This window comes from Sciurus carolinensis, chromosome 11 (assembly GCF_902686445.1).
Source record: "Sciurus carolinensis chromosome 11, mSciCar1.2, whole genome shotgun sequence".
In the NCBI taxonomy this organism is placed as follows: domain Eukaryota; kingdom Metazoa; phylum Chordata; class Mammalia; order Rodentia; family Sciuridae; genus Sciurus; species Sciurus carolinensis.
Window position 1 is genome coordinate 61,380,518 of NC_062223.1, and position 72,089 is coordinate 61,452,606.

Here is a 72,089-nt window from a genome sequence, read left to right on the forward strand (position 1 = left end):
AGATAAAGAAGTGAATTTCAGATAGAAGAAACTTCACAAGGAACATCATGGAAACTTGAATGAACATAGTGGGCTGGGAACAGATGAGTGGTTAGTACAACCAGAAGATGAGGCTAGAGAGGGTAGGTCAAGTCATATTGAGCAAAGGATAATGAACACAGGATCCATCAGCATTTGCTGAGTAATAAACAACCATAGGACCTAAACACATAGAAAATAAACATTGCTTTCTATCATAAGCCTCTGCTTGTGACTGGGACAGCTCTGTAATGAGTGAAGAGCAGACATGACCCACCTGCAGTGGAATCAAGTTCAGGTCTAAACAACACAGACCGTAGTGGTATAGGGGACCATGCTGTAGTGTAGCAGTTATCTGGGATGTGTTTTCTCAAGGAGAAAGAAGCTCTCGGGGGAGCAAGTAGAAACATACAATGCTCCCCAAACCCTGGGATCAGAACTGAAACACTGTCACTTCTACTAAAACAGGTCATGTGGCTCTGCTTAAAACCAATGGGAAAATTTGTTTTGCCCATAGGTCGTGGTAAAAGGAATGAGCTAATAGCTGTTTAACAACTCTCTAACCTGAAATAAATACTATGCAATTTCGTTTTGATTCTGAAAAAAGTGGGAGTTGTTGCTGGTTCATCTTTCTGGGTGGGGCAGTTTTATTTTAACTGGCATGTCGAGGAACACCTGCCACATACAAAAGGATACTTTATTCATATGTGGATGAGGCTAAAATGCCTATTTGCTTATATATGGGAGTTTCTAGAGGGCAGGGATTGTGATTTATTTCTCTCTGTAGCCTTAGCCCCATGCACAGAGGAAGTGCTTGAAACATTCGTTGAATGGGGAATTGGCCTCGTGATGTCCTCTGTGTATGATTAAAATTGAATGAGAAATGGACATATCTCTGCTTCCATGGACAGTTTCAGGTAAGTGTGGTGTCATGAATGATGAGCAGGCATGGCAGACTTGGGGTGGGAATAAAAGTGCTAAGCAGGCAAAACAATAGTAGTAGGATGCAGATGACAGCCCAAACCACAGCTGCCATAGTCAAACGACTACTTGATAATGAGAGTCAAGGAGGAGTTGGAATAATGGAACTTCTTCTCTTCTTCCAGGTAACTGTCAACTTGGATATATAAATATATGTGTATATATATTCTGAAATATGTATGTGTATATATACATACACATTTACACATATGTATGTCTGATAATAATAGCAAACAAATAATGAGTGCCTGTTATGTGTCTGATGCATCTTAACATGTTTAATGTATTGTTTCTTGTAATTGAATCCTCTCTTGGAACATGGTTATTAATGGGGCACAGCACTGAGGAGAATAATAGTCTAGTTCTATTCTACTAAAGTCGCTTCTTCACGTGCTAGTTCAGTGGCAAACAAGGACAGAAAAGGCTGAAGCTATGTAAATACAATTGAGTAGTACTCACAGCTGATGAAGTCAGTAAAATTGAGCAATTGTGGATGAAAGATAGCATACACTGTGAATAATTTCAGGTCTCAAACAAAATCATGATCAGGACAGTGGACAACAAAGAATAAGAATAAAGATTAAAGGGACAAGAATCCTCTTAGCCACTTTTGGTTCTGAATTCCACATACATTCTGGTGGCGGGGACTTAGGTCCCAGGAGTCCTATTCAGTTTATTTGGATTTCCAAATCCTCTAGGGCAGGGGTGTCCTTGTTCATTTCTGATGCCCCAGAGCACAGCACAGTGTGCATGGTGTATGGTGAAACCCAATGTACTTCAGAGATCTGAACTTGGGCCTGTCACAGGGTGGAAAGAGACTCGAGAAAATTTGCAACCTCTCAACCAAGTGTCTGCCTCTTCCTGTTGCTCTTTGACAGACTTCTCAGGGGAAACACCATCATCCCAGGGAAGCTTAGAGTAAGTACCTGCCCTTTGGTTCTGTCTTCCAATATCAGAATGTGACCTCTTCTCCAGCCTTGTACCTGTCTCTTACATCTGGCCCAATATCCTGGGTCTGCAGGTGACAACCAGATGGCAAGAGGCCATTGGGTATGGCTAGAGTGGGTGGTCTCCACATGAAAACACAATAGGGGATGAGACTTGAAAGATGGGCAGAGTCTGCTCCACATCTTGAGTGAATCATGTGCCATTCCTGACTCTCAGTCACCTCATTTCTGTAATGGACCAGAGTCCCTGCCCTCCCTAATTCATAGGGTTAGTTGTAAAATTAGAGAGAGGAGGTATCAGCAAGATGGAGGAATGCACCAAATAAATGCTGCATGTAGATCAGTTCCCTCTGAGAGAAATCTAGAATTGTAAAGGGGAATGGGAAGGACTCTGAAAGGTCAGCTAGTCCAGAGGTTCTCAAGCTGCTTCCAGGGATTACGCTGGGACCTGGGAGTTAGCTACCCTTGGGATGGGGTGGAACATACTGGATCCCTGACTCCAACTCCAGTTAGGGCAAAGGCTGTGCTTTGCTTGGTGAGTGTTGGAATTCTGGGTATTAATTGACACCTCCACCCCCTCAAAATGAGGTGCATACACTAAAAGGTAAAGTTTGAAAATCTCTGAACTAGTCCAACCCTCCCATTTTGTAGATGAGGAAAATTGAGAGAGTAAAAAGGGCCAGGAAATGATTCATGGGGTGCTAATGATCCAATCAGTGGGCTTTGACAAGAGACTGGGTTTCATATTATTGAAGACACATTCTCATGCTCATTTTCTTCTTCAGATCAATCAAGGTGTCCCCCTCCTTCCTCTCAGAGGAGTCAGGCTCCTGCCAACAAGAAAGACAAAGGATCAAAGTGGAAAAACAAATGCTAATGCTCCCAACTCTGCTGCCCACCTACTGGGCCCAAGAGGTTCAAAGCTTCCAGACCAGGAAAGAAAAGCCCAGCCCCCTCCCATCACCTGGGCTCCTGCTGCTTCTCCAACCCCATCCCCCCCATCCTCCAGGTCCTCCTGCCACCTAACTTTCCAGACCCATTCTGGTCTCCTGACATGCTTGGTCACAGAGGCTCCCAGAAGGCTCTGACCCCTAAATAGCCCCCTTACCGTGGGGACTATGTGCGAGCTTGGGGTTGTGGGGTTAACGGCGGTGGACTGACTCTTCCATCTGTTCAAAATATGTTTACGAGGTGAAAGCAGAGAAAGGGATTGGAAAGTACACACACTTAAAATTGCTGAAGAATTTTGCGAAGTGTTCTGTGTGCTTTTAGGCAAACCACTCCAGTTTTCTGGGTCTCAGCTTTCCACTTTTAGAAATGAGCAGCTGGAGGAGTTATTTCTAAGGTCCTTATCGGCTGACAAATGTAGCTCCGCCTTGTTCTTTTCTATTCTCTGAAGGCATTCTTTGAAGAGAGTTTTCCCGTGAGGAGAGCACTTCAGAGGGGAAAATATGTCAGGTATGTGTTCCCCGTGGTTATCTTAGGACAATTTGGAGTGCAAGAAATTGTAAAAGATGGACAGACAGGGCAGAGTCACGCAGAGTCTGCAGTGGGGATTGGGAACTGCATTTGAAGAGTGAAAAGGACCACTATGCAGGGAGCCCCTCAGGGAAGCCACGGAGGCACAATGATGGCTTGATCTGCTATCCCGTGCCCAGCCACTGCTCTCCAGTGATATTTGAGTAGGGCTGCATGCTACGATTAAGTAGCAAGGAGTGCAAAGTGGAAATTAGTGAGAGGCCACCATCTGTGACTTTTGCTTTTGTAATTTCTGCCTGTTTCCAACATTCTTTTTTCATGCTAATAAAAATGCAAGTGAGTAAGTCACTTTTATGAAGTCATTTACAAAAGTCTCCTTCTTGCAGGGTTGATGTACAGTGGGTTCATACACTGATGGGACCTGAGTGGTCAGTCCTGTGCAACTCTAAGCTTGTTCTGTATTTTGAATATCACCTGAACCCCAGGACCTTTTGCTTGGGGTGTTGGAGCAGAGCAGTGGAAACACAAAAATTCTCAGGAAATCTTTTCACCAAAATTCAAGGAAGACATACTATGTGTCATACCCTTAGACATGGCTGCAGTCCCAAAACCTCAGGTCTGCTAGGGTGGTGCTGTCAGAAAGGAGCCAAGGTTCCCCAGTATTAACCAATTCTGTAAAGCACTCAGTGAGGACAACAGGCTGGAGAACTAACCTAGACCAAATCTAGAAATCCTTAGGCTGGACCACTGCCCCTGCCTGTTACCTTCTGCAAGCGCTCACAAGGGTTCTATTCTATCAAATTGCTTGCAATTCACTGAAAGGGAAGAATTGCCCCAGGAGGGAGGAGTTACTTCCTCTTTGAAGTTTTTGTTTTCAGGTCCTTAGACTTGACTTTGCTCTTTTTTTTTTTTTTTTTTTTAACTTCTTTTGCTATTTGTACAACAGTCATCCCAGTCTCCATAACACTTTACAGTATTTATCTATTTAAAATGTTGTCTTCCCCATCCAGACCTGGAATTCCTCTAAGAATGGACCTGGTCCAATTCATCTTTGCTCTCCCAGTGCCTAAGAGTGTCTGGTACATAACAGGACTTTACATATCCTTGTTAAATGAAAAGTTGAATGACTCAATAAATAAAAATGAATAAATAAACAAATCCATTCCTAGTCTTCTGCTCCCTGAAGGCATCCCTTGGTTATGTTGCCCACCTGGCTCCTCATGGCATTTGTGTTCCAGACCCCTGCTGTCAGTGATAATTCATTAGAAGTAGGATCAGCTGGAGTGTCAGAAAGCCCTGAAATAGCAGTGGCTTAATAAGGATAGAAGTTTTTTCTTGTGACTGTTTGGAAGGAAGAGCCAGGTTTGGGGTGGTGTCCCATGGTGTGTTTCTCTCTTGCTATGCGTGACCTCTGCTGCTAAGGTCACTTTATAGCCCCAGATGATTGCTCCAGCTCCAGTCATCACCTCTGTGTTTTATCCTACAAGAAGGAAGAAAAGATGACAAAGAGAACATTACTTCCCTTTAAGAGTGCTACTTAAAATCTCATACTCCATTTGAAGGTAACTGCTATCCATCAGAACTGTGTCACAGACACACCTTGCTGCAAGGAGAGATTGGGAAATGCAGTGTTTGTTCTCAGTGATCCCAAAAATGTGGGAGTTGTATGATATAGTGAGTGAGGAAAAACACACGATGTCTTCTGTAGGAGCCACTGAAGGTTTTTTGTTTGTTTTCGGTAAGGGAATGTTGACTGGATTGAATCTGTAATTGAGATAGATCAGTGTGGTATCTGGAAAGAAGGAATTCTAAAAAGAATAGAGTGGAGGCAAGGAGACCAGTAGGAGGCTGTTTTACAACTCCAGATGATGAGAAGCACATGGAATAGGACAGTAGCAGAGGGGACAGGAAGGAGGACATGGGTTAGTAAAGCATCAGGATGAGGGAGGAGTAAGTCTAGAATGAGTCCCCTTCTCTGACTGAGGCCCTTGGAAATAAGACTGTACTTGACTGATTTGAGGAAATCCAGGAAGACTTCAGTGTCTGAGGTAGAGGTGAATACCAAGAACACTGATTTAGATATGGGACCCTTGATGAGCTGGGCTTCCCCAAAAGGAAACTGTAAGGTTTCCCAGAACTGTGAGAGGGAATGAGCAGTTGGTCCAGTTGGAAGGAGCCTGGTGAAGTAAGAAGTGCATTTGGGGGTGTGGAGTCAGATCCCTATTCCCTGCCTGGTACCTTGGTCACTACCCTATCCACGGAGTCCTGGTTGTCTTAGGGGGCTACCAACCAATTCTCCAAAGAGTTGCAGGACAGAAGTCATTTCAAATTCCTAATTAAAAGGGGTAAATCAGTGTGTGCCTGGAGTCCTGCTGCTACTGGAGAAGGGGAGGGCCAGGGGTTTACAAATCCCTTAAGGCAGCATCCTGATTCTAAGAGGAGGTGCTGGGGAGGGGCAGCCACGTGCCAGCTGGCTGTGCCAAATGAAGGAGCCACATGCCTGGGGTTCTGCCATGTGTTTGTTTATTTGGTTTGGCTGATGTAAAACATATACACACAGACGTACAGCCTCGGGGCCTGTGTGCAGAGCCCACATTCAATCCTCAACTAAAATCAGAAACAGTCCAGAAAAAAGAAGAACGTCAAAGTAGCAGGATGCGATCAGGTAGCAGATTTGTGTGTGTGTTTTTCCTTCTTCATTCATTTATTTATTCATTCACATTTAGCAAATGAATGTCAGGCATTCTACAAGGCACTAGGCCAAAGACAGGGCAGGGGACAAAGGCCAGGAGAGAGGTCATTTCATTACAAAGTGAACATGCAGGATACAAATCACAGCACATATCTGGTCTGGTCATTTCTGGTCTTAAAAGGGAATTCTTTCATCTCTAACCAGACTTTCCAAGATCTGAAAATTGCACTCTCCAAACCCCACCCATGCTCCATGTTCAGGGGGGTTCACACTCGCATTTTTCCACCTCTGCACATCCCGTCTCCCCTCTATTTTTGCCACTTCCTGCTCAGCTTTGAAGGTTCAGTGGAACCCTCTCCTGGTGACCATCCCCTGTGTCCTCCCTGCATTTCTGCAGCCTTTATTACTGGCACTGCTCATCTGCTACTTTCGTAGTTCACCTGCACATTTCCCCTGTGACCTGTGAGCAACTTGAGCAGAGAAGGATCTTGTCCACATCTCTATCCTGGCAGCTAATCAATACCTGGCACAGAACACTCTTAATAAATGCCTGACTAAATGAACAGACATAATTTAGTAGCACTACAGATAGCCTCAATGTGCTGCAATTAAAATGCACTGGGATTCCACAACCCAGCTGCACAGAGATTCAATCCTGAGCTCTGTCGCCTCCAACCATCCCTTCTCTCCACGCCTGTCTGCTTGTTCTTTGGTGTAAGCTGTTAATGTTCGTAAGTATGACTAATGTGACAATGCTTCCTTGTTTGTGTGTTCATCTTTCTTTAATGTACATGGAACACTTATTACTGTTATTATTTATCATCACAAGAAGAAGACAAGACACTGCTCTAATGAGTGGGGCACAATCTAGTAAGCAGGAGGATAGCTGAGTTCAGATTCTTGAGAGGCCTCTCACAGGTGTCCTGGGTTGCCTTTCACTCTATCTATTCATCCAAGCTTTCCTGACGGACCCTACTCTGGCCCTCTCCCCTGAACACTGCTCTTGGTGAGCAGCATTGCAAAGTGCTAGAAGAATGGACTGTGGATCCCAGCTGCACAGTTCAACTCCGGCTTTGTCGGACTCCTATGTCCTTCTCAAATCTCTTAGCTGGCTCCTCCTTTCTCTCTCTCTTGGTTGGAACCATTCTAGACTTTGATGAGATGCCATACCACAGACATGGGATCTGTTTTCCTGAGAGGACTTCTCTTCAGATGGAGGCAACAAAGAATGTTGGTGTGGGGCCCACACTTTCGAGGGCTGCACTCTGGCCCACCATGCCACCCCACTTAAAGTAAGGAATTTAAGGGGTAAAAGGGATGTAACAATCTAGCGTCCCCAACTTCTCCTTGCAGATCATGTGATGGGCATGTGGGCACCACAATTCCCATCCTCTGTAACCTTGAATGTGCTTCAAGAGCCTGCAGTAACCTGCACTCCCTGAAGGCAGCCCACTGATCAGTGTGTGGTCCCTCGGCCCATCATGTGACCAAGGGGTGATTGTGAGGATTGTGAACAGACCTTGGTTCCCACAGGTAGACACATGAGACTACTCAGGGTTTAGGGCTAATTTGTGGGAGAGGCCAGAGGCTGGGGTTCTATTCTGGCCACCCTACCTGACCTGGCGTAGCATGAAGTCCTGAGAGTTCTAAATTCTAATGTGGCCTTTCAGGTCATAACAAAGTGTGTTTGACAAGATAGAAGAGTAGAAACATTCTATTTCTCAGTTTGTTTTCCTTATGTGTAACTTCTAAATATTTAGCTTTATGGTATGTGGGTCTCTGTATTAGTTTGCTTAGCCTTTGGGCTGCTGTAGCAAAATACCTTAGACTGAGTACTATATAAACAACAGAAGTGTGTTGCTCACAGTTGTAAAAACTGGGGAGTTGATTTGTTTTCTAGTGAGTGCTCTTGCCAACCTGCAGATGGCCACTTTCTTTCTGTGTTTTCACAAGAGTTAAACATCTTTTCTTATATGAACACTAATCTCATCATGACCAAATGGTCTTCCAAGGGCCCCACCTCCAAATGCCATCACACTGGGTGTTAGGGCTTCCACAATCTGTCCTTAGCAGCTTCACTTTGTACCCTACATTGCTCTAGGGTATACTCATGTTGAGGGTAGGTCTGAGGTGATGAACTCTGGAAGTTCAGAAGGGTAGTTAGCTTGCTATGGAGTGCTCCATGGTCAATGAGAAAAGGAAATCAGAGGGAAACAAACAAAAAAATAACCCTTTCCCCTTCTCCTTCGCAGACTGAACCTAGAAGTGGTTTCTCCTTCCACATGATCCAGCAGAATTCCAAATGCTGAAGCTCAGCTCCTGAGAAAGCTGCCACATCTCCAGGAGGTTCAGATGTGGTGGCAGCCAAGTGGTGTGCAGGATGTGGCATCTCTCCTCACCTTGCTCCCATTTTAACTCATCCGCATGTTTGCTGGGCTTCCCCTTAAGGCCCTGGTTTTGCTTCTCTTAAATGTCAGCACTTAAATGTTGGCCTTGTGCTCTGCTCTCTAGGGTCTCGGAATGACACTCCTATTAATTATTATAATTTTAAGGCAGGTTACTTTTCTTCCTTGTGCCTCAGTTTTCTCCTCTGTAAAATGAGAATAAATTATAATAGCTTCCACATAGAGTTCTTGTGAAGACTAAATGTGTTAGTATATGTCAGTTTACTGCCCCAAACTGTTAGCTTTTATTACTGCTCTTTCTTCAAGGGCACTGCATTATTCTGTTTGGGCTGCCATGAGAAAATACCACAGACTGAGTGGCTCAAACAACGGAAATTTATTTTCTCATAATTATGGAGACCAGAAGTTCAAGTTCAAGGTGCTAGCAGGTTCAGTGTCTCCTGAGGCTTCTCCTTAGCCTGCAGATGGCTTTCTTCTCGGGATGCCCTTACATGGTCTTTTATCTTTCTGTGCTCATCCCTCAATTTTCTCTTATAAGGACACCTGTCAGAGTGGATTAGAACCCATCCTGATGACCTCATTTTAATTTAATCACCCCTCTAAGGATCCTGCCTCCAAGTACAGTCACATTCTGAGGTATTCTTTCAGGGCTTCAGCAGAAGAATTTTGGAGAAACACAATTTGACCCATAATAGACCCCCTCAAGTGCTGCCTCTATGTAGGGTGATCAATTTACCCAGGTTTGCCTGGGATTTTCCTGGTTTCAGAATAGCCTTGCATTCCAAGAAATCCCCTAGTCCTGAGCAAGTCAGGAAGATTGCTCATCCTAATCCTTCCAGAAACCTTGCCTGAGCCACATACGTAAGGACAAGAAGAACTGAATGAACCCAACAAAGGTCTTCAACTTAGAATAGTTCAACTTAATGAGTTTTTTACTTTATATTGGTACAAAAGAAATGCACATTCAATAGACATCGTACTTAACATTTTGCACTTTGCTCTTTTCCCTGGTTACAGTATGCATGACACTCTCTTGCAATGTTGGGTAGGGTAGTGAGCCACAGTTCCCAGTCAGCCCCATGACCACAAGGGAAATAAAATAAAAAGTAAATAAATAGTGACACTCTCCTGCATGGTGTTGCTAAGCTGTGATGCTTGGTATGAGGTGTATCAAATGCATGTTTGACTTATAATATTTTTAACTTCCAGTAAGGTTATTTGGACCTCACCCCAGGGTAAGGCAAGGAACATCTATATGTACAACTGCATACTTGCTTAAGAACTTTGACATCGATGAACTGTGTATGTTCTCACTTCAGCCTTGAGAGGTAGGTGGTATAGGAAATAATATTCCAGTTACAAAAAGTGGGAAACAAGTGTAGAAAGATTCATCTTTGCTTGGTGACCCACCCTGTTCATCTTTCTCCTGGTTCTTTCATTACTGGGTGTTTCCTAGACCAACCTGTAGGAACCATGGCGTATGCTTCAGTCCACGTTGTCCAAGGGCCCAGCCAAAAGGTAAGCAACCAGGATGTATCCGCCAAGGAGTCCTGTATTTCTCTATATTGATGTGAATTAAAAAAATTAAACAGACAATCATGCCTGCACTACCTGGGTGGGGTGATGGGAGAGCCACAGGCTGGGCCTGAGCACATACCTCTGACTGGAAACAGGCAGAGCAGGAGGGAATCGGGGAGAGATGCAGGCAGTGTTTGATGATCTGCTCTGAAAGGCAAGGAGGGAAGTCATTGATTAGTGAGCTTTGTTTGATCTGCTCAAGGATCAAAGGGACAAATACTATGTGCAAAGATGAAAGTTGACCTGGAAACCCTGTGTCCTGGCCTGCTGGGATGCCAGGCTACCCTGGGCCCATGGGTCAGGATGGAGGACTCTCAAAGGAACTCTGGGCAACACTCCAAGCCCATCACTTCCTTAACCTGACCTCTGACCCCTCTTCTGACAATTGCCTTTAAGAAGAGATTCTCTCACCCCTTGGGCCCTCTCTGGGTTTGGGAAGCTCACGGTTGTAAGGGGACGTGGGGATCAAGCATTATCTCTGAACTTTAAGGACATAGACAAGTCATCAGATAATATGAGCTAACTGCTATGATTAGGCTGAGCTTGAAGTTCTGAAGGTACCACTGTGAAACTCCTAATTTAACATGTGGGAGGGCACAGGGGAGGTACCCCAATTTATGCCTCCAAGATAAATTATAGAAGGATGAGGGTTTTGGTTTCCTTTTGGGAGGAAGGAGAGGAGAATCACATGCACAAGCCAAAGAGGTAATAGACACCATGATACACTATGGTTGGGTCATCATTAACTGAATTTTAATCTGGACCTGGGCCTGCATCATCTCATTGCCTCCTAATGACATCCAATGAACTATCCTGGGGAGTCTTCCATTTCGTAATGGAATGAGAAACATGAAGCTCACAATATTTGAGTAACTTGCACAAAGTCACACAGTTGGCACATGGCAGAGTCAGAATGTGAACTCAGGTATGCATACTTGAAAACCTGGATTCTTACCAGTAGAGGTGTGGTCAGATCCATGCTCTTGAAAGTTACCTCTGGTCCCTGGGGTTTACTGGAAAGACAGGAAGTAGATGTAGAGAGATCGGCTAGCACTCTATTACAATAGGTTTAGGTGGCTGGCATAATCTCCCAACCCACAGAATCAGCTGTGCAAAAATGAAATTTAGTTTTCATAATTTTGAAAAGTCTTCTGTTTACAGAAACATAATCTTGGTTCATGGATTTCTTCCTCTTGCCTTCTCCCCATGTTAGCATCTGAAATCTGCATGGGGAAGAGCTATATAGTAACAGATTATAGGGTGGGGATGAGATGAGAACCGGGGAAAGGTGGCAGTGACTGTCATCAAGTCATACTTTGACATCAGATTCCCAACCTCTGGTCATTGGTTCACACAAATGTCATATTGTGGCTTTTTTACTTTCCATACAGTTCTAGACTCTACTTTTGGTAGACTCTTCAGCCTCCTTTTACAGCAAATTCAATGGATCTGAGTTAAGTTCTGGACTGCCTGTCCCAAGTCACTACACCTAATCTTTCTGTTCTTTCCTTGGTAGATATCAGGAGGATTCTAGGACAAATCCATTCCCAGACAGAAGACAGGAAGCAGAGCACAGGCCTCCTTGTTCCCACATCCCAGAACTAGAGAGGAAAACTCTCATCCCTCCCCATCCCCAGGTTCACCCTAGGCAAGTAGGGCACAGACTCCTCTCAGAGACACCCTTTAGTAACTTCCTCTCTGACTCTCTGCCAATTCTCCCAGATCTGTTGAGTTTTATATTTTTAGTAAGTATTCTTTCTAATCTATTGTTTAATCTGGAATTTTGTTAAACTAATGATTAGTTTACTTGCTTCTTTTTGTGTTTCTGGTATTACTATCTTTCTACTAGGATCCTGGTACTAGAGATACAGTAACAAGTTAGTCAAAGCTTATGAACTCATGTTGGGTAGACATAGATCATAAATTAGTACACAATATGTTTGTTTTAGTCAGTTTTTGCATCATTGGTACCAAAATACCAGACAAGAACATTTAGAGGTGAGAAAAGTTTATTTGGGGTTCACAATTTCAGAGATCTCAATCTATGATAGACCAAGTCCATTGCTCTGGGCCCAAGATGAAGCGGGACATAATGGCCAAAGGACATGGTAGAAGTGTACTGCTCTGTTCATGGCTGACCAGGAAACAGCAAGAGGGAGGAAGAGGCCATAGGAAAGATGCAACCCTCCAGGGCACAACCTCAGTGACACACCTCCCCCAGGCAGGTCCCACCTGCCTACAGTGAACACCAGGCAGTCCATTCACAGTAGGATGGATTGATTAGGTTATAGCTCTCACAATCCAATGACTTAACCTCCCAACATTCCTGCGTTACCAATACAGGAACTTTGGGGGACACATCATATCCAAACCATAAGATGTTCCCTGGTGATAAGTGCTATGAAGAAATGTCAGCAAGTAAAGGGGGCAGAGGCAGGTGTGAGACAGTGGCATAGTAGACAATGGCTGTAGAAAGCCTCTCAGTTAAAGGAGCACTTGGGAGAGAACCAAATGGAGTGAAAGAATAAGTTCCAATCTTGCAGGAAAGGGGAGCATCAAGTACAAAGACCCTGAGGCAGGAATAGTCTTGGTGAGACCACAGAGGATGGAGGTCCAGCAGGTATAATAAGGACTTTGAATATTTTAATAAGATAGAAAGCCACTGCAAGATTTTAAGCAAAGAAATGTCATGACCAAGTTATTTTTAATAGGATTACCCTCATTACTGTGTGGAGAATAGACTATGGAGATCAAGATGAAGTATGGTGGCCATTTTGGAGACAGTTGCAGATGGGCCAGGATAGAGGTAACAGTGACTCTTAGAGCATTAGACATGAAGATGGTAAGAGATGAGGAAATCAGGGATAAGTTTTTAGTACATTTACTGTTGCTTGGGTATGCAGTGTGAGGAAAAGACAGGAAGATTTAGGAAAGTAGGCACATTGAGGAAAGATGCTGCTATAGGTCAAGTTGTTGGGGGATAGTTTCTGCCTCTGTAGGACTTGAGGGTGGGAGGTTAATTGAGGAGCACTCTTAAGAATACCTGTGCGGGAGTGAAGGTAACTGGGGAGAAGAAGTTCTGTGATGCAGTCATGACAGAGGTCTCAGCTGATCCCACAGAAGTCTTGGGAGCTGAGGCAACACTATATTATTGTTCAATAGGACAAAAGGGTCCCCTCATTAGCCTGTCATTAGAGGCATGCTGCCCACAAGGAGGCGGTATAGCCATGGGGCAGGTGGCTTCCTTCTGTGAGGGCAAGTCCTGGAAAGAGGTTCTTCTGTGACTTGTCAATTGCCAATACTTCCAGAAACCCTGGTCCTGATGGGGCACTGGGTGGCCCATAACACTGTCCACTACAAGTGTCCACTCTAGTCTCCTCAGGGAAGAGTCAGGAGTATTGCTCAGACCAGATGATACGTGGACTGGTTTTAGAGGCTCCTTTACTACTTTTCTGAGTCATCTGATTTTGGGTCATGAATGAGAAGGTGCTTGAACAGGACTCAAACTCTAAAACCAAAAACTGTTCTAATTATGTTCGTTGGTTAAATCTTAAACCAAATGGATTCTGAAATTAATTGCCTTTTAAACTGAATGGATTCTGAAATTAATTTGCCTTTTAAACTAAAGTGTTTTTGTTTTCCCAAATTATAATATATTTCTGATTTATATTTAGGCTTTATATTTTAAAAATCTATTGATTCAGATCAAATACCTATTTTCTGAGGTAAATTGATATTCCTGTTGGTTCAAATTTCTGGCAACTAAATATTCCTCAATGAACAGAAATCTAATGTGCTGATATTTTTCATAACTTATTTACAGGAAGTCTTTTCCATGAGCTAACATAAATCCTGTTTGGAACAATTTTAGACATTTCTTCTACATTTTTCTACAGAGGAGTTGAGGAATGACTGGCAATAGGATCTTCAGGTTATTCCTGCATTTAAACCCTATTTTTGAGGATGATACTTACCCTTCAGAGAGGGAAATATTGGACTTAGGTCCTAGAAACTGACTGAATGTATTATAAAGAATATATGCTCAGTGAATGAGTAGGTATGCATGTATGCGTGGTTATTATACATTTGCATCTTTATAGTATTTTGTTTGGTTTGGTTATTCTAGGAATTGAACCCAGGGAACTCTACCACTGAGCTACATCCTCAGCTCTTCCTCCCACCCTGACGCCCACACTTTTTAAAATTTTAAATTTTAGGGCAGAATCTTGCTAAGTTGCCCAGGAGGGCCTGGAACCTGATATCCTCCTGCCTCAGCCTCCTGAGTCACTGGGATTATAGGTTGGCAGCACTGTACCCAGCTTCTAGGCATGCTTTGACAGGACTTGCTCATTACTATGTGGAGAGTGGACTGGAGTCCGGGTGTGTAGGGATGTATAAATGCGCACATATATGTATGTAGATAACTGTGATGAGTTCGAGGGAGAATAAGCATATGGAACAGTTCTGTTTGTGTTTGTGAGAGAATCTGCATGGTTATAATGCACATACATCTGAGACAGTGGTTCAGGTTTATGAGTGTGTGCACACATGCACGTGAGAGCAAATGTGCAGACGTGTCAACAGTACTTCCCAGCTACATGAGGTAATCAGATCTCATGGTTCAATGGCAGAAATATCAATGCCAAGGTCAGGTTTCTCGCCTGCAGCAACTTCAGTGATCCTGCTCCAAATATTTTCCTTAGGGGCTCCTCTAGTTCTTCCCTCTCTTCCCATCAGGGGTCAAGGCCCAGAGGGGCTTCAGGCAGCTTCTTGGCCTTTAGAGCTGCTGCTCTGATGTCTGCCCCAGGAGCCTTGACTGTGGCAGTCTTGTCATGTTGGACTCTCTGCTGTCACTGCCAAAGTGACAATTGATGATCAGAACTGGGGCTGCCCAGAAAACCAACTTCTGCACAGGGCCCTTTGATCTACCCAGCCTTGGAGTGGAGCAGAGCCCAGCACAGACGCCTTTGATGGGGCCTGGCCAATGAAGGACCTGCAGGCTGCCCTTACCCAGTTCCTGTAGCCTTTGATGCCCACCCCGCCCTGCAAGGGTCAGCTACAGGAGCAGGCAAGTTGGGGAAGGAGCCAGGCAGGCTGCACCCTGTGCCTCAGCTTCAGTGGCAAAGCACCATCTGGGTGCTTGGCCTGGCAAAGGTTGGATCTCAAGAACACAAAAACTCATTCTCAGAAATATTGCTCTTGTAACTATATGCATACCAATGCATCTAGTATTTATGGAGCACTTTCAGAGTCAGCAAAGCAAAGCCATTACATGCACAGCTTGTCAAGTCAGAATGTTTGGATCAAATTTGGCCACTTATTAGTTTTTCCAACTTGGGTTAGTTAAGTAACTTGCATGAGCCCCTCTGTGTCTCTATGTTCTCATCTGTTATTAAGTTATTATGAGGACCAAATTAGATGTTGCACATAAGGCACCTGATACATATTAAGCCCTCACAAATTTTATCTATCATGACAGGGAGGTTGCATGGTTCAGCGCTGAAGTTCCATCAGGTTGAAGTCCTATGACCTGGGTTCAGATTCCAGCTCCAGGTCCTGGCCCCAGTGTGTTTTGTTTTTGTTTTTGTTTTATCTTGTAGGATTGTTATGAGAATTAAAGGAGCTAATGCACATATAGTGGTTAAAATAGAGCCTGGCATAGAATAAGTGCTCCACAGAAGTTAGTTTTTTATTATGATAATGACATGGTATAAAGGCAAGTCTGGACACAGTGCTATGAGTTTCTTAGCCTACCTCAGGAATAAGTCTTCAATATTTTTATTTCTTTATTAATTTTTCTGAGAGATCACATCTATTCCTATGATTTTAACTGCTACTCTAACTCCCAAATTCTAAATTCAATAGTCACTTCCCTGGCTTAAATTTCTTTAGTGAATAGCACTATGCAGAGAATATTTCATACCACTTAACATAGCATTCAAAATTCTCCACCTTTTGATCTCTGTTTATCTCATCAGTGTCATAATTCATAATCCCGCTCCTCTCCACCTCCCTGTCCCCTACACATACTGAATTATTTGCAGGCCACGGGGCCTCAGGTCCTTCTGCCCCCTTATGTGCTTATCACTGCTGTCCCTTCTGCATGGAATGTCCCTGCATTGTGTGCCTGTGAACACTTCCTATTTCTTCAAGACTCACATCTCAGATCCTTCCTTTTTAAAGTCTTTTTTGACTATTCCCCAACACAGTAGAGTCAACCACTACTTCTTTCATGCTCCCCACTAATCCTGGTATGTGTCTTGGCCCCTCTGACATGGGAAGACACTTGTTGGTGCACTCTCCTTGTAGAATATGAGTCCTTGAGCAGGACCCAGCACCACCCCAGTGTGGATTCCCAGTACTGAGCACTGGACCCAGTGTGTGACTGCCACATGGTTAACACTCAATAAACATCTGCCTAGAAAATCAATTTATATCAATCTCTCCCACCTCTCAGATCCATTAGCCTTCTGAACATCTTCCCCTTGGGGTCCTATGGCTCCTCAAGCTCGGCTAATACATCATACCACCCTCCTTCAACCTGTTCCTACTTAATTCAATGAATGCCACCATCCATCCACCTAGTCTTCCAATATGGAAACTGGAAACATCTCTGAAACCCTTGCCCACTGTTACTCTATGCACATCCTAAAGCATCATAAGGACTTTTTGATTTGACCCCTCTAATGTTTTTGTCGTTGTTGTTAGTTGCTTCCTATCCATTTGCATCCTCCCTTCACTGGGATGATGTGTATGTTAATATTACCACACTCCTTCAGGTCTTGAAAAGTTTCCCATCATTTCCAGGATAGTACTCAAACTTTTTGGCAGCACTTGCAGGGCATTCTGGGTTCTGACCCTGGCTTCATTCTCCATTCTCACTTTTCCTCGTTGTACCCAGTACTCTTGCTATACCTGACAACTCATCCTTCCAGAATATGCCAGTGTATACCCACCACTGGCTCACCAGACCACTGTTCCCTGTACTGCTTGGAATGCCCTCCCCCACTTTCCTCCTCCCCTAGGTAATGCCTCCTGTCCTTTGCAACTCTGGCCAATGCCACTTTGTGACACCTTTCCAGAAGCAACTTACACCACCTCCTGCCGCCACCACACAGATTCATTTATACCATTGTGGGTGGTTTCACAGTGCTTAATAATCAGCTGGCTATGCGGATTTATTTGTTCATTTTTTAAAAATGTGTTCATCTCTCTGACTAGACAAATATGTGAACTTAATAATTCTGTCTAAATTCAGGTTCTTCATCTATAAAATGAGCATGGCCGTAGCTGTACCTTCCTCAGAGATCACTGTAGGGGTGAAATGACAATATGGGAGGAGGGACTTGGCTCATAAAAGGCATTCAATAAGAAAGAGTATCACTGTGGTTCTTGCTGGCAGGAATGATGAAGTTTCCAGAGTTGAGAGTCCAAAGAACACATGATTGCCACAGCTAGGTTCTCAGCATTTGAAAACACTTAATTGTGCTTTCAAGTTGAGTTCATGAAATGAAGTCATCAGTTCCTTCCACTCACTGCAACTGAGTGACTTTACATTGTCGTCATACCTCTTTGTATCTCAACTTCCTTGTTTGAAATATGGAGATAATAATACTACACGTACCTCATAAAGTTGTTCTAAGAGTAAAATAATAGGATGCCTGTGGATATTGGTGTTATTATTAATGAGTAACCATCGTGGAGTAGCTGTATCTATGCTTGGATCATGCTTCAAAAATCAATTAGTATCTTAATGGGGCTACTTCAAGATACAGGTATTTGTAGAGATGGAAACTTCGAGATTCAAACCCCATGACAGCAATAATTGCAAATGACTGTGGGTGATAGAATTCCAGCCCAGGATGGAGATCTCCCACCCTGCTCACAGGCTTGAAAACAGATAGGTGGGGTATGTGACCCATTGACTAGTTCAAACCTAGGGAAGGTTAGAAGACTTTTATGGTAATGCCCCAATGGTGCTAATTCCCTCACTGATCCTGTAATTAAGGATCAAGCCTTACTTCCACTTTCCCATGAAGGTCAGAGAACTCTGGTATCAGGACTATTCTCCAAAGCTCTTATTGACTGCTAGCCTTGCTTCACCCAGCCAGCATCATGATCAAATGCTGGCATGGAGCCATATTCCATCAGTCACTTTAACAACTCTACCACTTGCTGGCTATGATCTGGAGGGCAAGTAGCTTGGTCTGCTTCAAATCTCTGATTTCTTGCCTGTAAGAAATAAGAGATAACATTAGTGCCAATCTTCTAAAATTTCTGTGAAGATTACTTTGGAAGCTGCATATGAAGATCAGTATTTGGTGTCTTCAATGAATGCTTGCTCTTTTGATTATTTGCCTGCAGGCTACCCCATGGGCTTTCATGAAGCCCATGGAAAAACAACTGCTTCATTTGTCAAGATAGCTCTCCCCACCACATTAGTGGCTCTAGTGTATCCTGGGCAGCACTATCACGAGACCATGTCTCACAGAAAAACCAGGCTCAGATTCCTCTTTTTGAAATGATCTTGACCAGCCTAGCCCTTTCTTGTTCCTGGATCTTTGCTCATTCTATTCCCCCAACCCAGCAGAACCTCTTCACCCTATTCTGTCTTTCAAATGCCACATTGTCTATGAAGCATCTCTCTCTCTTTTTAAATTGTAAACAAATGGGATACATGTTGTTTCTCTGTTTATACATGGAGTAAAGGCATACCATTTGTGTAATCATAAATTTACACAGGGTAATGTTTGATTCATTCTGTTATTTTTTCCCTTCCCCCCAACCCCTCCCACCCCTCTTTTCCCTCTGTACAGTCCTTCCTTCCTCCATTCTTGCCCCCGCCCTAACCCTAACCCTAACACTAACCCCTCCCACTCCCCATTATGTGTCATCATCCGCTTATCAGCAAGATCATTTGTCCTTTGGTTTTTTGAGGTTGGCTTATCTCACTTAGCATGATATTTTCCAATTTCATCCATTTGCCTGCAAATGCCATAAATTTATCATTCTTTATGGTTGAGTAATATTCCATTGTACATATATACCACAGATTCTTTATCCATTCATCAATTGAAGGACATCTAGGTTGGTTCCTCAATCTGGCTATTGTGAATTGAGCAGCTATGAACATTGATGTGGCTGTATCTCTGTAGTATGCTGATATTAAGTACTTTGGGTATAGGCCAAGGAATGGGATAGCTGGGTCAAATGGTGGTTCCATTCCAAGCTTTCTGAGGAATCTCCATACTACTTTCCAGAGTGGCTGCACTAATTTGCAGCCCCACCAGCAATGTATGAGTGTACCTTTTTCCCCACATCCTCGCCAACAACTATTGTTGATTGTGTTCTTGATAATCTCCATTCTAATTGGGGTGAGATGGAATCTTAGGGTAGTTTTGATTTGCATTTCTCTTATTACTAGAGATGTTGAACATTTTTTCATATATCTGTTGATTGCTTGTACATCTTCTTCTGTGCAGTGTCTGTTCATTTCCTTAGCCCATTTGTTGATTGGATTATTTGTATTCTTCATGTAGAGTTTTTTAGTTTTCTATATATTGTGTAAATTAGTGCTCTATCTGAAGTATGAGTGGCAAAGATTTTCTCCCACTCTGTAGGCTCTCTCTTCACATTACTGATAGTTTCCTTTGCTGAGAGAAAGCTTTTTAGTTTGAATCTATCCCAGTTGTTGATTCTTGCTTTTATTTCTTGTGCTATGGGAGTCCTGTTAAGGAAGTCTGATCCTAAGCCGACATGTTGAAGATTTGGACATACTTTTTCTTCTATAAGATGAAGGGTCTCTGGTCTGATTCCGAGGTCCGTGATCCATTTTGAGTTGAGTTTTGTGCAGGATGAGAGATGGGGGTTTAATTTCATTCCGTTGCATATGGTTTTCCAGTTTTCCAGACACCATTTGTTGAAGAGGCTATCTTTTCTCCATTGCATATTTTTGGACCCTTTGTCTAGTATGAGAAAATTGTATTTATTTGGGTTTGTGTCCATGTCCTCTATTCTGTACCATTGATCTATCTGTGTATTTTGGTGCCAATACCATGCCGTTTTTGTTACTATTGCTTTGTAGTATAGTGGAAGGTCTGGTATTGCGATACCCCCTGCTTTGCTCTTCCTACTAAGGATTGCTTCAGCTTTTCTGGGGTTCTTATTCCTCCAGATAAATTTTATGATTGCTTGCTTGATATCTGTAAGGTGCATCATTGGGATTTTCATTGGAATTGCATTGAATCTGTATAGCACTTTTGGTAGGATGGCCATTTTGATAATATTAATTCTGCCTATCCAAAAACATGGGAGATCTTTCCATCTTCTAAGATTTTCTTTAATGTCTTTCTTTAGTGTTCTGTAGTTCTCATTGTAGAGGTCTTTCACCTCTTTTGTGAGATTGATTCCCAAGTATTTTATTTTTTTGAAGCTATTGTGAATGGGGTAGTTTTCCTAATTCCTCCTTCTGAAGATTCATCACTTATGTATAAAAATGCATTGGATTTATGAGCATTGATCTTATATTCTGCTACTTTACTGAATTCACTTATGAGTTCTAAAAGTTTTCTGGTGGAATTTCCTGGTTCCTCTAAATATATAATCATGTCATCAGCAAACAGGGATAGTTTGAGTTCTTCTTTTTCTATTCGTATCCCTTTAATTTCTTTGGTTTGTCTAATTGCTCTGGCTAGAGTTTCAAGGACGATGTTGAATAGAAGTGGTAAAAGAGGGCATCCCTGCCTTGTTCTAGTTTTTAGGGGGAATGCTTTCAGTTTTTCACCATTTAGAATGATATTAGCCTTGGGCTTAGCGTAGATGGCCTTTACAATATTAAGGAATGTTCCCACTATCCCTATTTTTTCTAGTGTTTTGAGCATGAAGGGATGCTGTATTTTATTGAATGCTTTTTCTGCATCTATCGAAATAATCATGTGATTCTTCACTTTAAGTCTGTTGATATGGTGAATGACAGTATTGATTTCCAGATGTTGAACCAACCTTGCATCCCTGGGATAAAACCCACTTGATCATATATATATTTGATCAAAATATATTTTTGTATGCGATTTGCTAAAATTTTGTTGAGAATTTTTGCTCAATGTTCATTAAGGATATTGGTCTGAAATTTTCTTTCCTCGATGTGTCTCTGTCTGGTTTAGGTATCAGGGTGATATTGGCTTCATAGCATGAGTCTGGGACGGTTCCCTCCTCTTCTATTTCATGGAATACTTTAGAAGTATTGGAATGTGCTCTTCTTTAAAGGTTTTGTAGAACTCGGCTGAGAACCCATCTGGTCCCGGTCTTTTCTTTGTTGGTAGGCTTTTGATGACTTCTTCTATTTCATTGCATGAAATTGGTTTATTTGTGTATGTCCTCCTGGTTCAGTTTAGGTAATTCATATGTCTCTAGAAACTTGTTGATGTCTTCAGGTTTTCTGTTTTGTTGGAGTATAGATTTTCAAAATAGCTTCTAATTATGTTTTGTATTTCACTTGTGTCTGTAGTAATATTTCCTTGTTCATTCCGAATTTTAGTAATTTGAGTTTTCTCTCTCTTTCTCTTTGTTAGTGTGGCTAAGGGTTTATCAATTTGGTTTATTTTTTCAAAGAACCAACTCTTTTTTTTTGTTAATTTTTTCGATTGTTTCTTTTGTTTCAATTTCCTTGATTTCAGCTCTGATTTTAACTATTTCCTATCTTCTACTACTTTTGGTGTTGGTCTGCTCTTCTTTTTCTAGGGCTTTGAGCTGTAGTGTTAAGTCATTTATTTGTTGATTTTTTTCTTCTTTTGTTGAATGCACTCCATGAAATAAATCTTCCTCTAAGTACTCCTTTCATAGTGTCCCAGAGATTTTTTGATATGATGTGTGTTTGTTCTCATTTACTTCTAAGAGTTTTTTTATTTCCCTTCTGATGTCTTCTGTTATCCATTCATCATATAATAGCGTATTATTTAATCTCCAGGTGTTGGAGTAGTTTCTGGTTTTTACTCTGTCATTTATTTCTAATTTCAATCCCTTATGATCTGATAGAATACAAGGTAGTATCTCTATCTTCTTGTATTTGCTAACAGTAGCTTTGTGGCATAAAATATGGTCTATTTTAGAGAAGGATCCATGTGCTGCTGATAAGAAAGTGTATTCGTTCTTTGTTGGATGGTATATTCTATATATGTCTGTTAAGTCTGAATTATTGATTGTGTTATTGAGATCTATGGTTTCTTTATTCAATTTTTGTTTGGAAGATCTATCCAGTGGTGAGAGAGGTGTGTTAAAATCGCCTAGTATGATTGTGTTGTGGTCTATTTGATTTCTGGAATTGATAAGGATTTGTTTGACATACATGGATGAGCCATTGTTTGGGGCATAGATATTTATGATTGTTATGTCTTTCTGATTTATACTTCCCTTAGGCAGTATGTAATGTCCTTTATCCCTTCTTACTAGTTTTGGCTTGAAGTCCACATTATCTGAAATGAGGATGGATACTCCAGCTTTTTTGCTGTGTCCGTGTGCATGGTATGTTTTTTTCCCATCCTTTCACCTTTAGTCTGTGGGTATCTCTTTCTATGAGATGAGTCTCTTGCAGGCAGCATATTGTTGGATTTTTCTTTTTAATCCAATCTGCCAGTCTATGTCTTTTGATTGATGAGTTCAGGCCATTAACATTCAGGGTTATTATTGTGATATGATTTGTATTCCCAGTCATTTGACTCATTCTTGTTTTTTGACATTTTTTGGTTTCTCCTTTATTTGGCTATTCCTTTAGGCTAGTTCCTCCTGTTGCTGATTTGCATGGTTGTTTTTCATCTCTTCCTCATGGAATATTTTGCTGAGAATGTTCTGTAATGCCGGCTTTTTTTTTGTAAATTCTTTTAGCTTTTGTTTATCATGGAAGGATTTTATTTCGTTGTCAAATCTGAAGGTAAGTTTTGCTGGGTATAAGATTCTTGGTTGGCTTCTGTTTTCTTTCAGGGCTTGGTAAATGTTGTTCCAGGCCCTTCTAGCTTTTAGGGTCTGGATTGAAAAATCTGCTGATATTCTTATTGTTTCCCCCTGAATGTTATTTGATTCTTTTCTCTCGCAGCCTTTAAAATCTGTCTTTATTTTGTATGTTAGGTATTTTCATAATACTGTGCCTTGGTGTGGGTCCGTTGTAATTTTGTGTATTTGGAGTGCTATATGTCTCTTGTACCTGGTTTTCCATTTCATTCTTCAGATTTGGGAAATTTTCTGATATTATTTCATTGAATTGATTGTTCATTCCTTTGGTTTGTTTCTCTAAGCCTTTCTCAATCCCGATAATTCTTAAATTTGGCCTTTTCATGATATCCCATAATTCTTGTAGATGCTGTTCATGATTTCTTACCATCTTCTCTGTTTGGTCAACTTTGTTTTCAAGATTAAATATTTTTTCTTCAATATCTGAGGTTCTGTCTTCCAGGTGATCTATCCTATTGGTTACGCTTTCTATTGAGTTTTTAATTTGGTTTATTGTTTCCTTCATTTCCAGGATTTCTGTTTGTTTGTTTTTGAATATCTCTAACTCTTTATTGAATTGATCTTTTGCTTCCCGTATTTGCTCTTTTAACTGTTGATTGGTGCGATCATTTAATGCCTGCATTTTCTCTTTCATCTCCTCCTTCAATGCCTGCATTTGCTCTTTCATCTCCTCGTTTGCTTTCCTGATTGTTTTAATTATGTACATTCTGAACTCCCTTTCTGACATTTCTTCTGCTATGCTGTCCTTGGGTTTTATTGATATAGTACCTAGGTTTGTTTGGGACATTTTCTTCCCTTGTTTTCTCATATTGGTTAGATATCAGTGGGACTCTGAGATATTGCAGATTTCTTCTGTTGGCTTATAGTGTCCCTGTAGATTTCCAGTATATCACCTCCCAGCCTTCAGTAGCCTGAAGTTTTGGAGGAACTTGATAATGCAGTGCTTCCGAAGAAAGCTGCCCCTTGCCCGCTACTGGGTCCAGGGCTGGGGGCTGGCTCTGTGTGGAAATCCTCTCACTGGGCGGGCCTGCTCCATGAAGCTGGTTATAGACAGGGCCTGCCACCGCAGGAGGGAGCCGGGCTGCTTGGGAAAGCCTCTTGCTGTCCTGCCCTGGTCCCAGAAGCCGATTACTGGCCAAGGCCCGCCGCTGGGTTCAGGGCTTGGGGTTGGCTCTGTGCCGAAAAGCTCTCACTGGGCAGGCCTGCTCCAAGATCCCGCCTGCCACTGGAGGGAGCAGGGCTGCTTGGGGAAGACTCTCGCTGCCCTGCCCTGCTCCGAGAAGCTGCCCCTGTCCTGGCCTGCCGCCTGGGCCGAGCTTCACGCGGTGGGAGAGACACCCCACGGCTCTATGTTGGTCCGAGTTTCTCAATACCTCCCCTTCTTGACTCCTGAGTTCCGGAGCGACAGGAGATGCAGTTACCCTCTAGTCTGCCATCTTGATCTCTCTGAAGCATCTCTTGATTTTTCTAATGACACAGAACCAATGTCTCTACCTACATCACTTTTGGAAATGTAGCTCAACCCTACTTTCTTCTCTGGCACTTCACACCTTCTGAACTTCAAGGTTGCTGAGAGAAAGTTTTGGTCTTACTCATGACTCTTTTTCTGGTGCAGGTCCTAGAACATAGTAGGTTTTAATATGTGTCATTGTTCTCCTTCATTATTTGCTCATCAAGCAGAATCTCTCCCTCCCCACCAAATTTCTTTGCTTTGAGAAAGATAAATCTATAGGGGATAAAACAGTCACCTAACTGATGATATTCCTTTGATGTTTGGTCTTTCTCTGAGCAGAACTTGAAATAAAGACTTAGTTTCAAGTGTTATAGGAGATAAACCCAGTAAGCAGATCAGAGAAGAGAAGCCCATATAAGGATATATTAGTGAGGTTGCTCTCCAGGTCTCACGGGCTCTATTCCACTGCAGGTTCCTGAGCAGCATCTAGAACACATATCAGCTCACCTGAAGGATAGGAACCTGGAAAATTTGTCTCCTGGTTCCCATACCCCCTCAACTGGATTTGCTCCCTGGAGGTTGTTAGCTCTTCTGTACTTCCAAGCTCTATACATGTGAGTACAAAGACCAAGGAGCTGTGAGGTCCCTGGATCACAGAGTGAAAAATGCATAGGGCATGGTTGGTGGGACCTAGTCAGTCTGAGGTGAGTCTGAGCTTACATGGAAGTGAGTTGGGGCAAAGGACAAGTTGTCAGCATGGATAATGAATAATCAGGTTAGAAAAATGGGGAATAATTCAAAGAAAAGGAAATGAAATGCTAACCTCCAGATAACACTTCCTTGCCTACACTTCTAGGGGAGGGGAAGGATCCCAAATTCCAGCACAAGCAATTAACCCCTGGGTGGCTCTTTTCCTGATTTTTTTCCTGCTTTGAAGCAGGAAAGAAAGGAGATGGGGGTCTATAAAAAAGCAAGACACCCCTAATCCCATGGATACCAAGTCTGGGTCCCTTTCTCTCTGGAGAAGTTTTTCTCTGTTCTGTCCCTTAAATAAAACTTTTTTTCTATGCTTGCCTTGACATCTCTCAGGTGTTTAATATTTAACACCAGGAGAATGAGGACCTGATCCTGATTTCCAGGACTGGGATCAGAAGTGTCCACTGAATCACAACTGAAGTCAAATGTGGGCTTAACGGAAGTGATGTTGGGCACTGGTTTAGGCCAAGATTCCTAGAAAAGGACAGAGGTAGAAATTGAATGACAATGTACTAGCAATAGAGCTTTGACCAATTCCAGCAGGTTTCTAAAGCTGGGATGATCCTTCAGAGAGTTTCCAAATAGAGACAGAGTGCCTACACCCTGATCCAATCATATCAACCAGACACTGGATATGGCTTGCCCCAGGGAAAGTAGGTAAACTAGGTTTTCCCTTCCACAGACGCAGATTCCAGGGGATGGTCTCAGCCGAAGTCACCAGCATGTACTACTCTCAGCAGCTGGAGAATGGAGGCTGTAGTCATGAATCGGGGACTTACATGGTACCCAGAGCATCCACTACAAGCACCCAAGACATCTAGAATTCAAACTTGTCACAGCTGAGGTTAACCTGTGTCTTTTGTCACTTCTCTGCTGACTGGTCTTCAGAGTGATTTCTTGCTTCAAATTCTTTAAAAGGCTTCGTAAAGAAGGCCGGGTTGAGTGAATTCTGTTCACCACAGTGTTCTAATTTTTATCATCTCTCTCTTCTTTCACCCAGTTTAGATTTCCATCACCATTCGTTAACAGTTTAACCACTTAGGGTTATTTGTTCATTTTGTAGATTAAGTCTTTCATTTCTGAGGAGTCTGAAACTCTAGTAGCCTTGCTCTTGTTGGACCTTGAGCCCTGCAACTGTCCATTCACCATTGCTACTGGATATGAAACAACTGAAAGAACTAGTAACTAATCTTACCCAAAAATCAGAAATGACCTTGCTAGGCTACAGGTCTACAAAGGGCAAAGGAGACCTCCAGCTAGCACTATTGCCTACTTCATTCACTTTCTTTGCAGAAGGCTGAGATCAGAGTTTCCTGATTTTTAGCGATAGAAATGTCCAATGATAGCTGTTTTAGTTATAGAAGTTTACACTTTGCCTATGTTCCATCTTCTACTCAGGCACTCTGCTCAATTCAGAAGTAAAACATCTGAACCCCAGTAAGACTTTTTGTTTTTCTCCTTTCTTTTCTCCCCTCTGTCCCAGTCATGTGAAAGGATCATTAGCATTTAAATCTTCCTCTACAAAGCAAAAGAAAGGAATTTACTCTTTCAGCTGACAGAGCCTGGGCCTGCCTTCCTCTCTAACACAGAGCGCATGTCCTGCTTGGCAAGGAGAGAAAGAAAGGCTATTGAGTATTTTTTATCCTGTTTGATTAAAAAAAAAATAAAAAGCATGTTTGTTTTTGTTCATAGATTTAAAGCCCAAAATGGGCCAGTACTGTAAATAAAACATGCGATCTCATTTGAAAAATTTATTATAAGGAATTTTGTTTATGATTTCATGTTCTCCAGTAATAATTAATTGGAGGTCTTCTATGGTCCCCACAGACCAACAATCATTCAGACTGTAGGAAAAGATGATCCAACACAGTCTTTCCTCTGTCTCTCAGCACTGGCCAAAGTAACCACCTCTGGTTTTGCCTCCACTTTAACCTACTTCATGGAAGTTAAATTTATACCAAGACTTGCCTGATAAAAGGGTTTGGACGTATTTATGAAGTCCATGTATAATGCTGATGTCAGAGCACCCCTTTGGAAATTTTTCAGGTCAATAGATTCTACCCTTAAACTGACCTGAGATGTTTAGAGGTGTTCCTTACTTCACCTCTCAAGGGCTGATAATGGAAGTTTATTCAACTGTAGCAAAGGAAACAGGTGTATCTGCACACATCCATATCCACATAAATAGTGATAAAAAGAGTCATTCATACAAATGGTAATACCTTGTGTTTATTATATTTGAAGCCTTGGCTACAGAGTCAAGAAATTTTTATATGACCTTTTTTAGTCTTTACGACAGCTGTCTGAGTCAGCACAGGCTTGGTTGTGCTGTAACAATCTCCAAATCTCAGTGGTTTACCAGGACAAGGCAATTTTTCTGTCTTGCTTTCTGTCTATTTTGTAGTGGTGGGGGTTCTGTTCCACATTGTCCTCTCTCTTCCACCTACACAGCCAATATCTGAAACAGGTCCTATGTGGCAGAGGAAAAGAAAGCTCTAGGGAATTCAGGATCAGCAGTTCAGTGATACATGCCAATTCTGATCACGATTTATTGGCCCAAACTCACTTCATTACCCTTCTGGCTTATAAAGGGGTCAAGAAGTGTAATCCTACTATATTATCCCCAAAAGGGGGTCCGGGTGGCAACTGGAAACATTTAGTGAACAGGATTTGCAACCACACAGCAAACTTATTGCACAAGCACTTTTTAAAAAAATGAATCACGGATTAGGAAACTGAGGAACAGAGAAGATATGTAACTTGCCCTAGGATGCATCTAGCAAATGTGAGAGCTAAGATTCAGACTCAGGAAATTTTATATATCCCTGTCTCTGCCCCAGACATGTGCACTCACCTGTGTGCGTGCTCACGTACACATGCTCACATCCCGAGGTGCTTACTAAGTGGACCAGAGGTTATTGGGTGACCGTATCCTGTATAGGCATCCAGGAGAGGAAATACAAAGGAGAGTGTAACCCAAAGTCCTTTAAGAGACTAGGTCAAATCAGGGCAAATATGTTTAGTCATTAAGTCTGAAAGGCAGGATGAAGGACAAAAAGAAAAAAAGAAACAAAGCAAAAAATACCGAAAGCTAAGGGTCAAAAATAGGACAAAGCAAGAGAAGAGTATGCTTGGCAGCGAAGACGGGCAAGTCGGGCACTGGACACTGACCACAAAAGAGGCCTTTGTGTTTCTGGAGTGTGGGTGGGCTTGGCTGTTTGAAAGTCTAGGAAGGAAGCTGAACATGACATATTCTCTCCGTGTTTTCCCGGGGGTTGTGCATCCTTCTTTGCCAACTCAGAGGAGGTGGGAAAGAACCCAGAGATGGAAGATGTAGTGTTCCTTGGGAGCCTGACTGGGCAGTGTGGATGCTCACGGAGGTTGTCTTTGGGGTTAACCCTTCATGTGAAACTGGCCTAAGCCTTTGTCAAAATGGATTTAGAGGGAGAAATATTTCTATGCTGTTTTAGACAGCTTTCTTTCCCCTGCAACTAAAATTCCTGGCAAGAACAACTTATAGGACAAAAAGTTTATTGGGGGTTCATGGTGTTAGAGGTCTCAGTCCATAGATGGTTGCTCTAGGCCCAAGTGAGGCAGTACATTGTGGTTCAAGGCCCAGTCAAGGAAAAGCTGCTCAGCTTATGGCTGAGCGAAGAAGCCAAGAGCAAGAGAGAGGAAGAGGAAGGGGAAACAGGAAGATCAGCCTTTCAAAGCATGCTTCCAGTGACCCACCTCTTCCAGCTACACCCCATCTGCCTACAGTTACTACCCAGTCCATTCAGTCTGGGATGGATTGATTAGGTTAAAGCTCTCATCATGGAATCACTTTACCTCTGAGTATTTCTGCATTAACAGGAGATTTTGGGGGACACCTCATAACCAAACTATATTATATGCCATGATTCCCTGTCTTTCTGACTTGATTTCACTGATTTCTCCTTTTTGCCACTAGTTCAATGACCTTTTGAGTTGTGTCTAGCAGGATTCTTGCTGTCTAGGAATGATTAAAAGAGTTTAGTGAAGAAATTATTCACAAAGGAGTGGGCAGGGTTAAGGCAACTGACAAGGGTTGGTGAAGCACCCTGAGGGTGGCAATGGTGGGTTCTGTTGTTAATTCTGGGTCTGAAGGAATAGGAGGGGAGAGAGTCACCAGACCTAGACAGAGCATTTTGTCTGTAGGAGAGCACCTCCTGATGAGGTGAGAACCTTGGCAAGGAGGGAACTGGGCGAGTACACACCCCACTTCTCTCTACTTCTGCCCTCTGATCTCCATGAGGTCCCCCATTGGCTGACCTCAACCAGGAGCCAGAGAGCAAGAGAATCTGCATAATACATCTGTAAAGCCCCCTTTCCCAGGATAGAGAAGAAGAGAGAAGGAGAGAAGGGAGCAAAAGTATTCAGCACATCCACCATTCTGGGTTTCTGGTCTTGACACTTCTGAGGATATCCTCTCTTCAGCTCACACCACCATCGTCTCCTGTGGGTACCCACACCTGTGACAGCAGTCATGGACCTCTGGCTGTTACTCTAGTGACTATTGCTAACTCACCTGTTCATTCATCTCTTAAAGAAAACTTTGAATTCTGATTGGAGCCAGGCCTCATTTTAGACTCCTGGGATCCAGTGATGAATAGTAGCAAGTGCCTGTCCTCATGGAGCGTACATTCTAATGAAGAAAATTGATGATACACAGATTTACAAAGAACTATATTAAGGAATCCGAGATAGGACAGTATGGAAGGGCAAGTGGATAAGAATATGTGGGCTGCTCCTTTTGAATGGGGTCATCAGAAATATCCTGTCTGAAGAAGGGGACATGTTGAATCACCATGCATTGTGTGCCATGCATGTAAGAATGAAACTATGTTGAATACACTGTTTCTGTCCTTTAGGCATGTTCCAAGTCTTTGAGAATAAGGTATCACATTTAAAAATTGAAAGGACAAAGTTAATTAACAATTCCAACAATATTTCACAAATTTAGAGAATGAAGTACTTTTTGAAACCTTGAGTTCAAAGAAAGGAGAGGCCAATACATTGAAGCGATCAGGGGAGGTTTCCTGGAGGAGGCAGTGCCTGAAATTTCCTTGATGAAGGGGGCCACTGACTCATTATAAAGGAGTAGGGAGGATATTGAGGAGGGAGAGTGCTGGAGGGGAAAGGAATGGTGGTAGAGGGAGTCAGTGTGAGCAAATAGGGGAGATGGTGACATAGTGACACAGGAGCATTTTAGAAAGCTAATGAGTTTTGCAGACTGCAGGCAAGGATTCTGCATATGCTTTCAACTACCTCCCAGTAGATTGGCACCAAAATATGTTAGGGTAGTGGCTGATTTAGTAGCAGAATCAGGCCTAACAGAATTTTCTCTCTGCCCATAATTAGCTGTGTAATCACATACGTTTCCCAGCTTCTTCAAATTTCAGTTTGCTTATCACTAAAGTAAGGAGAAATACCGACTGGGATATTTATGGCAATGGCTAGGTGTAGAACATTTGGCTCGGTATTTGGCACCTAGTAGGCACTAAATGGTTATTCTTTTCCTCTTGTTCTGAGAGATGAATGTCAAAAGGCAAGTTGTTTTTCTGGTCAAAGAAAAAAAAAGTTTCAGCTAGGAAGTCAAATTTCATAGTAGTCAAAAACACAGGCTCCAGAGTCAGGTTGCCTGGATTTAAAACTGGCTTCTCCATTTTCCAGGTGAGCAAACTGGGATGAAGTAGTGAATAACTTCCTTGAGCCTTGGACCATTTTTTTCTTTTAAATCTGTAAAATAGTATGCTTATAGTAACTCTTAGGGCTTGTCATTGTGAGGAGTCAATAAAAGGTGAAAGAGCTTAGCATGGTGTGTTAGTGAGCATTTTGCCACTATGACCAGAATACCTGGCAAGAACAATTTAGAGGAGGAAAGTTTACTGAAGTTCAGTCCATGATTAGCTGAATCCTTAGCACTGAGTCTGAGGTGAGGCAGAACATCATGGCAGAAGGGCATAGAGGAGGAAAACTACTCAGTTCCTGGAAGCCAGGAGGTGGGGGGGGGGGGGGAGAACTCTCTGCCCAAAATGAAGAAAATGTAAAGCCGAAAACCAAAAGATATGTCCCCAGTGTTCCAGACACACCCTACCTGCCTATAGTTACCACTCAATTAACCCATTCAAGTGGAATAATCCATGAATTAGGCTCTAATTCTCATAACCTAATCATCTTACTTCTCTACATTCTTGCATTCCCTCACATATGAACTTTTGGGGGACACCTCATATCTAAATCATAACATCTCGAAGAAGTTTCCTTTTATTCCTAGTTGGCTAAGATTTAAAATCATGAATTGATAAAAACAATATTTAATTGAATATTGAACATTTTCAAATCAAAAGATTATATATTTTTCAGAATATTAATATGAAGGATTTTAAAATATTGAATCAGTCCTGCATATTCAGGGTAAGTTCACATTGATCATGGTTTTCATATTTAATTTGCTACTTTTCTGTTGAGGATTTTATATTCACATTAGTGTGGGAACTGGGTTTTAAGTTTCTTTTTCTTAGAATGTCTTTGCCTGGTTTTGTGTCAGGGTAATGTGGGTCTCATAAAATGAATTGTAAAGTCTTCCTTCTTATATTTTCTGGAAAAGAGGATGCGGAATTGAATTTGTATTTGTTAGATTTGACAGCAAAATTGCCTGCAGATTTCTTTCCCAAAATTTTTAAAAGTATGAATTCACAGTTTTTGATAGTTACAGGACTACTTATATGATTTGTTTCACCTTGAGTAAGCTTTGATAATTTATGGTTTTCAAGAAATTTGTCCATTTCATCAACTTTATAAGGGTAGAGTTGTTTGTAAAATACCTGTATTAAACTTTCCATGCCTTTTTACTCCTAATGTTGATACTTTATAATCTTTTTACCTTCTTTTCTTTTTCAATATTACTAGAAGTATATAAATGTTGTTGGCGTATTTTGATTGAAAGAGAAAATTTTGAATGAACTCACCATAAAGAAATGATAAAAGTTTAAGGTGATGGATATGCCAGTTACCTTGAATTGATTATTAACCAATATATATATGAGTCAAACCTCATATTGTGCCTCATAAATATGTATAAATGTTATGTGTCAATTAAAAATTAATTAATAAAAAGGTTGTTGGTTTTATTGAATCCTTTATTATTTTTGTTTGTTTCACTTTTATTAATTTCTTTTCTTTGTTTTTATTTGAATAGCTTTGGTTTTATTTTGCTCTTTTTCTAGTTTCTTAGTGTGGAAACTCAGCTTATTGACTTGAGACCTTTTATCATTGTTAATAAGCATTTAATGTTGTATATCTTTCCAAGCAACGCTCTTGATATTTCCTATTTGACCCAGAGATTAGAAATTTGTTTCTTAATTTTCATATATTTAAAGACTTTTCATTATTGATTTCAAGTTTAATTCCATATTGATCAAAGAATACACTTTATATGGCATTAATACTTTTAAATTTGTGAAGTTTTGCTTTTTAAGATCCAGGATATGGTCTATCTTGGTAAGAGATCCTGGTGTCCTTGAAAATAATGTGACTTCTGTTCTTTGGTGGAGTGTTCTCTAAATGTCAGTTCAATCAACTGATTAAACATGTGCTCAGTTCTTAGATATATTTGCTGATTTTCTATCTACCTGTCCTATTAATTACTGAGACACAAATGATGTCTCTATAATGGTGGATTTGTCTCTATTTCCAAGTTATTCCATTTTGTTTCATATAGTTTGAAACTGTTTTTAGGATGTACATTTAGGATTATTATATCTTCTTTGCAAATTGGTTCCTCGATTATAGAATAATATCTTTTAATTTTTCTTTTAATTTCCTTTTCTCTGAATTCTACTTTGATATTATATTTCTTCCAGCTTTCTTTTGACAAGTGTTTGTGTGTTATATCTTATCTATATTTTTACTTTTAACTTTTCTATGGTACTAAGTATAAATTAAGTTCCTTACAGATAGCATAAAAGTGGATATTAAAAAAAACTGAAAATTTCTAACTTTTAGTTGATATGTTTAGACCATTTGCATTTAGTATAATTATTGATATATTTGAATTAGGACTATTAGGACTAAAATATTATTACTTGTTTTTTAATTTTTTTCCTTCTGATTTCTTTCCTGTTTCTCCTTTTTCCTTCATTTGGGTCATTTGCAATTTAAAAAGTTATTCCAATTTAATGTATATACAGTATTTTTGGCCATATATCTCTCCATATTTTCATTAGTGATTATTAAGGAGTTAAAATGTACATACTTAAATCTTTTCACAGACTACTTAGAATCAAAGTTTTTCACTTCAAGGGGAGTGTAGAAACCTCACCACTTATAGTTTCCTTACCATTCCCGCTTACCTGTGCTTATAGTTTTTATGTGTTTTATCTACATAAATTAAAAACCTCATCAGAAAATTTTGTGCTTTAAACCATCATTTATCTTAAATAATTCAAAGGAGAATAATATTTTATCAAATTTAGCTAGATATTTATCCTTACCTCTGCTCTTCCTTTATTTGTGATATTGCAATTTTTTTACAGTATCATTTCCCTACTCTCTGAAGAATTTTGTTTATCAATTCTTTTAGGTATATATGCTGGTAATAAATTCAGTTTTATTTCATTTATGACTGTCTTTGTTCCACCTTCATTCCTGAAGGATATTTTCATAGTCGTAGAGCGCCAAGTTGACAGTTCCTATTTTGTAAATTTAAAGATGTTACTCTACTTTCTTCTCTGATGATGTAAATGTTAGAACTTTTGGTATCAGCCCACCTGTTCCTAGGGCTTGAAATGTTTTTTACTTACTCTGTTTTTTTTTTTTTTTCTGTATTCTTTTTAGTTTAGATAATTTTTGTTGATCTACTTTCAAGTTCACTGACTTTTTCCTTTGTGCCATTAAGCCCATTCAGTGAGCTTTTAGTTTTTGTTATGATTTTGATATGAGATGTCCTCTCCAAACTCCTGTGTTAAAGCTGGAATATTCAGAGATGAAATGATTGGATTGTGAGAGCTGAAACATAATCAGTCCATCCTAGTTGAATGAACTGGGTGGTAACCATAGGCAGGTTGGGCCTGACTGGAGGAGGCAGGACTCTGGATTTGTGCCCTGGAAGGTTGTATCTTCCTTGTGGCCCTTTTCTCCTCTTCTGCTTCTTGACCCCACCATGAGCTGAGCAGCTTTTCTCCACTGGGTCTTTCTAGCATGATGTCCTGCTTTACTTGGGCCAAGAGCAATTGACCCACAATGGACTGAAACTTTGATACTGTGAACTCAAATAAACTTCTTTTCTTAAAGTTGTTCTTGTCAGGTATTTTGGTCATGGCAATGAAAGGTTGATTAAAACAGTTTGGGCAGTGTATTTTTCAATTCTGAAATTTCCACGAGTTTCTTATTCATATCTTCTATTTCTTTCCTAAGAGTTTGTCTTTTTTGCTCATTTCAAGTATATTCACTTTTATTTCTTATACTATTTTTGTAATGACTATGTTAATGTCTCTGATAGTTTCAACATTTGCGACATTTTAGTGAAATATTGTAATGTATTCCCGTGTGAGTTTTATTTTTTCCTAGATATTCATACACTGAACAGTTTTGGATCATCTCCTATTTATTTTGAGTGTTATAAAGTAAGCCCCTAGGTCTTGTTTAAGACTATAGAATATGCATTTTAGTTTTAGCAAGTAATCAACCTGGATGGGTTCAGGCCACAAATTCCCAATAGACATTTGTGAGTTTTATTGTCATTATCAGTAATTTTTTCAAAGACCTTTCAATGCTATTTTGATCTGTTCTTTTGTGGACCACCTGGTGGCTTTTTTGGACCTGAGTAATAGGCTATTCTGTAGTTCATTTTTCAGTTTTGGTATTCATTTTAGGGTCAAATCCACTGCCTAGTGAAAATTCTGGTGGTGGGGCCCACTACCAATTGGAAAAAACCATGGAGGATGCCTATATGTTCTGCAGTGGAGAATGGTGAACCAGGGTAGTCTCTGTGAGTCTGCAGTGATACTGCCAGGTGGCATAGGGGAGTCAGCCCAATGTGAGTACTGATACCAGATCAACATTTCCTAGCTCTCTTGTTCAACCTCCTTCCTCCACTTTCTCACATTAAAAATGTGATACTACTTACCTAAAAAGTTGGTGGAACATATTTAATAGCATGAGGGTTATAAAGTGCGTAGTCTAGTGTCTGACACATGGAAGAGGTTTACTTACTCTTGAGAATCCATCTAACCTGGTGGTAAGTCAGAAGGCGGAATTAAGAATGAGGTCCGAATCGCTTAAACCTGTTTCCCCCATTTTCCTGTGAGTTTTGTTAGAATGGTGAGGGGGTCCTAGTCTTTCCATTCCTCCTCCCCCAAGCAGTTTGAATCATAGCCAGTGCTTAGTGTCTACAAATGTTGTTCAGGGACCAGGACTGTCATCAAAACTGGAAGGTAAACACAATACCCCATAGAATTACCATGGAAGCTACACTGCAACCTAACTCTCTTGGTAACCTCAGGTTGGGGCCTTATCATACAGCTTTGAGGAGTCTTTGGGGGCCATTCAAAAACAGATCATGGACTCTGCCACTGTAGTCGTCTCAGTGGAAGTCATGCAGGTCGCAAACCACAACTCAGAGGTTTTCATTTATTTATTTATTTTCAATTTAAAAAGTTTTGCAATGCCAGGAATTGACCCAAGGGCCTTGGGCATGCTAGGTATGTGTTTTACCATTGAGCTACATTCCCAGTCCCAACTCAGAAGTTTTCTTCTGAGGAACTGAAGGGATAGGATAAAAAGAAAGAGATGAATGTGTGGTCCCTGTTTGGAATAATGCCATAAGGAAGAAACTTAATGTAGGCTGAGTACTCTTCTTCCAGTTCCTGGGTAATTACAATCATTATACATACTCAGAGATTTTTGGAAACAGAAGGGTCAGAAGCATCATTATTCTGAGTCTAAGTCAGAAACTACTAATCAAACATGTACTCCTTCTTTTTGAGTATATTTGTAGTCTCAGAATAATTCTACAAACATGTCCCAGAGGTGGGGTTGACAAGAAACTTATCATGCTGAATCCAGACCAATATTCCAGCAAGAAAGAGTGAAACCCGGGGCTAGAATTTAAATCTTCTGGTTCCTAGTCTACTGCTCTTTTACATGTTTGTTTTTCTGTCCTAAAAATCATAAATAATAACGTCCAAAGAAATTGAGCACATTTTCCATCTGTTTTAATCAGGGATCTGTAGGGAGGCCATGGAAGCCCTAACCAGAATGGCGAGAACACCTGCACTTGTTTTTAGTCCCAGGAGGACATTCTGAAGCTTTGAAGAGGATACAGACCCTGATGTGAGATGGGAATTTCACATAGTACAGTAAGTCAAATGTAACTTTTATTGCTTCGATGAAAATTAATTTTTTTTTAAATTTTGGATTGTGCTTGAGAATCTAAGTGCATGTGTGTGTTCATGAGTGGGCATAACTTCATATATCTATCATGTCCATGATTCCTGCTCAGTGTGTTATGTGCAGGTGCCATGTCTACACATGTGTTACATGCTGACGCATGTGCGTGCTGCCAGGAGCATATGAAAACACATTGTTGGTGTATATACACATATGTGTGAATGTATGCAGATTTGACCAAAATCTGCATACATCCGCTTTTCTCCAAAACTGTGGGCCTAAGAAGTATTGTGGCAGATGCCACCGTGTTGCTTCTTGGCTGACTCCCCAGTCCTCATTAACACTCACAATTGCTCTACATCCTTCCTATCTCTACATTCTCCTAGTAGCTGGACACCTGCCAGCCAGAAGCTGAAACTCCTAACAGTATCTGGGGGATCTATAAGTTTGTATGTATCAGTCCTGTATTCACCTCAGGGCAAGGAATACTCCCCAGGGTCAGCAGGAGGGAATTCACAAAATCCAGTCAGCTGTACACCTGAAATGTCTCTCTTGTCAGGTCCCTTATTGGTGCCCCTCCTATCCATAAGGCTCCTGTGCTAAGGACAGGCTGTGCCACTGACTTCAGTCTAAACTATGTCCACTTGTCCTGGAGCATGGGCCCATGGCAGAGAGATGGGCCCTGTGACAGAAATTCCTAGCTTTGGAGCAGCCAAGGAGGAATTTCTTCATTCTAGGGACCTTGAATGAAGATAAAAGGCTGGACCCCCATTAGGAACAAGGCAGTTCTCTCCATGGTTTACAAGACTGACTTTAGGTTGATATACTTTGGAGATAAAAATGAACTGCTGTTCCATTCAGTTAAGCATTTATTAAGCACCTTCTAGGTGTCAAGCACTGTGTGGACACTCAGGAAGAGCTCTTTGCTCCAAAAAATGTCATTGAGTTTTGAGTGGTAATTATCAGTCTGCTAGGGCCACCATAGCCGAGTGCCACATACTGGGTGGCTTCACCAACAGAAATATTTTCTCACAGTTCTGGAGACTGAAAGTTTGAGATCAAGGTGAATGGCCAGTTTGCTTCCTTCTGAGGACCATGTGGGAAGCAACTGCTCCAGACTCTTTGTAGATGGGCAATGGCTGTCCTCTCCTGAGACTCCCCATTGCCTTCTTTCTGTGTCTGTGTCCAGATTTCCTCTTCTCAGGACACCAGTCATATTGGTTTAGAGCCTGCCCTAATGACTTCATTTTAACTTAATTTTCTCCTTAAAGAATCTATCTCCCAATCTTATCACGTTCTTAGGAACTGAGGGTTGAGACCTTGACATATCAATTGGTATGTGTTTGTGTGTGTGGAGGGGGGTGGACAATTTAACCTGTAGACCCAGAATACTTATTTATTAAATATAACTTTCCCCATGAGGTCATCTTGGGCTCTTGTAGGTAGAATTTGATACCTCCTCCTCTGAACTATCAAAACAACTGCTTCTTTGACTTTGTAGTGGTCCCTGTGTATTTAGACCACTGTCCTTCTTACTAATCTGAAGACTCAGGTGAAGGTTTCCAGAGTTCAGTACTCCATTTTTAAAACCTGTGGTGACTGTTGGCACCTAGGAGAGATTTCTTATTGTATGGATGGGTATATGGATACATGGAACTGATCAAAATTCAAAAAAAAAAAAAAAAAAAAAAAAAAGCAATGATTTCTGCCAGAGATTTCTAGTACTTCTGCTACAGTTTTCTTCTAGGGACTCCCACAGAGCTGGTAATGAGTCTAAGGAGCACAGTAGGGAAGAGAGAAACTTTCCCAGAACTCTTGTGCTGTGCTAGACAGTTAATCCTGATCAGCAAAGCAGTCAATAAGGAGGAAGTACTTCTAGAACAGGTATCTCCCCTCCCACTGCATTTTTCTGGACTTCTCTAGTTTTAGCAGAGATTTGGGTCTGAGGGCCATGATTTCTGATACCACCTGGCAGAATGAAGAGAATGCTTCCTCATCTCTTGTCCTGTTCCAGCCCCAGCCTGCCTATTGCCATCTTTCTTTTCTAGAACCAGTATCAGGGCAGTCAGACAAGGTTTTCAAATTCAAAACAAACAAAACCAGCAGAATTAATGTTGAATATTCATTGATGTTCCTTGCTTGGAACTGAAACTCCAAGTGTGTCAGAATCATTATGGGATAGTCACCCCAATTCCTACACCCTTGGCTCAGAGCACCTCTCTATTAGAGCCAGTCAACCTGACTAGCCCAACTGCCCATCTCCTGTATATTTCTGGGGTTGCCTTCTTTACTGCCCCTCCCCTCGCTCCAGAAGGCCTCAGGGTCTAGGGCAGGAGAAGTTCTACCTGTATGCTACCACATCCTGGAGCTCACTTTCCTGGATCTTAGCCAGTCTTATAGTGCAAGATTGGCCTCTCTTTTGTGCCTGTGACTTTCTTTCTGGCTGAAATTTCCTGAAACCTGATGTTTGGTATCCAGGTCCATTCAATGCCTTTTTTTCTACCCTTGCCATGCTGTACCTTCCTTCTTCCCCTCTCCTCCCTCCTCTTGGGTGTCTTCCCTTTGAAATTCTGGTCCAGAATGGATCTAGAGCTGCCCCTTTCTGGTTAGGACACCTTGTGTGATTGCTGCAAAGGTCCCATTCCATCTGTTCCTGCTTCTACTTCCCCTTGACCTGGGGTTTTCTGGGTCCACTGGAACCTGGGCTTACAGGAAGGAGAGAATAGGCAGTCACAGAATGTAACTGCAGGTGGCCTCAGAGCCCCTTGGCATCTCTCAGCTCTGCCCAGGGACCTCACACTAGCAAACAGAACCTTGGACCAGACAAAAACCATTAGACATCAGGACGACATCCATACCCTGCCATGTTCCTGGCATAAAGGACCCAGCTAAATACCTTTGCAAAACCTGTATTGTACTGCATCCTGCGCCGCCTTCCCGGCCATCCCTGCACTATCAAATCTTTCTAGAGTCCTTTGTTGTCAAACCAAATATAGCACTACATTGTCTGGCCTTCCACCCATTCTAGCTGGATAAAGGGGCCTGGTCCCCAGACTGGGGGCGCAGGGCTTCGGGAGGCCTTCTCAATGCTATCTCACTGCCACAGCCCACGCTGGGAGCCTGCAGCTCCCCCACCCACCCGCTCTGCTCCTGGGCTGGTGGCTGCACCATTGATACGGAGTGTATTCTTTTCTATAGGTTCCCACGAGCATGTCACTAACCATTTCCTGGGCCTTATCACCAGGAGGAAAAAAAGGAGGCCTTTGAAAAGTGGAAACAAAACATCAGGCCCCATTGTTGTGTGACTTCCCTGGTCACAATCAGGGCTCTCCATCTCTTGACATGCAGAGACTACAAACACAGCCTAGTACAGATACTCCAATCAGCAATTTGACCAGGATATTCATTGTTCTGTATCTGCAATCTTTACTGTGCGTGTTTGTGGCTTTTAAATCATCCCTTTCATTTCTCTCTCTCAGAGCAAGTCAAAAGCCTCTGACAGTGTAGTCACTGCAAGAGGCGATTGAGTCAATTTGCAAACTTCGAGGTGTCGTCTTATTTGCTGGGGCCTCACACTCACAGTGGGAACAGTTCTGGTCACCAAGCTCACTCTGTCCTTTTCTACCTCTTTTTTGTGTCCTCACTTTTCTTATGATTATTTCTCTTTCTTTCATATTCTCTCTCTCTCTCTCTCTCTCTCCTCTCTCTCTCTCTCTCTCTCTCTCTCTCTGGTACAATTGTCAACTCTCACTCTACAACCTAAAGAATCAGCCACAAGTGGATGCTTCTGGTTAATTTCTTATAATAAATCAAGGTAGCCATAGGACTTATTTAATATTGCTCCTTGGAGATGCACACCAGTCTGGACTATTAGATTTGAGGAAATCTCAGACATGAATTAGTCAAACCCCTTGTTTTATGGAGAAAGAAGAGAGTGAGCTGACTTGCTCAATGCCACACAGTGACTTGATGATGGCCAGGTCTACTCAGCTTCCTGACGATTGCCAGAAATTGCTGAGCTCTTGCTGTGTCTTAAGATCTTTCTGAAGTCTCAGTGGCATGCCCCTGTTTTAGGTGTCTATCTGAGATGGAGACCAAAGGGGGGAAAAATTGTCAACCAGTCATCTCCCATTTTAGGAACTACCAAGAAACATTTCCTAGCACAGCACAGAGTAGCTGAGAGTAAAGACTCTGCATGTAGAAAACCCAAGCTAGAATCTTGGCACTGCTATTTATTAGCTGTGTGATCCTGGACAAGTCACTAACCCCCTATGTGTCTCAGATTCCTTATTTGCAAAATGGCCCCAAAACAGAACCTGACTCAGAGTTTTTGAGGATAAAATTAATTTTTCAACAGTGCCTGGCATGTAATAAACACTGTATAAATATTAACTATTGAAGAATTCCTACAAGCTTCTGCTTGTGTTGAAATTCATTTTTCTATCAACTACACTCAGTTCTCTTGTACACATGGACTTCTCAGAGCTTTCTGTACCATGAAGTTCTTGTACATGTACGCTTTAGTTGATCCCCTGAAGCTAGGGCTCCTGCTCACCATTGCAACCACAGCACCTATCCTCCACCCAGTGAACGCTCCTTCCTCCACTGTTGCAGGCTAGGTACCAGACATTGTGCCTAGTGGAGTTGGTGGTCTGGTGCCCGAGATGACATTAAGCAAAGAATCACATTAATAAGTCCACAACTATAAACTAAGTACAGGACAGATATAGGAGGTTTATATTAGGGGCAAATCTAAACTGGGAGTTTAGTGAAAGCATCTCTGAGAGTGACATTTGAGTTTTAAAAGAAGGATGGAAGGTGGCTGGGACAGTAGTAAGAGAGCACTGTGGAGAGAGGCCTGATCAAGGGCTGAAAGAAGGCTACCATGACTGGTGCAGAAAGAAGGAAGAGGAGGCTGGGAAGAAACAACCTGCTGATCACTCAAGGCTGCACGTGAGTCTGAGAATTTTCCTCCTAAAAGTAGTACGAAGCCTCTCCTAGGTCCTCTTCAAGATCCTTGGGCTGTGGGTAGAGAATGAATGGAGTGGAGTAATTAGGAGTAGAGCAAAGAGGCTATTTATGCAGTGCAGGCTAGAGGACAGAAAGGTGGACCAGAATGGGAGATGTGGAAATGGAGGTAAGAACTTAAGGCTGTCTGTAGTACAACATGAGCATCTGGGCCTCTGGAGGTGCCATTTATTGACAAATAGAAGCCTGGAGGAAGCTCTGGGGATCCAGAGCCCTAGTTATGTTGGGATGCCGAGTAGTTAGCAGGGTATTGGATCCGGAGTTCCGATCACTGTAGTAGGCCACTGTAATGCCCAAATTGTTTTCTGTGTTGTGAATTCACGAATGAATGAATGAATGTGGTGTTGGGACTAAGATCTGAATACAGATCAAGTCTTGGAATTTATATTTTATGCACATTCAGTCATCTTGCTATAAACTAAATTCAATACAATGAAACAGTGGCTCTTCCAGCATCCAGACTATCAGGTCCAGGTAAAAAGGTAATGACAGATCAGCCCAGGTGCTCAGGAACCTCCTGGAGACAAGGCAAGAGTTCCTACAACCCAGGGTCTGGAATAAGATCTGGAGGTAGACCAGAAGCCACTGAATGTGGGGAGGTTGTATGAATCCTTCATCCCACTCCCAAACTGCACTTAGACCAAACTCTCCTGGAGTAGACTCTCATCAGATTTTTTTTTTAAAGATAATTTTAGGAAAGAAATGAGTGCACTGCTGAGCACAGGGATGGTGTGAGTTATACTGGCCAGCAAGAACAAACAATCCCCAAGCCTTTGTGACTTAACCAAGCCCCTTGTGTGTCAGGCAGTGTTCTCAAGTGTTCTCAGAGACACTTTCCCAATAGTCACTCAGGGATCAGTCCTGTTTCTGCCTTTCAACTCTGTTACCTCAAAGGTCTCCACACTGCCCCCTGCAGAAGGGCAGGTGTGTGGAGAACTCACCCTGTTCTTGATTGCTTGGCACTGGAAGCAACACAGATTAATTCTACACCCAGGCTGTTGATCTGGCATGTGCCTCACCTAGCTGCAAAGGAGGCCAGGCAATGGAGGAGAGCAGGGAGAGGTTCAGGAGGGCTAGTGTGCCACACAGCAAGTGCTCGTGCTTTCTCGCTCTGATGGGAGCACTGAAGTAGGAAAAAGGGATTGGAAGGTCCCATAGAGAGGTAACTGGAGACAGTCAAGGTTGGGTTGATGGGTTGGAGTATGGAACCTGCTCTGGCTAGGCCAACCTTTGACTCTAAGGGACAGGAGCAGAATTCTATGCCTAGAATGGTGTCTGTTCCTAGGCACATGAGACCCATTGTCTCCACATCTTTATATACCCCACCACTCTTTGGGAAATGCTGCTACTGTTGTGGCCTGAAGAAGAGGTTAAGGTGACTTACTATGTCACAGTCCAATATCTATGCCCTCTGTTGGCAGTTACCACCCAGAGCCATATAGCAGGGATGTCTGAAAGGGTGGGGCAGGCCTGTGCCCTGACTGAGCAGGATCCCAAGAAGGCCACATCCAGAGAATTCCCCAGGGTCCCCACTTGAAGGAGCAAAGCCTTCTCAAACCAGGAACATTGTCTCCCTCCTGGGCTGCGCCTGTCAGTAAATTTCTCTATCCTTCCAGCATAGCGATCTTATCGAAACAGATTAAAAAATGAGAATGGGCCCATAAAACATACATTATGGTCTCTTGTAGTCTCATAAAACCAGATAAATGCTCTGCTCCCAAGAACCCTAGATGGAGTTTACACCTCTCTCCCTCCCCATAATGGAATTGTCAACAGCAGATAATTGAAGTTAAAAAAAATCAGTAACTTGTAAAGTTCAACTCAGTGCATTGATTGTTTGGCCTCGTGGATTGCCTGGAGGAAAAGCAGACTACACTAGAAGATGCCTAGCTTTCTTTGACTCCTAAATGGCTGCTCCATATTTTCTGTTAGACTTGGAGCAAAGGTACTGAAAGAAATCTTGTGGCCACTCTCCCTTTCTAGGGTTCTGGCTCCATCCTTACTTCTCACTGATGACTGAGTCCTCAGTCCCAAGTTGAATTCAGTTAGATACCAGGTGTTACAGTTTGGATCTGGAATGTCCCCTAAAGACTCATGTGCAGAAAGCTTGGTCCCCAGTAGAGCAATATTCAGAGGTGGGACTTTAGGGAAGTGATTAGATCATAGGACTCTGACTTCATCGGTGGAATTAATCTATTGCTAGCTGAATTGACTGCTGGGAAGTGGGAGGTGTTGGAAACTATAGATGGTGAGGCATGATTGGAGGAAGTAGGTCACTGGGAGCATATCATGGAAGCATATTTCTTGTCCCCAACCTCCTTCCTCCTCCCCCTTCCTCCTCCCCCTCCTCCTCCTCCTCCTCCTCCTCCTCCTCCTCCTCCTCCTCCTCCTCCTCCTCCTCCTTCTTCTTCTTCTTCTTCTTCTTCTTCTTCTTCTTCTTCTTCTTCTTCTTCTTCTTCTTCTTCTCTCTCTCTCTCTCTCTCTCTCTCTCTCTCCTCTCCTCCATCTCTATGCTTTCTGGATGCCATGAGCTAACAGATTTCCTCCATCACACCCTTCTGTCATGCTGTTCTTACCTCAGTCCCAGAACAATGGAGCCAGCTAACCATGGACTAAAACCTCTGAAGCTGAGAGCCAAAATAATTTTTTCTTCTAAGTTGTTTTTCTCAGGTATTGTCATAGTGCTGGAAGGCTGACTAACACACTGGACTTGCTGTGAATCTACCTCTATGTTTTAGTTAGCTTTTTCACTGCTGTGACTAAAAGGAGGATGCTATGACTAAAAGGAGGACTGGGCCAGAACAATTGTAGAGGAAGAAAAATTTATTTAAGGGTTCATGGTTTCAGAGATCTCAGTCCATAGAAGTCTAGCACCATTCCTCACAGCCCCAGGTGAGACTGAACATCCTGGTGGGAGAGGGTGGTAGAGGAAAGCAGCTCACATGATGATCAGAGAGCAGAGAGAGAGAGACTCCACTCTCCAGATACAATTTATATACCCCATAGCCATGCCCCTAAAGAAACCCTTCTTCCACACACCCCACCTGCCTCCAGTTACCACTCAGTTAATCCCATCAGGGATTATCACTGATTAGGTTTGTAAGGGAGCCCATGGAAACCACATCGGACAAGGGAAATCACATAAGGAAGTTTATTAAGCAAACAGAGTGTCTCCCTGCAGGGTAAGAGAGAAAATGAGAGGAAAAGAGAAAGGAAAGAGAAAGGGCGCATGCTAGAGAGAGTGGAAAGCAAGGAGGAGAAAGAAAGTAAGTCGGGGGAGAGAAAAGTAAGAGAGAAAAGATGGCGGGGTAGCTACACTTAAGCAGTTGAATTCTGCCGGGCTAACAGGGGACCAATAATGGAGAAGGATACTTGCAAGCTGACTGATGAACCAATAGTTAGCTAGGATGTTCACAGACTGACAGTAGTTGGGAGGCGGTGAAAATGGCTGCACCAGAAAGGGTGGGGAGAGCAGCTTTCACACTGACAAACTAGGTTGTGATGCAACGGAAAGGGTGGGGGAGCAGCTTTGTATTACAAGGTTAACGATATAACCCAATGATTTCTCCTCCAAACCTTCTTGCATTATCTCACATATGAGCTTTTGGGGGACACCTCACATTCAAACCATTACACTTTAAGATTGTAAATGCTCTTCTGAGAATTGGTCTGAATAGAAGAGAGGGCTGGTGATCATCTGTCAGGTGCTCTGCCTTGCAGCCTCTGCTAGCCCCAGCTGAGGATAAGTTGCCCACACATTTCAACAATGCCTTGCCTTCCTGGTCTCAGGTTGGGAGGACTGAAGTTGGAATTGAACAGTGAGCCTCAATCTTGATGTGCCCCAACTTAGGCCAAACTTCCCGCAGGCTTGGCAAGCGACTCTGTCTGCACTTGAGCTCTCAAATCAATACTGTGTCCCCTGAGAACAGAGACTGTCCATAAGATCCTCAGTGGGAATCCTGCCTGGGTTTTACCCAGCCCCACCACGGGAACCCCCTCCCAGCTCTTCTGCCAGAAGCTCAATTCCTTGGGGCTAGGCCTTCACATTGTTTGAATAAACCTTTCCATCAACTACTCTCTCTGTGCTCACCCCAGGCCCTGTGCCCCTTATCCTTCAGAGCTTTTAACTCCTGCTATGACAGACAGTGAGAGAAGGAAGTTTCTCCCCTTGAGGTTCAATTTCATGACCCTCCTTTGGGTTGGGTGTATAGTTCACAAGCCCTTGTTTCTTCTACCAGGCTAAAAAATGACACATGCTTCCTGAAATTAATATTGGGACCCCCTTTACGCCCTTTACACACCTGCAGTATTCTGATGGTAGAGATGGCTGTCTCTCTTCTCACCAGAGCCTTTGTTCCCTCCCAGACTTACAGCTTAGACAGCATTTGTACAGAGCATCCTTCAAGTCTGGTCACTCGCCAACAACCACAACCTCCATATTGGTCTTAGAGCTGCAGCACTGCATGCAGACCACTGGTTTCTCCCCAGTTATACCTTCTTGTCACTGCTTGGTTGCACATTTGTTTCCTGACTTAACTTCAGGGGTGTGAAGAGCAAGGGCCAGCTTTGACTAACCACTGCTATCTCCAGCATCTCACACAATGCTCGGCACATAGGGCAGAGCATGTGATCAGCAAATATGTGTGGGATGATTAAATGTATTTAATTTTGTCTGTGTAGCCCAATTCTAAGCAGACAAGGACTTTTGTGATGTGCCGTGACTGTTTCCCCACAAATGGCATAGGGAAGTGCATTGATTCTGTGACCTCCTGGGATGGGCTCTAAAACACAACTGAGACAGAATAAATGTCTGGTTGTTCTGTTTTGACTGGTGACAAGAGTTGCAAGCTGATTAATACATTTAAAGTGGTGATCAATTTGTCTTATTCACATCCTCTTATCCTGATTGTAATGAGTAGATCTTTTAACATAATGAAAACTGCATATTTCACTCAAATTCACAGTTTTGCATTCCAGAAGAGATGAAATGCTGTTCTTTATTTAACGTTAAAATGAGGTGTAAACTCTTGTCTTGGGAGGCCAGGGGAGGTGACAAGCCACCTTCCTCCTTGAAGGCCAGAGTGTGGCATTGCCTTAATCTTTTGAATCTGGCTATAAAAATTGGTCGGCAGAACTGTGGAATGGGAAGGCACCTTTTCAGCCAACACATCTATGACTTGCCTGGTTTTGGGTGGCCCACAAAGAAACTCAGATAGGAGGTTATCCAGCTAGGGCCTGAATATTCTCCAGTCACTTTACAACCATTCACTTTATTTTTCAAAGTCAAGTATAAAAATAATTCTTACCTTGGTCTAAAATCAACCTCTTCACTGTTACTATTTCTGTAGATTTACCTTTTCCCTTCCGTTTCCTCTTTTCCTCCTTTTCTTCTTTTTTAAACTTCTGATTATTTTTCCCTGAAAATGTCTAATACCCTGGGAACCCCTTACAATTTTGCAAAGGCACAGAGCTGTCACTGTGCTTTCTACACTGCCTGGCAGACTTGGTGAGTGGTTTCCTGTCCATTCTCTGACGATGCTGCTTTTCTCAGATTAGTCTGTCCTAAAGGAGGCAGTGACCTCTCTGGTCCACACACATTTCTGCCTCGTTCTCTGCATATCTTCAGCACCTGGAGCTTGCGTGACACACAGTGGGCTCTCAATGCTTGCTGAATTAATTGATGCATGCATGAATAAGTGGTGGTGCCTGGAAGGCATTTTATTAAACGCCTGCTCTCCTGTCTGTGCTGTGCTGGTCGTGTAAAGCCATCTCTCCACTAAGCAGCCAGCAGTACAAGGGACAAGGTGAAAAGGGGAACAAAAAGAGGTATTCATGCTGTTTTAGGTGATTTAATCTGTGTCCAGAAAGCTCAGGAGCTCTGAGGAGGCTATGTTTTGGTCAGGGTGACTAAAGAAGTAGAGGAAACCTGAAAACAAAGGGAAGAACACAACAGGTACACAGGAAAAAGCAGAGTTGTAAAGCGGAGAGAGACCTGAGGCTCACCTGTCTGGGCTCCCTGTGACTCCCTCTGCAGGGCTCTGGGAGGTGACCTGGCCCCCTTACCAAACTCCCCCTCACTGCTCCAGCCAACTAAAAATAGCTTCTTTACATGCAGCCAAGCATGTCCAGCTAAATACGGGTAGCCATGAAGACGTCTGAATCTTGGCCTTGGAAGGGGCCACAGGCAGGAGTGGCAGAGGTGCAGGCGCAGTTGGTTTTTGATTGAGTCCTTACCTGGTGTCCCTCTCCCGGGCTTTGTTATGTGAAGTCACTGATGCGCATCCCCCAGCATCCCCTGTTGGCACTCTCCCTGCATCTCGCTTTTAACAAAAGGAAGAGTGGCTTCCAGATGTAGCAGAGCAGTGGGAACCCAAACCAAGAGGAATTCGCTCTCCATAAATTATGCTTTAATAGATGTCAATTATTAATTCCTAAATAAATATTTGTTAATATTCAAAAGAGTTTGCCTACTAAGAAAAACTCAAGCTACACAGAATAATTAGTGCTTCTCACTATGCGGTGGCTGCGGCCCATGTTTTTTTCCCCCTGTTCTGCATCTTTATTTCTGAAGTGTGAATGCCTGAGCTTGCCGGGTTGTCTGGGGGTTTGGATGGCCCTCGTGGAAGTGGGTTTGGTTTAAGGTGTGTTCACAAAAAGGACACAGGGGGCAGGCTGCACCCGCGCAAGCTCCCGTGCTTTCTTTTTCTTCTTTGTACAGCAAGATTTTGAGAAGAACCGAAGCTGTTACATGACTAATGAGAGGAAATTATAAATCTAGACAAAAACTGGGTTCTCTGGCAAGGGTGCTGGGTGGGAACAGAACAGCCTGCATATGTGTCCTGGGCTCAAGGAGTGTGCAGCCTAGTGTGTAGAGCATCATGGTAAGTTCTTACCTAGAGGAGAGTGAATCAGTCCAGGGGCTTGGAAAAACTAGAAACCACATTAAATTGAAGGCAAAGGGAAGAGAGAATCAAGGAAGGAAATAGAATTTGAGACACAGTTTAAAGAATGGATAGGATTCTGGTGGCCATCAAAGGTCTTAGCATTTGAGATTGAGAGGGCCTTTATTCATGTACTCATCCATTTAAGAAATATTTATTTGGAACAACTCATAGATGCTGGTCCAAGTCTGGTTGCTAGGGATATTAAAAGCAAACATACAAACAAGCAAAATAAAAAACTACGAACCTAAAAGTTTCTAATTTAATGATATATAATAATGAAACATATGATATCACCTAATCAAGTCACATATAATATAAAAATAGTTACAATATAGTAAGGTATGGGTCCAACACAACAAACACCTTTAGCAGGGAGTTTGAGAAAGCTCCACATGGTGGGGACTCTTGGTCTGGATCCTGAAGGATATTCATTCCATCACTCATTCACAGCTAATGTCTACTGAGTGCCTACACTGTGGCAGGCACTCTCTGTGTGTCAGGATACAGAACACACTCCATGTGTTCATCTGAAATGAACAAAACAGGACTAAGCTTTTTCTCGAGGTGTTTGCACCCTAGGAGTTTGGCACATTAAGAGGAAGGCCATTCCTATCAGAAAGAAAAGAATATGCAAGTTGTGGAAACTTGATATCGTGGGGTGTGGCTACAGCTAAAGATGAATAGGAAGAGGGTTGTCAGGAGGTGGCACTGAAGAAGGAGTTGGAGACTACATTTTGCAGGACCTTGGATGGTGGGCTAACTACTTAGAACTTTATCTAGAACCATGTCAGTCAAGGAAGGTGTTTAGAGCAGAATTAAGGAAGGTAATATTGAGGGCTACAAGGAAGCCACTTTGGAGGAAGAAGACACTGGAGCCAAGAGACCAGTTAGAAAGAGGTTGCAGTAGTTCAGGACACTTGTGAGGAGGTCCTGAACTGGGGTGCAGGTGGTGGGGATGGAAAAAAAAACATGTTTAAATGGAGGCTTGTCTCTTAACCTTGTGTGTATGGGTGTGTGTGTCTAAGTTCCTTGAGAATCTAATAAAAATCTCTGGTTCCAAATATTGTTCATGTTCACCTGTACATGTTATTTTGCAAACAACTTCAAAGGCTATGATTTCTGGGTTCTATACCACTGAGTTATAGGAAGCAGTTGGGGTGAGTAGAAGCCAGGAAATGAACACAAAAATGAAGAAATGATAGCAATGGTTTGCACGTGGCTCTGGTGCTATCCTAGATCCCCTTTCAGGACACTTCTTGAACCCTTCCTCTATCTGTCTAGTACCCGACACCTTTCTGCTACCCTGCAGACTTGCCTGGCCCTTGTTCCTTCTAGATTAGGCTTGTGACTGTCTCTGTCATTCAGACACTTGCCTAAGCCAGGACCAAGGGGACAAGGTTCTTCCTACCTTTTCCATTCTGGGGACAAATTAGAAATTTTCCCCAGTGGTACCAGTCCCTCATGGTCCAGGTGAAGGAGCACCTCTTCACAGATGCCAGAGTACTAGAGCTGGGAAAGCCACCAGGAACCAACAACTCTCTCGTTGCACATATGAAAAAGATAAGGGCCAGAGAGGTGAAGAAATTTTTCAGGGCCACACAAAAGTAAATGACTGAGCTGGAAGAAAGGCTCCCATCAGCTAATCTCATATCCTTTGCCCCTCATAGAAGGTGCCTTCTTTCTTTGTGCTTCCAATGAAGTAGCATGTGCCTCAGCAATAGTGTCAATCACATCCATAACCTGCACAAGATCACTGGACAGCAAGCTCTGTGAGTGCAGGAGTGTTGGATGAGACCATGAGGAAGGAGGTGCTGGCTCAGGTCACTGCAAGTCTTACCATCCCATGTAGGGACATTAGGGCCTCCCATGTGGACTTCTGACAGTGAGAATGAAAGGAACCTAATGGGGACGAGGTGGGGGTTGCCTGAATGAAAGGGAAGAGCATGGAAGTGGGCTTGCCCAGCCCCCTGGGGAAGCGCTCTTTCTTGTCTTTCTTCTTGTGCTGTGGGAAGAGCTGGGGCTGGGGAAGGTTGAGTCAGTGGTCAGAGAGGGAAGCAGAGGCTGCTTTTTGCCATTGTTGTAGCTCAGGGCTACATAATTTCTCACATATTATACTTTCACATAAACCTACACAAACACCCTTAAAGGGTCACTCAGAACCATATTCAAAATGAGCAGTAAACACAAGAAGGTGGAGCTGGGATTTCCCTGGCATATGCCAACAGGGTAGTGCATCCTGAATGGGCTGGCAGGACCTGAGCCTATCAGGCAGCATGAAGAAAACTGTATCTTTGCTGGATTAAGTAAGAGATTCATAGTTGCAGGGCTCCGGCTCCTGCTGAAAGGTCTCACAGGTTTGTGGGTACCTGTGGTAGGCAGGGACAAAAACAGAGACCAGTAAGCAAAGGGGGTCCAGAGAGGCAGGATATGGGCCCAAGTCAGAGACAGGGTGGTGTTGGTTGTCCTGGGTTATCCCTAGTTGAGGTTGGATTGTGGACATGAAGAAGAGGGTTTGGGAGAGTCAGGGTTCTGGAGTCAGGTACTGGCTCTGCGCAGGGCAGCTGTTTGCTTTTGGGAGAGTTATTCAAACTCTCAAAGCATCAGTTTCCTCAGTGTCCCCACCCATTGGCTGGGGATAATAATAGGATCAACCTCGATGTTGGGGACTAAGCAACATAAAGCATATGAAGCAGTTTGGCAGAGAGCCTGTGTTTTGTACTGATCAAAACCTCCACCGAGGCACAAGCAAGAAGCTGAGGCCAGAAGCACAGACCCTCCTGGATCCAGCTGCTCTTGTCTTTGCCCCAACAGCTGCCTCAATCCTTTATAGCCTTCTTTTTATTTTTTTAAAATGTACATATAGAAAATTGTACAAAACATCAGAGCTTGATGAGTCATCTTAAAGTGAACACATTCATGAAACTGGCTCTCAGATTAAGAAAGTGTCCCCTGTGTACCTTTTTAGGAATACCTCTTTGGCTAGGACAGCCTCGTTTTGACTGCTAACTCCATGAATTAGTAGTGTTTGCTCTTGAATTTTATTTAAATGGAATAGTACAATATACACCCTTTTGAGTTGGCCTCTTTCAGTCAGCTTTGTGTTTGTGAGATCCATCCAAGTTGTATGGAGTTGTGATTCATTTGTTCACATCACATGTACTATTCTATTATGTGTACACAATTTATTTATTCATTTTATGTTTGATGGGCTTTTGGGTAGTGCCCCATTTTTGACTATTATAAATGGTGTTTCTAGACCATTCTTATACATGACTTTTAATGAGCATTTGTATGCATTTATGTTCATTATATATTGGGTTGAATTAAAATAAATGGATCTGCTTTTTGTGGATCAAAAAGTCAAATACTGGCAATTTCATACAGCTCAATCTAATAGTTTAGAGAAGAAATGTTAGGTCATGAGAGGGGCACATTTAGCTTCAGGAGCTGCTGCTGGTTTCCCAATATGGTCCTACCAACTGGCTCTCCTACTAGCAGTGTTTAAGAGTTGCCATTTCTACAGTCTGCTAAACAAAGGTTACCCGGGTCCCTCTGCTGAGACTCATCTACTTGTATCTTCTGTTCTTAAAGGTCCTTTTGCATCATAAACTCACAGTATCCTCTGTGTTTATTTTCCCCTGGGGAGGTCTTTTTGCCAGGTCTAAGCCTGAAGGAGCCATGCTTCAGTGTATGAACAATGTGGTTCCACACAAGAACAGTGCAAAGAACAAAAGTCCTTCCACTTCCAGTGACAATCTTGAGGAGCTGAGTTCGATTGGTGTTAAGGAAAATGTCATGTCCTTACACCAACATTTTTCAATCTGTCCCTAGAAGGGCAATGTGAAGAGGACAGGAGACAAGTCTCTTCCTTCTTCCCCAGATCCAAAGAAGCCAAATATCACCAGGGTGCTGGGGTTGATCAGTACCTACCTGTCAAATGGAGGTAGAGTGGGTGGTTCTTTCTCCTTGGGCTTCCATGTCTTTGAACCTTGCATGACCAATTTATACATTAGCCATAGTAGGCTGAGTGCCCAGGGCCCACAAGGTATTTAGGGACTCACAAAAATCTTATTCTATTCTTATAAAAAAAAGAAAAAAAAATTTAGGTTTAAGAATATGTTTTGATTTCTAATACTAATATATGCCTCTGTATCAATAAAATCTTAAATATAAGATTTTAATATGTGTGTGTGGATTAATTTACTCATATATCTATTCCTCTATCTAAATGGAGGAAAGAATCCATTTAGATAGGAAAGCTGTGATGCTTAGGGTCCATGATAGTCCTAATGTAGTCCTGGGGTCAGAGAATCAGCTGTAGTCTGAAAAGCGGATTATTTGAATTCATGGTACTCTCTAAGTTGAGTTTCCCTTGGGAATATCATGTTGACAGTTCCAACTCCATAAAGCAATGTCTACTTGAACCAGAGAGTAAAAGGGACACTTGAAGTCCTTCATTTCGCTTCATGGCCTCAAGTAGGAGAGTTCCTTAGACCTGCCTCCAGAGTTGGTGTGAAATCTGAATCTATAGATAGCATCAATTTAATTCCCTTGGGGTGATAAGTGGGGGTCCTTGTAAGGACAAAGTTATGTTCTCTGGCTTCCATAGAGGACCTCGATTCAGGCATCTGGAGCCTGGTCATGGCCAGACTTCCAACCTGCTTTAGTTCCAGTTAGTTTCCTCCTCTCAACATGCATGCACCCACAGACTAATTTAGGGGCTGGAGTCAGAGGCATCAAGATCTTATTTCTTCCAAACATGTCTCTGTTGGGTTGGACTTCAAGGAAATAACAAATGATGAATAGCTGTTTGCTGACTGGAGGGATTTGGAAAGGACAAGCTATTTAAAGCTCTATGAAGCACAACCAGGTTGGAAAAAGATCTTGTATCAAATAGGGGCATAAAGGAATAATTTCACAAAATGCTTAATTGTTTAAAATATGGACAGCCTGGGTCTATTTTATTCTTTATTTATATTTGAATTTAAGTAGAGAGGAAAATGAACAGAGAAAGGAGAGCAGAGGCTTGGAGGCAGAACCAGCAAGACAGGGTTCTACATATAGATCTGTCACAAATTTGCCATGTGAATCATAAAAAAAGCACCCAGTCTCTCAGAACCTGAGTTCCTGCATCTGCAAGAGGCAACTAGATAATTTTGAAGGTCTTTCTAGCTTTTGAATTTAGCACATAGTAGGTGTTCCATCAGTAATTTCTGAGGGGAGATGGAGTCTGCCATTGTGACTAGACCAACGCCATGCCCCTGTGAAATTCGGCCACAGAGGTGGTGAGCACATCAACAATGCGAGGCTGAGCGGCTGAGCCCATCTGTAGCCAGCATTTGTACAGCCATAAAAATAGCATAACAAGATTATATTGAAATATCCCACTATTTAACTTAATAATTTAAATGTTTGCCTAATGAGGTGGACTTGATTGGATTAGGACATTCACAATTAATTTTGATAGATCATTTTACACATTGGAGGTGCATTCTTCTGAACCAGGAGGTGGAACGGAAGTGCAAAATGTTTACGTTCAAACGAGCATGTGATTTTGCAGAAAACATTAATCCCAGATCATGCACACTAAGTCAATTTCAGAAATGGCTTCTAGATATATTATTAGAAATTGCTCTTCAAATATAAAAAGCTTGTAATAGAGTTCTGTCCATTTTTCCTTTGGCTGATGGAAGTTGTTTTATAAATATGCCTATGATATGATGTTTTCTTCATCCAAGCCTTTTGGTACTAATTGCAACTTTTTAAACAGTGTAAGTAGTAGCTGTCATGAACACTTTGAATCCTATTACAAATACATACATCTCAACAGTTTTACATTTAGGGGTGCATTCTTTCTTCAACTATTTTTAACTATGTTTTCCCCTATTTTTTTTTAAAGCATTCAAACTGAAAACTCTACCCCTGCCTTCTTTTTGAGGGAATGACTTTATTATGCAATAGGAAAATGGCTCCGTCCCCCCCACCACACAACATTTTTACCCCCTCAAAAATCAAAGAGGATCTGTCATTTAGGTCCTGCCCTCGGCGTCAGGAATGAGCAAGGTGGGTTGGAATCTGATTATGAAATCCATCCCAGGGTTCCAGTGAAAGCATATTCCTCAACAACATCTCTGTTAGAGCCGAATTGCATCTCTGTTTTCTACCAGAACATGAAATGATGGAGAGTATCCATGGGCTTGATGCTTCTTGGAGAATTTTTTGGGTCTCAGTCTTCTCTGAAAAATGGGGCTAAATCACCCATACATGAAGGGTGAGGGCTGGAGGTCCTAGATGTGACAACATTTGGTAAAAGAGAGATTGTGTTGTTAGACGCACTGGTTTGGGACTAGCTGACCATGGTTCAAATCCAGACTCTGCTCCTGTTAGTGGGTAACTTCTGAGAATCCACTGACTCTGAGGCATCATTTGAAAAGTGGGAACAGTCGCACCTAGTGGAGAACGGAATGCCACATTCCTGATGCATGATAGCAGCTTCATAAGCTTTACTTTCCAGCCCACTAGTCTCTTCTGGAAAAAAGTCGTCCCAAATTCAAGGCACCTTTGTCTTTTGGTCTCCCCATGTGTTTTGGAAAAAAGTTGTGGCATTTAGCACATTGGGGCCAGGGACTTCCTGGTCTAGGTGGGCACATAAGGTCTGCTCTGCCTTGGCAGAAACACCTAAATCTGCCTTCTTCCTTCTCTGAGGTCCAAACTCTACAATGAGACTTCGTTAGACTCATTCCTTGTGAGGTTTCAATGACCTTCATAATAAGTTCCAAATGCGTTTGCAGAGCACTTAAGGACCTTCCTAACCTGCCCTCTGCCTGCCTGGTTAGTCCTCTTTCTCACTATGCCACTCCCTTTACCCACCCACAAGCACTCTCTCTGCTGGCTGGCTTCTGAACATACTAACTCCTTCCAACTCCAATGGACTCCTGCCTCACTCTGGGGTGCTCTTTCCCCTGTCTTCAACTAGAAAAGATCTGCCACTCAAGGTCCAGCTCTAATGTCTCTCCCTCCCTTATGAGTGCAGCCAGCATGATTGATTCAGGTTCTCTGTAGCTTTGGTTTATAATTGGTCCTTGGGACAGACACCCTTAGAAAACTGCCATGTGTTTTCGTGTCTAGGTTTCCAGGAGTCTCAGGAACCAGGCTGAGCATAAAGCTCCTAAAATCCTTCTAAGAACCCTAAGGAAATATGCACTGTTACAGATCCATTTTGCACTTGAACAACCCAAAGTTCAGAGATGCCGAGAAACTAACCCTGATTTCACAGCAATTGGATGTAGAATGGGGATCTGAACCTGGAGAATCTCACTTCAAATTCTGTGCTCTTTCCACTACTCTGGAAGCCTCTCTGCAGTCTCGTTTTATCTTCCAAAGGACAGATGAGACAGGCAGGGAAGGCCTCTTCTGTGGAAACTGAGGCTCCAACAGGAGCAGTCACTTCCCAAGGTTTCCTGACTAGTCCTTTGTGAAGCTGACTAAAGTTTTGGGCTTCTGATTCTGGATTGGTCTCTGCATGCTGCTAGCCCCTGTGTGGACCCACTGCCTCACCTGCCCCAGGGAGCTGCCTGCGGCGGGGAATATAAGGCTTGGGCTGTTGCACGCCTGATGAATTCATGCCTTTCAGGGCCCTTCTGAGCCCCCTTACTACAGAGGTGACGAGTAAATGACAAGGGGCATCTCTGCTCCCAAGGGATTCCAGTCACGCGAACTCCGCCAATTAAGGCTAGAACGATGTCATCTCCTGAAATAGCATTTTAATGAGTGATGGCTCTGGGATAAATTGTTATCTCGTGATCCCTCGTTAGAGAGCTTAATTAGATCCATCATAAAACATATTGATCGATGGCACTGAGCATGTCTGCAGGACGTTCACCATTCGCTGGAACATTCCTGCCCTCTCCTTGGTAGAGCTGGGGTGGGACAGTCCCAGGCACTGAGAGCTGTTGGGGCACAGGTTTATCTGGAGCACCTGGGCACCATTCTCCTGATCCTTTCCTCCCTTCCTTCTTGTTCTTTTTCACAAATATTTGTTCCGTCCAACTAAGGACCAGGCACTGTGCTGACCTCTCAAGTTTTAACTCAATTTGTCCTCACCAAGTTACTTCCTTATTTTGCAAATGGTAAACCAAGGTTTGAAACCCCAAGCTCCTCCTAGGTATAGCCCCAGCCAACTGAGTTATCTTTTTGGCTATTTCTGGGGGAAATACTCAACACAGGCAGAATCTTTTATCTTTGTTTTATAGTTGAGGAAACTGAGTCTCAGAAATGTCATTAAAAGTAGTACAACAGTCAATGTCAGAGTTGGAACGAGAACATGGCTTTGAGGAACTCCAAATTCAGACAAATATGGGTTCAAATTCCCTCCTCTTATGTATGTACCATATAATTTTAGGTCAATTATACAAACCTTCTGAACATAAGACTCTTTCTATAACACTGGAAGTAATAATTGAACCCATCTCAGAGTTATTGTGAGGATTCAATGAACTCATGCCTATAAAGTATTGAAATAGTACCTAACCCACCAAAAGTTCTTCAATAAATACTGTTCTTTGAACTGTTTCCCTTTAGAAAGAAACTACCTGTGACTTCATCTATAAAATGGGTATAGTAATCCCTGTCTTGAAACACTCTGGAGGGAAGCATTTTCTAAAAGGTAAAGATTCAAACAGCTTTTATTAGTCACTTTCTGTGCACCTGTGTGCCAGCAGAAAGCTTGGAATGACTGCCTACTGTATGGGTAAATCTTATTTAAATTATTGTATTATTATTACAGTTATTATTGAAATCATGCATTAACAAAATAAAATGGTGTAGAGATGGGGAGGTAGATGAAGAGAAAAAGAAGAGGAGGGGCTAATAAGATTATTGAGACTTCAGCAGAAGCGAGGATTTCTGTGGTGGCCCAGAAAGTGACCCAGGAAGTCCCAGAGATGGTGAATGGCTATTGATTTAATGGCTTGAGCTCAGCAGGGGTGTGTATGCGTTTAGGGTATATGCACTAGTCTGCAGCAGTGTGTGTGTGTGTGTGTGTGTGTGTGTGTGTGTGTGTGTTGGACCTAATACGCATAGAATCATAGAATGTGTGTGTGTGTGTGTGTGTGTGTGTGTGTGTGTGTTGGACCTAATACGCATAGAATCATAGAACTTTTCATTAGAAAGGATTCTGGAGACTTATCCATGGATTGTATAAACAGGCGTGTTTGCGTGTGCGTGCTCACACACATCCGTGTGTATATGGAGGCCAGTTTCCATGAGGGAGTGACTTTCCTCACCTGTGTGCACTTGGAGATTTTTCCTTTTTTATTACAGTAAATGTAGCTTGAAAGCTGGGCATAGCAGAGCTTTTCCCCGAACGCAGATCACATCACATAATTTTTCTTTCAGAGAAAAATGCAGCAAAATAACCTGCAGATAGTGAATCCCTTTCTCTCTCTTTCTTGCTCTTGGGCTCCCCCATCCCACCTCTTCTCTGAGTCTCTGTCTCTGTCTCTCTCTTTCCATCTGTTTCTGTGTCTCTGTATCCTGCCTTTCTCTCTGAAGGTCTATTTATAGCTTAAAACGCTTTCATATTTTCACACTTAGCATATAAAATGTCCCTGTGTTACATAAAATAGCACACATTCAGGTCTGTAATTAGATCAGTGTCTCCTCCCAAGTTTCACAAATGAATGATTGTGCTGGACCTTGTCCTACTCGTTGCCTACCCACAAATATTGCCAGGACTGGTATTCTGCACTCTTTCCTCCGTTTCTTTTTGCCACTGCTAATGACAGTCCTCCAATCTGAGGGCTCTGGGCACCCCTTCTGTCTCCTATTGCCTCCACCCTGAGTTCAGTGTTCTTCAGGCAGCAGCTCAGAGCAGCCGGGACCTCCTCTCTCTCTGGGGAGCTGGAGGAAGGCCATTAGAATTTCTGGACACATTCACAAAATTCATTTCCCCAAACTGGACCAATACAAACACCCCCCAAAGGAAAAGGGGAGCTAGGTCTCTTTCCCCTAAAACAAGAAAGCACAATAAAAATAAAAAGTGGGGTGGGGGAATCTAGACTCACTTCTAACCAATCTGGACATGTGTTAGAGAATATTGTTGAGAACAATTAGGGATGTCTGAGTGAGGGGTTTATTTCTCACTTGCTTGTCAGGTCAGAAGACAATCTGTTTATTTTCCTGCTACAATTTTATTCAATAAACTGAAAGGATGGGAGCTGGGAAAGAGGGTACGAACAGGATGTGTGCTATCAATTTGTCAAATAAATAATCGTGCTTGGAAACAACAGATTTTATTAATTAGACAGGATGGTGTATTATTACCATTAAAGTGTTATATTGCATTAATTTTTATATTTTACTCGGCTACTAATTACTGTAAAAGATTTCGGGAATGAAGCAAAATAAAATCATGCAGCATTATACATAATGTAAAGATAGCGTGAATTAATTTGTCCGCGCTCCCGCCTGCAAAGCGAGAGGAAGAGGCACCCGGGCGGCCGCGGCTGCGGTGCTTGCCTGGCCGGCCGCGAGCCTCAGCGCCCCAGCACCAGCACCCGCTGCTGAGGCCTTGTTGTTGGGGAGGCAGATGGAAAGACCCGGGTTCAAGACTGGCTCTCTGCGAACTTGCTTTGTAGTCCCTGGCAAATCGTCTCCCTGAGACCTCGGTTTCCTTTTCTGTGAATATAAACACTCTGCTCTGCCTTCCTCGCAGTGTGCTTGTAAAGATCTACCAATACTCAAGAGTAAACGTGCTTTAAATGCAAGAGGTGGTGACAGGGGCTCGAGATGCTGTATATAGATAAGAGGATGTAGACACAGGTGGGGTTCGGAGTGAAGACTGCCGGTCAGCCTCGGTCAGACTGGATGCTCCGGACGCTGCCAGGGCCCCGCAGGCCGGGTACTTAGGACTTGGAAGGCACTGAAGCACCCCAAGAGCACCCAGAGGTGCCACTCCCCTACTAGGCACTGCCTCGGAGTGGGGCAAAACCCTACTCCTGGCCACGCTGCAGCTGAGCCAAGTTCCTCACTGTAAACGGAGAGCAGAGGGCACCCGGCTGGACCCCAGCATTTTCAAGAGGGACCCCTCCCTCGGGGCACCTGCACGGTGAGAAAAAGCGCACACTTGTTAGAGGGGCTTTTAATTAACCTCTAAGCAGCCACCAATGAGCTATGTGTCCACAGCAAGTCCCTTAACCTCTGAACGGGGGTTCTTCTTCAGTTTAATAATAATAATAATAATAATAATAATAATAATAATAATAATAATAATTGTCCAGGCAGTGAATTCCCACGCCGGGAGCCTGGGTAAGGACGCGGCGCGCTGGGCTCCCACGAGATTGCCTAGGGTCCCGGGGACTCCTCAGGACTGCAGAGCCGCAAAGGGTACCAGGAGCCCCGGCGGAGCCCGCCGGGTCCGGCTCTGCCCAGGCGCTGCCTCCGAGGTCCTCGCTGACCTCGGCTCGGGAAGCCGCGGAGCGCTGGGCGGCCCCACGCCCCACCCCGGGGGCGCGGTTCTCCGTGGCGCGGCCGCCCAAGCCCAGCCACGTTTTTCTTCAGGCTGGGTCTCCGCGACCAGGGCCCGGCGAGAGCAGGCATTTCTCACGACCTACTGCCACCTACTGTCCTCATTAGGAAACTGCAAGCCCGGCGAAGCAGGCCTCCGGGAAGTGGCATTGCGGAGGGGCAGATCTTTGGGTGCACGCCCTCTCTCTGGCTGAAACCTCAATTTCCAGTGTGTTCTGCGATATAGTTGTGTGGGAACAATTTAGCCAGGCCGCCTGAAATCCTGGTGCTCTGGTTTGCACTGTTACTGCGGTGACGAAACACCTTGGGAGATAGCAGTCCTAGGGCAAGTCCCCTGCCCCATCTGACTACACCTCACTTTAGAGGCTTGAAATCCTGCCCCTGGGCTTGAAAGGCTGTTTCTGGCTATCCACAAGGGATCAGCTGTAGGGCTTCCAGAGAATGCCGTCACTATTTCTAGTTTTCCAAGAGTTAGTCTTTCTCTGACCCTGGACGTGTGGCTTTGCCCTCTTTGGAGCGGGGCAAGCCTTCACCCTTCTCTGTACTCTCTGGATCCCTACTGTCCACTCTCTCGGGGCATGTTATCAATCAGCCCTGCAAACAAAAGAACGCTCCCCAATCTTGGCTTCTCCACGACAGAGTGGAGGGAAATTGTTTAACTAATTTGTGCCTAATTTTCTTCTTTTTAAAAATGATAGTGCTCTCCACATAGGGTTGTCATCAAGATTAAGTGAGTGAATATATGCAAGGACTCAACAAGCCCTGCACACAGTAAGTGCATTATAGGAACATAGTAAGTGCATTATACAAGTCTTAGGGACTATCTGTTAGTACTACTGGGCATTCTTCTCAAGACTTCCATTTGATCCTAAGCTGCTTAAGTGCTGGACTTCTTTCGGATTCAGCCATGAACCCACAGCTACCTACACACATGCTTTATCTGTGCATCCGTTAATTCATTCATTCATCTCATAACTGTGCCATGCTCTGTGCCCTAGGGCTATAAGAGTATAAATGAGGACCAAGTCCTTTCTCTTATGGTGTTTATGTGGCTTGGAGAAGAAAGAAATAGAGTGAATAAATATGTGAATAAAATGGGTATAGCTTGTGATAAGTGCTAGAAAGAGAACAGCCAGGGACTCTGAAAGAATCACAGAGGTGGGGGTGGGGAGAGCTTCTGAAGGTGGTGGGGGGCAAATCCCCACCACAAGTCTCTGAGGAGGTGATAATTAAGCAAAAAATTTGAAGGATGAAAAGGGCTAGTGATTGCCAGAGGAATAGGGAGAAGATTGAATGTACACGGGCAGAAGACACTTTACAGGTGATGGAAATTGTCTGAGTTTTGACCTTAACAAAGGTTGCTTGAGTGTATAAACATAGTGTTCAACACTCCTTGTTTTAGTTAACTTTTATGTTGCTGTGACCATAAAACCTGACAAGAACAATTTAGGGGCTCGTGATTTCAGAGGTTCAGTTTATGGTCGGCTGACTCCATAACTCTGGGCCCTAGATGAGGCAGAACATCATGGCAAAAGGCTGTGGTGGAGGAAAGCAGTTCAGGACATGGCAACCAGGAAGGAGAGAGAGAGAGAGAGAGAGAGAGAGAGAGAGAGAGAGAGAGAGAGAGAGGGCTCTGCTCATCAGGGACAAAATATAAATCCCAAAGACACACACCTCCAGCCCCAGTGACCTACTTCTTCGAGCCACACCCTACCTTCCTACAGTTATACCCATGTAAGTGATTAAGCTTCTTATAACTTATTCATTTAATCTCTGCACATTCTTACAGTGTCTTATACAAGAGCCTTTGGAGGACACCTCATATTCAAACCATAACACTCCTAAAACTGTGCTTTTAAAAATGATAACCAAGTGAAAAACTCAAGAAAGGGGATTTCAGATATAAACAGAACTGATGGGTGGCTCTTGATGCTGGAAAGAGCTTGTTGTGTCTTGGGAAGGTCTGTGAGGATGAAGTCTGATAAGGAAGAGAGAAGGCACAGGGTGAGGAGGGTGTGACATTCAGGGCCTGTGGGCTATGGATTTTATTCTAAGTGCGATGAACAGAAACAGCCTTTGATTTGCCATCAAAAGTCCCACGCTCTGGTCTGATGCTCCTAGCTGTCATCTTGGACAAATTGTTGTACTGTTGTGAAACAATTTTGTAATCTGTAAAACAGGATTAATAATGATAAGCAGGGAGCCCATCAAAGAGGGCTTCAACCAGGACTCACTGAAAGCAGCCTGACACCTGGGGATATGTGCACGTGTTTTTATTGGACATTCAAAAGATTGCTCATTGACTCGAGATCACACCAACCTGCATGGAGCAGAGACCTGTGACCTTCTAAACAGCAGTTGGTGAGTGGTGGGGGGAGAAGGGACGGAAAAATGAAAGCGTTGAGCCCGCCAGTGTGTCCCACCTACCCGATGCTCTTTTTTTCAATCTTATAAAAAATTCTTCTTTTGTCTCATAGCACAGATCACGGTTTATAATTATGCTTCTAAATTTTTCTTTAATTTGTTCCATGTTCAACTTTCTGCACACTGCAAGCTTTATGAGGACCAGGTTCATGTCCGTTCTCCAAATCACCATTACCTAGTGCCTGGCACCTAGGAGGCCCCTGATCAATACTCACTGAATGAATGAATGATGAATGACTTTAACCACTATTCATCCAAAATCAATTGACTCTCTCCTGGGCTGTTTCTGATTTTCCCCAAATAATCCTGCAGGGAGCTCATTTCCTAAACCTGCCTCCTTGGGTCCTCTTCAGTGTGCTCATCCCAAACTCACCCCCTGCCCCCACAAATTCCCCTACAAATTTTTCTTTCTTTCTTTCTTTTCTTTCTTTCTTTCTTTCTTTCTTTCTTTCTTTCTTTCTTTCTTTCTTTCTTTCTTTCTTTCTTCTTTCTTTTCTTTCTTTTGTTCTTTTTCTTTCTTTCTTTTTCTTTCTTTTCTTTCTTTCTTTTTTTTTTTTAATACGCATCTACACAAAATGAAGCAGGACTGGTAGTTGTGTTTCCTTCTCATTGGTCTTGATGTTATAAGTGACTTTGTCTTCAATTTAAGCTTTTGAAGTACATAGGACAGAACTGAATCTTGCTCCCGTTTTCCAGATGGGAAATCAGGCAGTTGAAGAGATGAATTGACTCATCCCATGTCACAGCTAGCAAATGGCAGGGACACAGCTAAATCATCTCCGGCTCTAAACCATGACAACCTTGCTGTTGGTAGTCTGCTTAGTGGTCCTCTGTGCAAGCTAGTTTGTGCTTCCTACCTTGGGCACCGATGGTCCATGAGAAGCCATGTGAGAATGGTTCTCCAGAACACAAAAAAGGAGGAGCAATAGAGATGCTCAAGGGCAGTGCTGTCCCTATAGGCATCTATGCCACTTCCAGACAATGGGGCCATCAAGACAATGGGAGAATGTTTCAACACAAAGACCAACCAAGGTCCCAAAGAGGGTCTCCAAAGCCAGATCTGCTGGGTTTTCATGGTGATCTTGCCACCTTCTGGCTATTTTGTGGGCAGATTTCTGTGCCACAGGCTTCTCATTAAAATTGGAGATGATAGGGGTGACTCTCTTGCAGGGTTTCTTTGTGGATTAAGTGAATTAAGTCATGAAGATGCTTAGAAAAGTGCCTATCAATAGCAAGTGCTCGATTGCTGATTTTTTTCTTTCCTTCCTTCTCTCCCTTCCTTTGCTCCCTTTCTTCCTCTCTCCCTCTCTCTTGTTTTTCATTTTCTTTCTTTACTTTCTTTCCTTTTCCTTCTCTATCGTTTCTTCTTTTTCTTTTTGTCTCTCTTCTTCTTTCGTGCTTCTTCTAAGTTCCCGCCTCTTCCCTGCATGTAACTTACTGCATTAGAATGCACCAATAAATACTTACTGAACCAATAGATAAATGAAAAAGGAAACGCAGAGAGGAGAGAGCTGATGTTTGGGACAGGATGTGAAAAAATAAGGCTATAGCAAAACAAGATAATCTCGTGTTTTTAATGTTTGCTTTTATCTTAATGTATAAGCTATGTTGTAAGAGTCAAGAAACCTAACCTGGGGCCCAATATATTTACTCTTATGCTGTATTACTCTGGGCAAGTCAAAAACCTCTCTGTGCCTCTATTTCTGCTTCTGTAAGAGAGCACCATCAAACTAAATCATCCCTTTGTTTTCTTCTTCTCTGAATTTAAGACCACGGCTCCATAAATATGAAACATGGCATGGACACTTCCTAGTATCTGAGCAATGTGGGGAAGGGGAGAGAGAAGCCAAACCTACATGGAATCTATTTCACCTGTGGTGCACATCCCAGGCTTCATGGTTGAGCACTTGCTTTGACCTCGTTTTGGTACTGAGTTCTGTCTCCTTCTTTACCTCCTAATACTAACGGTACTTTGAGCAAAATCATCAATAGCTTTGAACCTCCCCTTCCTCATCTGCATGACTGTGTTAAATGGGATGATGTATGTAGGATGCTTAGCACAGTGATCAACATGTAGTAAGTGTTCTTTAAGTTATTATTGGTGGATGTCCTTCAAGTGTGTACATGATCACCGTCTTGACAAAACCCACTCAAGGCCAAATGACAAATTCCCCATTCACTGCTATTTGGGCTGTTTGTCTCATTAAACGTTCATTGAGAATTCACCGTGTATTAGAATTTGGACCAGGAGATAGCTTAGAAAGACACACGTGCACCAGAAACTCTGACTCTAAGGTTCGAAGGACTAGGTGTAATTTTCAGATCCTCATATATTCCAGGTACTTTGCTCTGTTATCCCCTTTAATCCTCTTTACAACCCTGCAGGCAGCTTTTGTTGGGGTTATAGGGATGAGTTAATCAGAAGAGGCTGTCAAGGTAGAGCCTGCCTGGGAAGCCAGGGGAATTCACAGGACTCACCTGGACCACTCCCAGCTCCCTCCCTCTGTGGGTCACAGCCAGCAAGGATTCCCACCGGCCTGTGCAGGACCCAATGTAGGGGCAGGGCAGACGCTCACAGCCCTCCAGGGCAGGAGAAAATGCAGGGCCTCCCTCAAGAATGCTCTTGGCCTCTCTTCTGCCTTCCTGGCCCTTGCCTTTTTGACTTTTTTTCAGGAAAGACGTGGACATAAATAATCTGTGCCAGTATATGAATAAATATCAGCGACCAGCTTCCCATCCTAGGGGATGTTTTGCTTTTGCAGTTTGATCTCTTTATATCTTTTTAAGCGAAACACCAAGACTCGACATTGCTGTCTAATTAGCATCTAATATCAACAGCCTCCCTCCCTCTCACCCAGACAACTTGCCCATGATTCTTTTCTGGTTCTAGGCCGAAGGTCAGGTTCTGTGAGTACACATCCTCATTCTTCCCATCTCCATGATTCCACTGATGCTGCTCCCTCTGCCAGAATGTTCTTCACACACCGAAACACTGTCTCTGCTTCAGGTCTCAGTTCAAATATCACCTCCTCCAAGAAGTACTCCTTGATCTCACACCTGCAAGTAACTTTTCTCTCAGAAAAACTAGTAGAGCAGGCCTCCACAATTTTATTTCAATTTTAATTTTTTCCTGTGAATCTGCCCAGAGATTTTATTAAAATTGCAGATTCAGAGAGAGTAGGTCTGTGGTGGGATTTTCTAACACATTCCCCTGTAATCCTGATGCTTCTTGTCTGTGCATTATGTGTAGAGTAGCAAGTGATCCTCAAGTCTGGCTGTGTATCAGAATCATTTGACAAGCATATTAAAACTATGGGTCCTGGAGCCAGAGGTTGATCCAGGTTTTGCAGGGCCTGAACTCATTCCATATGGAAAGTATTTTTTTTTAATGTAAAATTATGAATAAGAAATTGCTAGAGTTCCTCTCAGGGCCCTGGAAGAGGCTGTGGAAGTGAAGGGGCTTCGAGTGTAAACTTCATTAGCTTCACACTAAATCCATCTTTGCCTGGGGCCCACACACCAGCAGACTCTCAAGAGGGTGAAGCTATGTGTGTGTTTTGTTTTACTTTCAAAATTTCTCCAGGTGATTCTTAGCAACCAATCTCTGGATCCACCCCCACCTATAGGAACTGCTGCCCAGAAGTACTGGATCCCCTTCCCTCTCCCCACTGTCACCAAAGGCCCCTGGGTCAGACACTGGCTGGAGCCCCCTGGACACAGGATCAGTGAACCACAGACTCCTTCCCTCAAGGAGCGCCTGGTCTACTGGAAGACTGATCACAGCTCTGCAAAAAGAAGTCTCTTCAGGTGTTTGTCCAAGTGCTGGAGGTCGAGAGGAGAGAACAAAACTCAGTGGGGACAGGAGGGCACTAGCAGGGGTTCCCAGAGGTGCTGACGTTGAGCTAGCTCTTGCCTCGTTCCCGTCTTCTCCAAGCAGAGGGAACAGCTGTGTCAAGGCAGACAGGCCTAAAAGAGCATTCTCTTCAAGAACAGGGATGAGGGCTGTGAGATGGGTCTGGAGAGGTGACCAGGGTCTCAGGAGTTGGGGCTCATTTGGAATATGGTTGACAGTGAGAGGTTTTCAGATGGGATAATCACAATCACATCCTTTTTCTTTAAAAAATTTTTTTCTTGGCATATGCATGCATTATTTTCAATATCCAACTATTGCTAGTTTTTCTATGGTCTATCCCATTACTAGATCTAGAGATTTTTATTTTTTATTATTATTTTTTAATCTTCAATTCATCATCCACCATTTCTTTTAATTCCTACATGTCAGGTAGTATCCTAAGCATTTTAATCTCATTCAATCCTCCTCCAATTCTGGGAGGCATAGCAAATGATGTCTATTTCACAGTTAGATAAACTGAGGATCAGCAAGTTTAAGGGACTCGCTGAGGCAGCAGAGGGAAAATTAGAAAAGTCTGAAGATGCAGGGACTAGCACTGTGCCTGGCTGGCAGCAGGGGTTAAAGATACTTAGTGAACTGATAGATGGAAGCTGAGAGGAGAGAACGTCATGTATGGAGGCGATTTTGTAAAGCATGTGTCAGAGAATTTGAGGGCTATGGAGATGTTCCATTGCCTAGGAAACCCCGGGTCCCTTCTTCCTGGAGGAGGGGAGTCTTTCCTCAGTGGGGTTTTCTCTACCATTCTCTCCTCCAATAGGCTTCTTCCTCACCTTCCTCATCCCAGCTAGAGAAAAGATATAGCACAACCCCCTAACTGTGAAGGTAGTTGTTTGGGTGATTTTGTTAGATTTGTGTATTGTAGTGAGGTGGACTTTAAGTGAGTTTTGAAATCCCTCCATTTATTCAGTTCATTTTTTGCCAGTAAGACAAATGAACTTGATTTTTAAAACATCCAGCGAATGCCTATTGTTGCCACTGGGAGGCAAGCGGCAGAGTGAGTGAGAATCCCAAGGATGCTCTGGGCTTCTGGAGACGCAGGATATGAACTTGGTACAGACCCTGGGTTTTCATTTCCCTCCTAGGATACATAGTAATCCACAGCAAAGTGGGGCTTCTCCTTCCTGGTTAAACCTCCAGCACTTCTTCCAGGGAGGCCAGCATCGTTTCTCCAGTTTCGTTGTCCGAAATGATGAGGGCCGTGAGATTTTGGACAGCATGTGACAGGCCTTTCTGAACTTCATGGATCATCACGACAGTGCCAGGAGAATAGAAAAGTGAGATCATTATGATTCCTCTCTTATAAAAGTTCAGAGAAGTTCACACAGCTAGGAACCCGAGATCAGAACCCGATGTCTAATGCTTGGTGGGGACAGTTTTGATAGGTTGCCAATTCGGCAGCTAACTAACATCTTGAGGACACGCTCACTGGGGTTATTCTCTCATCTGCTCACACTAGTTTGTTTTTTCTTCCCAAACGATCTATAAACAACCAACGGGAAGGAAACTTGTCACTGCCCACACATCAGTGGCCTCTCCTATATGTCAAACACTGAGAGCAGTATTATCATGGGAGGGACTAGGGATACGATGATGAATAAAATAAGCACACTTCCTACCCTCGGATGATGTTTAGTTGAATGGAATACTACTATTTTACGAGTTTTTGAATTTTTGTCCTACCTTAAGTTTTATGTTGCACTGAGTTACAGAGTGACCAGGAACCTGTTTAGAATAGGAGAGCTGGGGTTCCCAAGGGTTCCCTTAAAGAGACTGGCCCAGGCTGAACCAACACTGCCGACTCTACCGGGAGAAGCATGGCTCTTGACTGAGACAGGTGCAGATCTCAGCTCGGCCAATCCCTTGTGTGGTCACAGCAGGCTACTTGCTTTTGAAGCTCAGTTTCTGCATCCGTAATATAGGGACAATGATAACCAGCCCTTGGTTTTGTTATATGGAGAGACTAAAAGGTGAATGAATACAAACAAATGAATTTATAAAGGAATACCCACCCCAGTGTAAGAGCTCCATAAACAGTAGGTGTTATGGCTATTATTATTAAGCCTTGGTAGCTGCCCAGTGCAGGGATTTTTGTTTCCTATTTTGGTGGCCACTTCTTCCCTTTAAGTTCCGGAGAGTCAAATGCCCTAGGGTCCTCTTCTCCAGCTTTCCACACTGCCAGGAACAGAGACCACTCACACGAGCAGCCACAGGGTCCATCTCTGACCAGTGGACGCCAATGGCGCCCTCATCAGAAACCAAGACAAGCAAAGCATCAGGACTCGGAAGCCGCCAGCGGGCTTCTGAACCCTGCCAAACCCTGGTGCCCATGGAGCAGCCAGGGGGAGGGGGCGACTATGGTATAAACACACGTTTGCTTTCATTTGGCTTAGCTGACTGTGTGTTTTGTTAAACAAATTTAGGTTTGGAAAAGATTATTTTTGGTACACTGCTGCATAATTAGATGAATTTTCATGAGTTTATTCTTGAAATAAACTTTGAAATTGTCCGTGTTTTACTGTTTTTTAATCATCTGCAGATACTGTTTTTTGAGACTTCGCGTGGAAAAAAAAACCTTGTTACATATCAGTTTAATTTAGATTCAAATAAAATAATTTTTTGAATTTGCAGCAACAACAAGTCTGCGAAAGTGGTTGTAACTGGTGCTGAGTTGTTTGAGGATCAAGATAATTACAGTATAAAGGATAAGAGAGAATATAATATCCTGGCATCCAGTGCCTATTCAGCTAATCCCCAGCCCTTGACAGATGTTCAAACACAGTATTTTTAAAAGCTGACTTTTTAAAAAAACAGGGCGATTCACTTATTAGATATAAACAACATGATAAGAAATTTGAAGTCTGACATCTATTACGCACCGTCCGCGCTGAGAAGCAAGAGAGACAAGAGAAAGTCAATGTGCCGCGTTCATTACATTAATGGGTACCCAAGGCAGGACTGGGAGAAATGCCGAACCCCCCTTTGCCAGGAGCACAGGTTCCATCTCCACCCGCCCCGGAGAAGCGGAGCCCCCAAGGCAGCCTCAGTGACTGTCAGCCTGCGCATCAGCCTCTTTGGTGGCTGCTTGGAGCTAAGGCTGCCGACAGCCAGTGCTGAATAGCATGCCTGGCTTTGAACAATAGTCTCATGGTGTTGGGTAGCCCAGAAAGACGGCCAGGCAGATGAAGGGGTAAGGAGCAAGGGTATCTATCTGTTGGCTCAGTGATTGCTCTTGCCACTAACCCTTGTCCCTCCTGCACTCATCTGTCCATCATTCTCCTGAGCCTGAGTGTCTGGGTATCAAGGCTGTCTGTCAGGTTCTAGGGTTCAGAGATGAAGAAGACCTTATCCTGCCTGCCGGCAAAATCTCAGAGCAGAGCAAAGGGAAGTCACGACCCCTGACAGCAGCAGTTGTTTTATCGAGCTTCGTTTATGTGCTTAGCTTCCGTCTAAGCACTCTGATTCCCACAATAACCTTGTGGGGTAGATACTACATCATGCCCATTTTCCAGATGAGGAGAGTATGGAACAGCATGAACACACATGTGATGAAATTCTTTCTGACTTGGGGTGAAGGTGGTGGTGGAAGAAAGACCAGGGAAGGTGTCATGGAAAGGACGAGGGTTGGGTCTGCAAGGACCACAGTGGGTGAAGATGCAGGAAAAGGGACTTTCAGGAAGAGAAATTAGGGAAAGCAGCAAAAGAATGACCTGGTAAACTGAGGCACCAAACTGCATTAAGGATGGTATGAAATTGTCCCTTTTTTTTTGCCATCCTTTTTAAATGAAATTCTGTATTAAAAAAACAAAAACAAAACCAGAAACAATACCCCTCAGCACACTGGGAAGCACTAGCTCAGCTCTGGATGCTGATGCTTTGCCCCTTTGTGCCAGATCATTTATCTGGGGTCCTAACAATGCTTCTGGAACTGTAGTGGCTCCCAGGTGTCCAAGTGCTTTGGGTGTTCTGTGCCAGGACATACAAGTCTGGGCCCAGGGAGAGCTACACTTCAGTAATAGAGGGTGCTGGCCAAGCTGGGCCCTTGCTCTCGACCATTCCCGGTGCTAGCACACTAAAGATGGACCACCTACTTTTACACATCCCATGATTTTCACGTGACACCTCAGTGATGCCCTTCATTCACTATCTCGTCTCTTTTAAGCATTATCTTAAGAATTGCCTTTTCAACACATTACTTTAAAACAATTGCTCAAAAGGATTCTCTTTCAGAGAATATTCTGTCCTCCATCCTTCTGAGGAAGAGGGGACTGTCAGACACCATGCAGAATACCTGCTGTGTGTCCCCTGCCATGGGGTGATCAGGTCTGTCACACATTAGAATCCTCCTGGGCCCACACTAGGACCTGGCTAGCTGTCATGTCCTCAGAGCCAAGGATAAGGTGGTGAGCTGTTGGGTGTGACCCACACTCCCGGAGTTTGCCAGACAGGAATTAGTTGAGTGTTTTCTGGAGACCAGATGTCAGCCACTTAAGAGTGACAGCCTGTGTGAGGTTGTTTTAGGTCTTGCCCAAGAGGACCATCAGGAGGGGCTGTGGGAGCCCAGAGCAGGGAGAGAGGATTAATTCCTCCATTGCATGCTTATCTGCACGCTACCTCCAGGGAGCTCAGGTCCCTACTCTGGTCTCAGCTATGCACTCTCCTAGAAGTCTCTAGAAATGTACATTGCTTCCAAAGAGCAGCGATTTCCAAGAGCTGGTCAGTCTTGGCTTAAGCTATAGGAGAGGATAAAACTTGTTGGGGTGTCACCTGCTCCCTCAGCAACCCCTGAGGCATCTTGTCCCAGGATGTCATCACTGTCCTCAGGATTGTAGAAACAAACACGATTCAAGGATGCAGGGCTCTGGTAGCTGCCCTCTAACACTTTGTGTTTCTTTCTGACTGGATGTCTTAGATTCTCTGTGCTCAGGTTCAATGTCAAAAGCCCCAAATCTTCTCTCAAATACTAATATTAGTCAGGCTCCATGGAGTGTTCCAGGTACCGCTCTCAGGGTGTCACATATGCTATCTAATTTAATTCTCTCCCAAACCTTAAGGTGTTCAAGATTAGGTGCATCCATGTTCTGGGATAAGTGAATGCTTTTCGTTCCCTACACTTGACAGAAATTTCATGAAGGATGAAGAATAAATAACTCAAAGACTGAACAAAGGAAGGAATGATGAACAGAAAGGAGAGAAAGCAGGTCACCAAGAGTGTGATGAAAGAACCTCTCAGGCATTTACTGGTTGGGAGTGATGTGAGCTAAAATTCTTACCTCTCAGATGATATGTTCTTTCTTTTAGAAAAAAAAAAAAGAGTCACTGGCACTGAAGTTTAGAAAGGTGTAGGATGTGAAAATACTTGGATTTGTTTATAGTAAGTGCTCATTTGTTGCCTTGGTGAGTGATTCTAATCTAATCTAGCTACTTTTACCAGATACCAGGACAGATTCCACTTTCCTGTGTGACCTGCCCAGCAGGCATGAGAGTCCCTGGAAGCAATGTGAATATTTTGATATCCTTTCACACAAAGAGAA